At 40.2% G+C, this 72,089-nt stretch overlaps 1 protein-coding gene across 3 annotated transcripts; it reads right to left on the reverse strand.

The window, feature by feature from the left end:
- Positions 1-18,898: 18,898 nt before the first annotated feature.
- BRS3 (bombesin receptor subtype 3) lies at positions 18,899-45,047 on the reverse strand. Of its 3 annotated transcripts, XM_007507343.3 has the most exons (5): positions 26,403-27,076; positions 23,601-23,952; positions 22,077-22,412; positions 20,048-20,138; positions 18,899-19,676 (listed from the first exon to the last, which is right to left on the reverse strand). In XM_007507343.3, exons 1-4 carry the CDS (start codon positions 26,834-26,836, stop codon positions 20,049-20,051), a joined length of 1,212 nt encoding a protein of 403 aa, XP_007507405.1. In that variant the 5' UTR covers positions 26,837-27,076; the 3' UTR covers positions 18,899-19,676; position 20,048. The 3 variants fall into 3 exon arrangements, with proteins under 3 accessions (XP_007507405.1, XP_056665815.1, XP_056665814.1); XM_056809837.1 differs by adding an exon at positions 44,631-45,047 and having other exon boundaries at positions 18,899-22,412; positions 26,403-26,784; XM_056809836.1 differs by having other exon boundaries at positions 18,899-22,412.
- Positions 45,048-72,089: the final 27,042 nt, after the last annotated feature.

The raw sequence follows: 72,089 nt of genomic DNA on the forward strand, positions 1-72,089 counted from the left end.
CCCAGATATTTTATATTGTCTAGAGTGATTTTAAATGATTTCTCTTTCTAACTCTTGCTGCTGAGCTTTGTTGGAAATATATAGAAATGCTAATGATTTATATGGGTTTATTTTGCATCCTGCAACTTTGCTAAAGTTATTAATTATTTCAACTAGTTTTTTAGTTGATTTTCTAGGATTCTCTAAGTATAACATCATATCATCTGCAGAGTGATAGTTTAGTTTTCTTATTGCCTATTTTAATTCCTTCAATTTCTTTTTCTTCTCTAATTTCTAATGCTAACATTTCTAATACAATATTAAATAATCTTGGTGATAATGGGCATCCTTGCTTCACTCCTGGTCTTATTGGGAAGGCTTCTAACTCATCTCCATTACAGATGATACTTGTTGATGGTTATAAATAAATATTACTATTATTTTAAGGAAATGCCCTTTTATTCCTATGCTTTCTAGAATTTTTTAAAACCCTTACCTTCTGTCTTGGAATCAATACTGTATATTGGTTCCAAGGCAGAAGAATGGTAAGGGCTAGGCAATGGGGGTTAAGTGACTTGCCCAGGATCACACAGCTGAGAAGTGTCTGAGGTCAGATTTGAACCTAGGACCTCCCATCTCTAGGCCTGGCTCTCAATCCACTGAGCTACCCAGCTGCCCCCTCTAGTGTTTTTTTTAAATAGGAATGGGATTTATATTTTGTCAAAGACTTTTTCTGCATCTGTGATTTCTGTTAGTTTGCTTATACTGGTAGTTTTCTCAATATTAAACCAGCCTTCCATTCCTGGTATAAATCCCACCTGGTCATAGTGAATAATATTTGTGATATATTGCAACAGTCTCTTTGCTAGTACTTTATTTAAGATCTTTAAGATAGTAAGTTATAATATTAAAGATATTAAGATGCAACAATGTTATTTATTTGTTTTTTCATACAATCAATTCCTGGTCTTATTTATTAGTTCAATAGTTATTTTACTTTCAATTTTATTTATTTCTCCTTTGATTTTTAGGATTTCTAATTTAGTCTTTAATTGGAGATTTAAATTTTGTTCTTTTTCTAGTTTTTTTTAGTTGTATATCCAATTCATTGATCTGCTTTTTCTTTATTTTATTGATTTAAATGTTCAGGGATATAAATTTTCCTCTGAGTACTGCTTTGGCTATATTGCATAAATTTTGATATATTTTCTCCTTGTGTCATTCTCTTCAATGAAATCAGTAATTGCTTCTATGATTTGTTCTTTGATCCACTTGTCTTGAAGAATTAGATTATTTAGTTTCTAATTAATTTTTAATTTGCCTTTCCATGAATCCTTATTAATTATAGTTTTATTGCATTATGATCTGAAAAAGTTGCATTTATTATTTCTGCTTTTCTGCATTTGGTTGTGAAGTTTTTATACCCTAGTACAGTGATGGCAAACTTTTTAGAGACCGAGTACCTAAACTGCAACCCTCATGCCACATATGAGCCCCATCCTTACCCCAGACAGGGGAGGGAGGAAGTTCTCCCATTGGACAGGTGATGAGAGAAATGTCCTCAGGCACACATGGAGAGGGGGAGGGGAGTAGCCCCCTCCAGCAAATGTGATATAGGCTCACCAACCTGGTCCTAGTAGATGGTCAATTTTTATATATGTACTATATGTTGCTGAAAAGAAGGTATATTCCTTTTTATCCCTATTCAGTTTTCTCCAGATATCTATTCAATCTAACTTTTCTAAAATTTCATTCATTTCCTTTACTTCTTATTTATTTTTTGGTTAGATTTATCTAGTTCTAATAGAGGAATGTTGAGCTCCCCCACTAGTATAGTTTTACTGTCTATTTCCTCCTTAAGCTACTTTGGTTTCTTATTTAAAAATCTAGATATTATACCATTTGGTGCATATATGTTAAGTACTGATATTACTTCATTGTCTATACTACCTTTTATCAAGATGCAATTACCTTCCTAATCTCTTTTAATCAGATCTACTTTTGCTTTAGCTTTGTCTAAGAACATGATAATTTCTCCTGCTTTTTAAAATCTCAGTTGAAGCCCAATAGATTCTGCTCCAGCCCTTTGCCTTTGCTCCATGTGCCTCAAATGTGTTTCTTGTAAACAACATAGAGTAAGATAGCATTCTATACCCCAATGAATCTGGCTGTTCTTCCCTCTCTGAGCTAATTCCAATGAGAGTAAGTTTTAAGTAAGTTTTAAGTAAGTTTTACCTGTCACCACCCTCATCCTCCCCTCCACTATAATAGGTTCCCCATCTATTATATATTATATTATATATTATGTATTGTCTCTTTATGTGATATAATTTATTCTACTTTACTACTTTCTTCCTATTTCTCTTAGTACAATCCTCTTTTCCACCCCCAGATTTTTATTGTATATCATACTAAACAGCTTATTACCACACCTATTCTTTATGTACACTTCTAACTACTAATGATAATGATAAAATTTTATAAATTGATATACTGATGAAATTTTTTAAGAGTTACAAATATCATCTTTCTATATAGTAATATAAACAATCCAATCTTATTGAGATCCTTAATTTTTTTCTCTTTATTATTTGCCTTCTTATGCTTCTCTTGAATTTTGTATTTGGACATCAGATTTTCTGTTTAAGTCTGCTGTTTTCTTTAGGAATGCTTGGAAATCTTCTATTTTATTATATGACCATATTTTCCCCTGAAAGAATATAGTCAGTTTTGATGGGTAGGTGATTCTTGGTTGTAAATCTAGTTCCCTTGCCTTCCAGAATATCATATTCCAAATCTTCTTGCCCTTCAATGTGGAAGCTGACAGATCCTGTGTAATCCTAATTGGGGCTCCATGATATTTGAATTATTTCTTTCTGGCTGTTTGCAATATTTTCTTCTTGTCTTGGGAGTTCTTGAACCTGGCTATAACATTTCTAGGAGTTGTCATTTGGAGATTTATTACAGGGAGTGATCTGTGGATCCTTTCAGATTCTATTTTACCCTCTTGTTCAAGAATATCAGGGTAGTCTTCTTTGATAATTTCTTGTAATATGATGTCTAGGCTTTTTTAAAAATCATGACTTTCAGATAGTCCTATAATTCTTAAATTATCTCTCCTGGATCTATTTTCCAGATCAATTGTTTTTTCAATGAGATATTTCTTTTTTCTTCTTTTGATTTTTGACTCCTTTGTTTTGAGACACTTTTTAAAGATTGGTTTGGAAGGATTGTCAGAGTGGTTTTAGCTTTTACTGCTACTAAGCTGCCATCTAGGCTCCACCCCCTCTAATCCCACTCCTAATGCATGGAAGTAACTCCAAAGTTCTTCCAGTATAACACAAATTCTAACAGGTCCCACCAAATGGGAAAGACTTTGAGAAAAGATCTAGCTGGCAGTGGCAGACTGTCTGCTAGCACATCAGCCTAGTTAAATTGAAGAAATTTTATGCCCTGAAAATTGGCAACGAGTTGGCACATTTTTTTGGTAACAGCAACTCTCAAAACCAATTTACTTAAGCATAAAATGCTTTTAGCCTATCAATGAAACCAGAGATCCTCAAAGTATACTCCTTTAAATTTTTTTCTTTATTTTGAAATACATTTTATAAGTAGTTTTGTTTTATGTCAGTCATTTACAGATAGTAGAAGTCTACCACCAAAGACCTGGGCTGATTGTATATGCAACTCTGCTCCCATAATCCTCCTACCTCTCTTCCAAGAGGAAAGACAAAACTGGTCATCACAATTACTCAATACGAAGGCCTAATATAACAACACCACAATTACAATTATACTTACACATATAATTACACAATTTTAATATGCTTTTCTTTAATATTGTTGTAGGCTTTTATAGGTTGTTCTGCCCATTTCACTCAGTATCAGCTCATACAAATTTTCCCACATTTCTTTGAATTCCACACAGTCATGATTTCTTCTTAAAAAATCATATTCTATTATATTCATGTACCATGTTTCATTCTGCCATTTCTCATAGAAGAATAACTACATTGTTCCTGGCTACTAAAAATGTAGATATGAATGATGAATATATATATATATATGTATGTATATGTACTCATGTACACACAGCCTGTCTTTTGTTTAATGTTATATTTCACACTAAACTTAAATTAGAGAAAAAGAGTGAGTTACTCAGCTTCCAGTTTGCAATGAGCTTTTTTTTTCTTTTCGTGGCTTTTAGCACAAAATGCTATAATCCATTTCTCTAAGCCTGGAGCCTGGCTTGCGCCCTTGGCAGAATTGTGAAGTATGTAGAGGTGACCTGTGGCATACTCCCATCCATTTCCCTTTTCAACTTCCTGTTTTCCTGCACTCTAATTCTTTATATGGATCTAAAGGTATGCATTCTTTTATAGCCCTTTGGACATAATTCCAAATTGCCTTCCAGAATGGTTGGATCAGTTCACAACTTTACCAGTAATGCATTAGTGTCGGGGGGGGAGGGACTTCTGAAGACCCAAAAGGCTTCAAAACCTAGACCAGAGCAGTGAGATTTATGGCACTATGACATTTATGCAGAGTGAGATATTTGGTGGTTAGGAGGCTACTGTAGATAAGACTGGTCCTGTCTAGGACAATCCCTTCAAAAAAAACATGGGTTTTAATTCCAATTCCCTAATCCACAGATAGGGGGCTGAAGAGGTGGCAAGCTTTTTAGGTAAGTCTTCTTTGGAAAGAACCCTTAAGAAAGCCAGATCACTTCAGTGTCTTCCCATCACTTATTTCATTCCAGGCTTTGCTCTTGGTAGATCTGATCTCCTTTTTCAGCTCTGCCCCTTCTAGTCTACTCTAATTTTAGTTTCCAAATGCATTTTTGAGGTTCAGAGAATAGAGGTGGCCATTTGTAATGGCCTAGCAGCGATGCCAAAGAAGAAGATGGGATGGAGAAGACAAATGAGAGTGAGATTGAAGGAGTAGAACCTTGGAACTGCTATACTCAGTGGGAGATGCTGAGTAAGTGATAAACACTTCCTGCTCAGAACTAAGAAGAGAGAAAAATTCATCTACAAAAATTTACCTTAACATTCAGAAATGGAAAATATAGGTTCGCCAAGTAGAACAAGTTGAAGATGGTTGCTATAGTACCTAAAGAGCCCCTTTACTTTTAGGGTTAGGCTCTGGTAACAAAAAAAGCTAAAAATCAGGAACCAAAGAAATGTGTGCTATCACCACCACCACCCACCTAGGCCATTAGCTAGAGAACTGACATTGTTTCCTGGGAGAAGGAACAATTATATCAGAGATTGGACAGCTAATTAGCAATGAGTCATTGAGAGGCAGAGTCATGGCAGCAAATTACAAGAGGCAGAGCCTTTGTGGTCCTGCTTTTCCCCAACCAGAATACCCCTTGGGGTAGTCTCAAGGTGAGTCTCAAGGGAAAAGGGATTCTCTTGATTCTGCAGGTTCTTTATAAGTTCTATACATGATTCTGTGTTCTTTGCTGTATTAAAAAAATACTGGTTCTATGTTAGATGCTTCAGAAACCCAAGTGTTTCTAAAGAGAGTTGATAATCCATCTTAGGCTGAGCAACATCAGTTGATGTTATGAGCCACTATTTGGGTTGGAGTTAAGGAGCCAGAAAAATAAGAGCACTGCAGAATGGCCCAGGCCCTTCTTGTCAGAAGAAAGCCCCTGACATAAGGGCTACATTTCTATATGCAATGCCAACACAAGACTTTGTACTTATTAAATGTCTGAATTTCATTGGAGTCATTTTGTCTATAGTAATAGATTTCTATGTGTTGGTAACAGCTAGTTCCCCAGTTTCACCAAGAAGAGTTACTACTGATGTTTCTTAAAATTCTATTTCTATATATTTTGTCTGATTTCATATGTATAATCCATATCAAATTATTTGCCTTCTCAAGAATGGGAAAGGGGTGGGAGGGAAAGAGAGAATTTGGTATTCAACATTTAGAAAATGATTGTTAAAATTTTTACATGTAACTTGAAAATATTTAACTAACTAACTATATATATATATTTTTTTTTTTACAAGACATAATAGACTGAGCTTCTTTTATTATTTTGATAGGGAGAATTTCCTGGGCATTGTATACCTTGTATAGCCTTTTTTGTCATGAGTCCTTTTGAGTTGTCCTGGATTGCTGATAATAGTTGTCACTCATAGCTGATCATTCTATATTATTGATGATACAGTGTATAATGTTCTCCTGGATTTGCTCACTTCACTTTGCATCATTTCATATAAGTCTTTTCAGGTTTTTTGTGTTCATCGTGTTCATCATTTCCCATGGTACTATTTCACTACAATATACCACAACTTGTTCAGCCACTCCCCAACTGATGGACATCCCTTCAGTTTCCAGTTCTTTACAAACACAAAAAGAGCTGCCATAAATATTTTTTACAAGTTAGTTCTTTCCCCCTATCTTTGATTTCTTTGGGGTATAGACCTAGTAATGATATTGCTGGTCAAAAGGTTTGCACAGTTTGATGACCCTTTCAGCATGGTTCCAGATTGTTCTCCAGAGTTTACAGTGCTACCAACAGTATATTAGTGTCTCAATTTTTCCACATCCTCTCCAATATTTATCATTATCCTTTTTTGTCATATTACCCAGCCCAATAGGTACCTCAGAGCTGTTTAAATGTGCATTTCTTTCATTAATAGTGATTTCAAGAATTTTTTTCATATGACTAAAGATACTTTTAATTTCTTTATCTGAGAATTACCTATTCATCTCCTTTGGCCATTTGTCAATTGGGGAATGCTGTGTATTCTTTTGAATTTGATTGAGTTCTCTACATATTTGAGAGTCGAGGCCTTTGTCAGAGACTCTTTCTTTAAATTTTTTTTCACTGTCGTATCCTAATTGGTTGCATTGGTTTTGTTAGTGCAAAACCTTTTTAAATTTAATGTAGTCAAAGTTATCTCTTTTACATCTTGTAATGTACTCTATGTCTTGTTTGGACATAAATTCTTCCTTTATCCGTAGATCTCACAGGTAAATTACTCCATGCTCCTCTAATTCATTTATGATCTTCCTTTAATCTCAATTTAAAAATCTCTATTTCCACATATCTGTTTCTCTCCTTTGAGGGAGCTGACTTCAGAGAGATCAGGGTACAAGAATCTGTTTTGTTTGAAATTACAAGGAACACAATTTGTGTGGAGGGGCTAAATTTATGACAGAACCAAACAGAATAATAGGAGTGTTTGTTGGAGTGAAAGACATTCTCATCTGTAATGGTGCTGAATGGCTCTGGAAGGGTCATTTGAGTTCCTGATCTAGTAGTCATTTAATCAACTTAATTTTCTCCTTACAAATGGCTGCCTACTAGATGTAGAAGATAGAAGAGTTTCACTCCACTGCCTCCTTCTCAACTCTTGTAGATGGAAAGACTCACTAGCCATTAGCATCCTCATTTCTCATCTTGTACAACTGCTAACAAAGCAGCATATTGGTTACCAGCTACTTGGAAAGAGAAATAATCACTTATATGATAGAGGAATTATAGAACTTGGGAGTTATCACTGCTTCACCCAAGTACAAGGGAATGACTTTGTTCATGATAGCATCAAGGTACTACTTTGGTCTACTTTGCCTTAAAAGATTTTCCCTATGAAAATTGCAACCGGACTTCCGAGTTAACATGGCTGCAATCTAGATGTGATCGCTTTCTCTCCCCAGCACCAAACGAAATAGACTACCTCAAAAGAGCATAAACATCACCTTTGGAAGAACAGAGGGACTCTCCAGTACCCCACAGAAACGAAGGTATGTGGGGCTTGAACATTTCCACACTATAAGGAGGAGGAAAAGCTTGCACAAAAATGTGAATTGAGCCACCCCTCTCCCCCACCCCCCCACCAAACCAGAGTAAGGTATCAGAGCACTCACTGGGACAGCGAGTGAGTGAGGAGCATCTCTGTCTGGGGGGGGGGGCACACCAGGGTCCTTGGGATCTAAAGACTGCAAGAAAATGACCTCTCAGGGTGGTTTCACGGGAAAATCCTGCGCTGACCAAAGGGGCAGCCACACTGAGAGGCTGCGCTGAGCAAAGGGGCAGCCGCGCTGAGAGGCTACTCTGAGCAAAGGGGTGGCTGCACTGAGAGGCTGTGCTGAGCAAAGGGGTGGCTGCGCTGAGCAAAGGGGCGACCTCGCTGAGCACAGGGGCCTGCGCTCTAAGAAACCTCAGAGGCTGGGAAGAACTAGTCTGAGGCAACCTAAATTCACAGAAAACCTGCCCATATCACCCAGACCCAGACCAAAAAGGAAAGGGGAATAAGCCACCAAAGGGATGGCTCACATGGCCCAAAATCAAGCCTCCAGGAAGAAAGGGAAAAAGGTGACTATTGAAAACTTTTATGGCAGGAGTACCCCAAGGAAAAGAAGAGAAAGAGGATGAAACCCAAACAAAATCAAAACATGCCTCCCAAAATGGAAATTATGCACAAGCTCTGGAAGAACTCAAATTGGAAGTTACCCAAAAGATGGAACCCTTCTGTAAAGAAAAATGGGAGAAAGAGATCAGCAGTCTGATAGACAAGACTTCACAATTGGAGAAAGAGCTAGAAGCATCTAATAGAAGGGCAGACAAAGCTGAAAAGCAAAACCAGTCCCTAATGACCAGAATTAAGCAACTGGAAGACAGTGAGCATGCCCAAAAGATGGAAACCTTCTGGAAAGAAAAATGGGAGAAAGAGATCAGCAATCTGATAGACAAGACTTCACAATTGGAGAAGGAGCTGGAAGCATCTAATAGAAGGGCAGACAAAGCTGAAAAGCAAAACCAGTCCCTAATGACCAGAAGAATTAAGCAACTGGAAGACAGTGAGCATGCAAAACAGCAAGAATTAATAAAGCAAAGCCAAAAAGTTAATGAATTAGAAGAAAACACAAAATATCTCACTGAAAAGGTCACAGCCATGGAAAACAGAGGGAGAAGAGACAACGTGAGAATTATTGGTCTGCCCGAAAAACCAGAGATAAACAAAAACCTCGATGCTATACTACAGGAGATTATAGAAGAAAATTGCCCACATGTTCTGGAGCAAAGGGGCAAAATAGAAATAGAAAGGGTTCATAGAACACCCTCTATACTAAATCCCCAAAAGACAACCCCTAGGAATGTAATCGCCAAATTCAAGAGCTTCCAAGAAAAGGAGAAAATCCTACAAGAAGCCAAGAAGAGGAGATTCAGATTTAGGGGCTTCCATAAGGATCACACATGACTTAGCGGCTAACACACTAAGAGACCGCAAGGCATGGAACACGATATTTAGAAAGGCAAGAGAGCTGGGTCTCCAACCAAGAATCAACTACCCAGCAAAACTGACTATATACTTCCAGGGGAAAGTATGGGCATTCAACAAAATAGAAGATTTCCAAGCATTTGCTAAGAAAAGACCAGAACTTAGTGGAAAATTTGATATCCAATCACAGAAAGCAAGAGAAACATGAAAAGGTAAATATGAAAGAAAGGGAAAAGGAGATAAATCTTATCTTTTTCTTTAAGTCAAACTCTCTTCTATAAGGACTACATTTACATCAAAGTATATATATTAATATGTGGGGAAAATGTATTGTGTAACTCTCAAAAATTGTATGCACCATAAGAGTAGTTAGAAGAATCATGCATAGGGAAAGATTGGGGCATCAAGAAGATTTGGTGAAAGGGGGGGGGAAAGTAAGGAAAAGGGAGGGGGGAAGCATCGACAATACTAAGACTTACTTCAAGAAATGGGGGGGGGGGCTAAATAGAATAACCTTTCCCATACAAAGATACACATGGGAAGGGTAGGGGAAGATCTCTCATATGAGGAGAGGAAGAGAGCGTGAAGTGGTATTACTTAAACCTTACCCTCAGTGAAATCAACTCTGAGAGGGAAGAACATCTAGATCCAGTGGGATCCTGAATTCTATCTTATCCAACAGGGTAAGAAAGAAAGGGAAATTAAGGAGGGGGAGGGAGGAGGGAGTATAAAAAGGGAGGGAAGGAGAGGGGGGAGGGGAATGGAGCATAAAAAGGGAGGGGCTAGAAAGGGAAGCATACCAAGGGAGGGGACTAGGGGGACTGACCTAAAGTAAATTACTGGTTCAAAAGGATATAACTAGGGAAGAAAGGTCAGAACTAGGGGAAGATATCAAAATGCCAGGGAATCCACAAGTGACAATCATAACTTTGAACATGAATGGGATGAACTCACCCATAAAATGTAGACAAATGGCAGATTGGATTAGAACCCTAAACCCTACCATATGTTGTCTTCAAAAAACACATATGAGGCGGGTTGATACTCACAAGGTTAGAATTAAAGGATGGAGTAAGTCCTTTTGGGCCTCAACTGATAGAAGGCAGGAATTGCAATCATGATATATGACAAAGCCAAAGCACAAATAGAACTGATCAAAAGGGATAGGGAAGGTAACTATATTCTGTTAAAAGGGAATATAGACAATGAGGAAATATCACTAATCAACATGCATGCACCAAACGGAATAGCATCCAAATTTCTAATGGAGAAACTAGGAGAATTGAAGGAGGAAATAGACAGTAAAACCATATTAGTGGGAGACTTGAACCAACCATTATCAAATTTAGATAAATCAAATCAAAAAATAAATAAGAAAGAGGTAAAAGAGGTGAATGAAATCTTAGAAAAATTAGAGTTAGTAGACATATGGAGAAAAATAATTAGGGACAAAAAGGAATACACCTTCTTCTCAGCACCACATGGCACATTCACAAAAATAGATCATACACTAGGTCACAGAAACATGGCATACAAATGCAGAAAAGCACAAATAATAAATGCAACCTTTTCAGATCATAAAGCAATAAAAATATTGATCAGTATGGGTACATGGAGAGCCAAATCAAAAATTAATTGGAAATTAAATAATATGATACTCCAAAATCTGTTAGTTAGAGAAGAAATCCTAGAGACAATTAATAATTTCGTTGAGGAAAATGACAATGGTGAGACATCTTTTCAAACCTTATGGGATGCAGCCAAGGCAGTACTTAGAGGAAAAGTCATATCCCTGAGTGCATATATTAACAAATTAGGGAGGGCAGAGATCAATGAATTGGAAATGCAAATCAAAAAACTTGAAAACGAACAAATTAAAAACCCCCAGCAGAAAACCAAACTAGAGATCCTAAAAATTAAGGGAGAAATTAATAAAATCGAAAGTGATAGAACTTTTGCACTAATAAACAAGACTAGAAGCTGGTACTTTGAAAAAACAGACAAAATAGACAAAGTACTGGTCAATCTAATTAAAAAAAGGAAAGAAGAAAGGCAAATTAACAGCATCAAGGATGAAAAGTGGGACCTTACCTCCAATGAAGAGGAAATTAAGGCAATCATTAAAAACCACTTTGCCCAACTATATGGCAATAAATATACCAACCTAGGTGATATGGATGAATATTACAAAAATATAAATTGCCTAGATTAACAGAAGAAGAAATAGATTTCTTAAATAATCCCATATCAGAAAAAGAAATCCAACAGGCCATCAAAGAACTTCCTAAGAAAAAATCCCCAGGACCTGATGCATTCACTAGTGAATTCTATCAAACATTCAAAGAACAGCTAACCCCAATACTATACAAACTATTTGACATAATAAGCAAAGAGGGAGTTCTACCAAACTCCTTTTATGACACAAACATGGTACTGATTCCAAAACCAGGCAGGTCAAAAACAGAGAAAGAAAACTATAGACCAATCTCCCTAATGAATATAGATGCAAAAATCTTAAATAGGATACTAGCAAAAAGACTCCAGCAAGTGATCAGAAGAGTCATTCACCATGATCAAGTAGGATTTATACCAGGGATGCAGGGCTGGTTCAGTATTAGGAAAACCATCCACATAATTGACCACGTTATCAAGCAAACCAACAAAAATCACATGATTATTTCAATAGACGCAGAAAAAGCCTTTGATAAAATGCAACACCCATTCCTATTAACAACACTAGAAAGCATAGGAATAGAAGGGTCATTCCTAAAAATAATGAACAGTATATATCTAAAACCATCTACTAATATCATCTGCAATGGGGATAAACTAGATGCATTCCCAATAAGATCAGGAGTGAAACAAGGATGCCCATTATCACCTCTATTATTTGACATTGTACTAGAAACACTAGCAGTAGCAATTAGAGAAGAAAAAGAAATTGAAGGCATTAAAATAGGCAAGGAGGAGACCAAGTTATCACTCTTTGCAGATGACATGATGTTCTACTTAAAGAATCCTAGAGATTCAACCAAAAAGCTAATTGAAATAATCAACAACTTTAGCAAAGTTGCAGGATACAAAATAAACCCACATAAGTCATCAGCATTTTTATATATTTCCAACACAGCTCAGCATCAAGAACTAGAAAGAGAAATCCCATTCAAAATCACCTTAGACAAAATAAGATACTTAGGAATCTATCTCTTGAAACAAACACAGGAACTATATGAACACAACTACAAAACACTCTTCACACAACTACAACTAGACTTGAACAATTGGAAGAACATTAACTGCTCATGGGTAGGATGAGCCAATATAATAAAAATGACCATCCTACCCAAACTCATTTATCTATTTAGTGCCATACCCATTGAACTTCCAAAATTTTTTTTTACTGATTTAGAAAAAACCATAACAAAGTTCATTTGGAAGAACAAAGGATCAAGGATATCCAGGGAAACAATGAAAAAAATACAAAGGAAGGGGGCCTTGCAGTCCCAGATCTCAGACTATATCATAAAGCAGCGGTCATCAAAACAATTTGGTACTGGCTAAGAGACAGAAAGGAGGATCAGTGGAATAGACTTGGGGTAAGTGACCTCAGCAGGACAGTATAGGACAAACCCAGAGAACCCAGCTTTTGGGATAAAAATCCACTATTTCATAAAAACTGCTGGGAAAATTGGAGGACAGTGTGGGAAAGATTGGGTTTAGTTCAACACCTCACACCCTACACCAAGATAAATTCAAAATGGGTGAATGACTTGAACATAAAGAAGGAAACTATAAGAAAATTAGGTGAACACTGAATAGTATACATGTCAGACCTTTGGGGAGGGAAAGATTTTAAAACCAAGCAAGACTTAGAAAGAATCACAAAATGTAAAATAAATAATTTTGACTACATCAAATTAAAAAGTTTTTGTACAAACAAAACCAATGTAACTAAAATCAGAAGGGCAGCAACAAATTGGGAAGCAATCTTCATAAAAGCCTCTGACAAAGGTTTAATTACTCAAATTTACAAAGAGCTAAATCAATTGTACAAAAAATCAAACCATTCTCCAATTGATAAATGGGCAAGGGACATGAACAGGCAGTTTTCAGATAAAGAAATCAAAACTATTAATAAGCACATGAAAAAGTGTTCTACATCTCTTATAATCAGAGAGATGCAAATCAAAGCAACTCTGAGGTATCACCTCACACCTAGCAGATTGGCTAACATGACAGCTATGGAAAGTAATGAATGCTGGAGGGGATGTGGCAGAATTGGAACACTAATTCATTGCTGGTGGAGTTGTGAATTGATCCAACCATTCTGGAGGGCAATTTGGAGCTATGCCCAAAGGGTGATAAAAGACTGTCTGCCCTTTGATCCAGCCATACCATTGCTGGGTTTGTACCCCAAAGATATAATAAGGAAAAAAACTTGTACAAGAATATTCATAGCTGCACTCTTTGTGGTGGCCAAAAATTGGAAAACTAGGGGATGCCCTTCAATTGGGGAATGGCTGAACAAATTGTGGTATATGTTGGTGATGGAATACTATTGTGCTCAAAGGAATAATAAAGTGGAGGAGCAGAACTAGGAGAACATTGTACACAGAGACTGATAAACTGTGGCACAATTGAATGTAATGGACTACTCTACTAGCAGCAATGCAATGATCCAGGACAATTCTGAGGGATTTATGAGAAAGAACACTATTCACATCCAGAGGAAACACAGTGGGAGTAAAAACACGGAAGAAAAACAACTGCTTGAATACATAGGTCGAAGGGATATGGTTGGGGATGGAGACTCTAAATGAACATCCTAGTGTAAACAACAACATGGAAATAGGTTCTGATCAAGGACACAAGTGATACCCAATGAAATTACATGTTGGCTTCCCGAAGAGTGGGTGGAGGGGAAGGAGGGAAATAATGTGATTATTTTAACCAAGGAATAATGTTCTAAATTGACTAAATAAACTTATTAAACTGGAATAAATAAACAAACAAACAAAGAAAAAGAAAATTGCAACCTTCTGCTGCTTCACTACTTGAATAAAAAGATCAGGAGTACATTGGAAGGTTGCAGATTTCACTTTTCTTCAGGTCAGTGTAGTCTAACTTTTCCAGTTCTACTTGGTATCTCACTGGCTAGAAGGTGGGAGGAGAGAAAGAGGAAGAGCTATTCATGCCTCCTTTTGTTCCTTTTATACCAATAATGTATAGTATGGTATCCACTGGATTTCACAATTGGAGGTACCTCAGGGATCTATCCACCATGGATGCTGAAGAGCTGCTGTTCAACGTTCAGTTGCAGCTCTTGAGGAGCTTATTATCAGTTTGTGGAGAGTAGTTGAAAGCAGAAGCAAAAGCTTTGGGGTAACACACGAGTGATATTATAGTTAGTAAAAAAAAGATTAATTTGGCTATAAAGCATGATAATGCCAACATCCAGGGACAGAGGGCAGGAGGCTGGAATGGAAAGTTGGAACAACTCTGTGTCTGACCCCGAATGCCACACTGAGCTGATATAGCCTTCAATATGTTCCAATGCACAAAATTAATTCCAAAAGTCAACTCTCCTTTGCTGGATTACAGTGGTAGTAGCAAAACTCTTGAGGATAAAAAGCCTGAGAAGATGGGCAAACTGATATCCCAAGTACAAATATATCATTCACTAGATTATACTTGTAGAGCTAATAAAATCTCTAAAGGGAAAATCCTGTGCTTAAAAAAAGATGTAAAGAACAAGTTCACTGAGTCTGTATGACAGCTGACTGCCAAACAACATTATTAAGGCTTTAAATATAGACTGCCAGTCATATTTGGCACAAAGAACAAACCAGGCTGATTAGGGCCATCTTTCTTCATCCCTCAAGAATTTTCTCCTGGCAGTATCATGCCTATGCTGGTCTGAAGATAATACAACCTATTACAAATGGATAACTCAATAGAATATAGAAGTTGTTTTTTGTTACTGTTGGGGAAATGGCTGCCTGATGGAGAGAGAGTGAGAAGATTATCCTTCTAGCTAAGTGAGAATGCTGCTGACAGTGTTATATTTCTCATTCTAGAATTCACAAGGGCAATGGGGCTCTGCAGTATTAGTTAATGGTGCCCCACTCACATGCAAAGTGGAAATGACAGCTGCCTTCACATATTTTAAAGAAAAAGAAAGAAGTTAGACTTATTTTGATAGAGCTCAGGGAATAGAATGGGGGCCATGAAAAGGAACACAATTAGGTTTAATGTAAGGAAAAATTTCCTAGCTTTGAGAGCTGTCCTAGAGTGGGCTGGCCTGCTTTAAGAGATGATGGATTTATCTACCTGTACCAAAATCTTTTGGCAGCCTTTTCTGTAGCGGTAAAGAACTGGAAACTGAGGGGTTGTCTATTACTTGGGGAAAGGATGAGCACATTGTGGTATATGGTTGTATTGGAACACTATTGTACCATAAGAAATGGCAAACAGAATGAGTTCAGAAAATCTTGGAAAGACTTGTGTGAATTAATGGGAAGTGAAGTGAGCAGAACTAGGAGAACAATGTATACAGTAATAGAAATATTATACAGGGACCAACTGTGAAGGATTTAACCATTATTAGCAAAGCAAATTTCCAAGACAACCACAAGGGACCCATGGTGAAAAAGTTATCCACAGCCAAGGAAGGAATTGTTGGAGTACAGATCAAAGCAAGCCATCTTCCATTTTACTTACTTCATAAGATTTTTATTTCATGTGTGATATATGTCTTCTATCATGACATGAGCAATATAGAAATATGTATTGCATGAAAGTACTGGTATGACCTATATCAGACCACTTATGGCTTTGGGGTAGGGTGGGAAAGGGAGAAATGGAGAAAATCTGAATCCTAAAATTCCAGAAAACAATTGTCAAAAATTGTTTCTATGTGTAACTGAAAAAAAATTATAAATGGCCAACTTTAAAAAAGAGAAGGACTTTCCCCCATCCTTGGAGCTCTTCAAATAGAGACTGGATGATCACTTGGCAGGGCTATTATAGAGGGGACTCCCGTTCAAGTATAGGTTGGATCAGAATCCTAGATTTACAATGAGATAAGACCTAAGAAATCATTTTGTCCACCCCCTCTTTTTCCAGGTGAGGAGAGTCCTGAGGCCAGGAGATGGAATTTCCCCAAAATTATACATTGTAGAAGCAGCAAAGCCAGATTTTGAACCCAAATCTTTTGTCTAAAAATCCAACACTATGGCCTTTGAGGACCCTTCCAATTCCATGTTTCTATAATACAATTAGCTGTGATGATTTCTACAGATAGTGGTAAATATAAGAAGCTTGGAGCTGTAGTAGAAGGGGACCAAGTTGTGATAGTTTTTTCAGTGCCTAACATAAGATTTGATATTTGATCCTGTAGGTAATAGAGAACCATTTAAGGTTGCTGAGTAGTAGTGTGGCATGACCAGACTTCCAAGATAGGGAAAACATGTAGGAATTTGAGTGGAGGATAGATTAGATTGAGGAAAAACTTAAGGTAAGGAGACCAGTTAGAAAGCTGCTAGCTATAAAGTATAAAAGTATTTCTTTTAGCAGTTCTTTTCATGATGACAAAGACCTGGAAATAAGAGGAGAGCCCATCAATTTGGGAATGGCTGAAGCAAATTGTGGTATATGAATGTGAGGTTGTGGTTGTGCTATTATGCTATGAGAAATGATGTAAAGGATGGTTTCAGAGAAACCTGAGAAGACTTGAATTAATTGATGCCCAGTGAGGTGATCAGTAGTAGGAGAATAATTTATAAATTAACTACAGTATTATAAAGATAAACAATTTTGAAAGACATGGGAACTCTGATCAACACAATGACCTGCCTTGATTCCAGAGGGTTTCATCACAGTTCCATGATGAAATGTGCTATCTACTCCCATATCGAGATGTGATGGACTCAGTGCAGACTGAGGCTTTTTTGGAGTGGTGGGGTGGATATGGCCAATGAGGGAATTTGTTTTATTTTAGCTTGGGGTCTTCCTTCTCCATTAAGGAATTGTGATCAGAAATCTTTAGCTTGAACCTTAAAACTACATCCTCTAGACTAATGATATTTAAGGTAGCATAGATATAATTCTAGCTCCATATGCCCTCTTTTTTAAGGAGAGCAGAAATGCCAAGCTTCTGGGCTCAACCTCCTCCTTCTCCTCCTGATAGAAATTAAAAGGCTTGGGGAGAAGAAACTGGAGATGTCTATTCTGCCTCTGAGCCTCAGAATGACACCCCACCCCCACATGTGTAGGACAGCCTCATTACACATTTGTATACAATGTACAAAGTTTATAAAAGGTTTTATTTTTCTTTCTTTCTGGGGAAGGAAGGAGTGAGGAGGGGGAGAGAAGAGGGAGAGGCTTTGCCTAAAATGAAATAAAATTGAATGAGCAATAAATCATAAAAAAGATCACTGGTGACTTTAGAAAGAGCAATTTCTATCTAATGCTGAAATCCAAAGCCATGCTGCAGAGGGTTTAGAATGAGTTGAGAACAGAGGAAGTGGAGGCTTTGAGAGAGGACAGCTTTCCCCAGGAGGTGAGCCATGAAAGGAAGGCAAGCTGTAGGATGATAGGGACTAATAGTAGGGTCAAGTGACAGCTGAAGGTTGGGCAGGGAAGAAGCCAGGGGATAGGGAGACCTTGAAGAATAGAGATCGGGGATGACTGTGGGGACAATCTGCTGGAGAAGGAAAGGGATGGGATCACGAGTGAATGTAGTAGTTGTCCTTGGTAAAGAGAAGGGGAATTTCTTCATGGAAGACATGAGGGAAACATTAAAGTGAGGGTCTCAGCTGAGACTGTATGGGAAGAGCTGGGAGAAGGCAAATAGAATTCAGCCAATCTACCTCAAGGTGTGAAAGGAGAGCAATTCAGTAGCCCAACAACCCCTTTTGTAGGCTCATTGGCAGGAGACTGAAGGACGATTTAACAGGGGAGTGGGAAGTGTATTGATTAGGCAGGTATTCTGGTCAGTCTCACCGGGAAGAGTAATAACACTTGTCCAGCATGAAATAGGAAAGAAACCAGTAGCACAAAACAGAACTTCAGCAGATGCCAGCCATTGAGGGTGGGAGGGGCTTTGGGGGTGGTGGTGATGCTGTTGGAGGCATAACGATATTCCAGCTAAAACATTAGGCAGGTCTCTATGTAGAAGTGTATATTTTCTGGGGATCTGCTCCCTTCTTCCACTAATGTGGGTTGCTAGAAGAGTTCCACATCAGTGGTGAGGAGTATTTGGGTGGGGGGAGCTTAGGAATGAGTTTGCCGAATGGTTTTTCTCTTTGTTTACTCTTCTGTCTCAAATACTTTGCCATTTGATTTGCGTTTCCTGCCTAGTCTGTTGGTAGAGAATGCAAATGAGAATGAGGGAAAACAGATCTTTGAGTTCCAATTTTCTGAGATGTCAAAAGACTGCTTTTGATTTTTGTAATCTGGAACTTTTGCTTTTTCTAAAACATTTCCTATAGTGAAGTAGAGACTAATTTTTTGTTCACAGAATATATAAAGTAAGGAAAATATTTTGAGATTATGTGACTTAAAATAAAATTTAAACTTTGAAATAAAAGAGAATCAATTAAATATTATTTTTTAAAAATTAGAAAGTAAATGAGTCAATCATGGAAAAGAATTTCAATACACCATTCTACTTAGTTTTTTACTGCTGATTTATTATACTTATATTAATGAACACAACACTAATACAACACAGGCATTCCTTATCTTAAATAACTCTTATAAATAAATTAAATAAAACCTTATTTAAAGAAACCATTTTACAATGCTTTAGAAGGACAGAATTCATCACCCATCCCATTCTTTTAATTCTTTTCAACATTAGGAAAAACTCAGGATCATAAGGGTGAGCCATTTAAAAGTAAGCAAACCACAACAAGTGAAAGCTCCCCCCACCCCCAACAATCAAGATTAGTCACAAATATTATTTTTTACTCTTATGCAAATATAATTAGTTATTCAATTTCTAGAAATATAAATGATTACTTTTACATGCATATTTAAAGTTTATTCACACAACATATATTTTTGAGAAATAACATTTTACATCACATTGAACAAAAGTCAAAACCTTGTTGACATTTTCAGAGACTGTCCTTGGACAGTCCTTGTTTGAACAGTGTTTTTCACATCATGAATGAAAATATTTACATTGGCTTTGAAACCTTTCAAGTACAGTCTGGGACAACTCCTCTGGATTAAGCAAAATAACATTGTGAATGGTCTGTGTGTTAAAAGCTAGTGGTCACAGGTGGAAAATCAGAAACTTGAATGTGATTCCCCCCTTCTGAATTCTGGATGCCTAAAGAGAGAATCCAGCCATTGGCACCTGCACGGCTAACTCTCTTTTCGGGTTCTTGAATGTCAAGTGGAGCCAGCGAGATGCTCCAGAGAACCAACATAGCAAAGTCCCTGTGTTAAAAACACCCAGCTTACTAATGGTCCCATTTGGCTTTGCTACCTTTCTTTTCCCCCTGAAGAGTAGCAAATCTAGTGGCCTCTCCCGTTTTAAAGAAAATATTTCACCACATAGTGAATTAATTACACTTTAAGAAATCTTTCTCTTGTGTTCTGTTCATGCATCTCCCTTTGTCCCCTTTCTCCTTCCCCTCCCCATGGCAACTTTGTTTTATTTATGTTTCACTATTTCAGTGCATTTCCAGTCTCATCCTATGCAGTTCTTGTCCATGTCCCCCCACTGATCCCCCATAGAGGAGCTACTGGGGCCCAAGCCCTTCCTCTGGGTCTTTTCCTATGTCAGGGCAGCACTCTTGCCCCTTTACCTTAGGAGATGTTGGCCTCACGGAAATCTTTCTGCCCCTCTCCTTTCTCAGTCTCTTCCTCTCTCTGTTCCATTTGTAAGCAAAAGACAGCCTAATCATGGTGAGAAACACAAGGGTAGTTCTTATTATATATGTGTAGATAGATATAGATATAATCACATTTATGCCACACAAACACAAGAGTAGTGTGCTTATTCACTACTATCACAATATCAAGAAAAAGGAACACCAGAAATTTGCAAGTGAAGTTAGCCATAATAAAGAATCGTCTCCCATGAGCACTCTGAAATCACCTTCTGAAACATTGCAGAGGTCATTGTGCACTTTCTGTCATTAAATCTGCCTGGCTAAGCTCATTCCTACAGAGGTGGAAGGGAGTCCCAGGGATAGTTGGATTCGAGAACAAGCTACAGGAAGAGTTTGCTCAACACAAAGTAGTGGGCTTTCAGATACTGTAGCTTGCTCGTGCTGCTGATATATTGGGTTGGGAGAAGGAACATTGCCTTTCCCTGTGCCCTTCATGAGACTCCATGTAGGTGACTACTTTCTGCATTTCCCAATAAAGTCAGCTCATCGTGGAAACTTTTTGACTGACATTAATCAATGGAAGGGATAAGTAGGACTCCATTGTCTGTGATTACAGAAGTGGTAAGACAGATGGATGAACCATGCCCTGGTATGTTATTCATATTTGCCAACCTCAAAACATCCCCATTTTCATTTCCATGGAACATTTGTTGACAGTAGAAGAGAGAACAATGGAAAACAGGAACATTTCCCTTTGATTATTAGGAGGACTATTTTTTAGAGAAAGAAAATTGCATAAAAGATTCCTCATCTCTATTTTTGATACTTTTCTCACACAGAAAGAATAATACAATCTGCATCTGTGTTGCAGAACAGAAACACAAATGGTATTATTGGGTGCCTGTCACACAACTACAAAGTGAGAAAAGTTAGAAATGTCATCCACAGTCCATGAAGGATTTGGGTCCTTTGTGTTAAAGTTTGTTTTTTACTGTTTTACAAGCAAGCCCGATTATTTTAAGGGTGCATGTTACTGTCAGGGTTGGGGTCCCAAACAATAGAAATGTTTCTTTGCCCATAGCCCTCACCTCTACCTAACTCGACTTGAGGCTCAGTTCAGATGTCTGTCACCTCCTGAAAAGGACTTTTCTTCCTCTGGGTGTTGATGCCCTCCCCAACATCATGACCTTGCATTAATTCTGGGTGTAACTTGTGTTGAATTGTCCACATGTGCACTGTCTCCTCTAGCAGAATGGAAGCTTTCTGAGGACAGGGGGAAGTTGATTTTTGTATTTCTAAGCTCTAGAGCCCAGCCCAGCACTTGCCCCATAGTAGATGGCCTCAAAGGGTTCTTTCATTCCTTAAACTATGTGGGGCTATGGCAACATGGGGCGTCCAGAGATCTGCCAGGCACTAGCCATATGCCTGAAGACAAATCATTTTCCTTCGTTCAACCACCAATTCGTCATTTGAAAAATGAAGATTGTTATGAGGCCAGTGAGAAGGAAAATGCTTTGTGATACCCGAAGCACTACCAAAATGTGTTATGTGTGGTGTTTGGGAAAGGAAATATTCCTGAAAATACATCTTCCTAGACATTGAGTTTTACATTTTCAGTGTTGCATTGATTGCATTCTCTTACTCTTTCTCTTGCTCTTTCCATAACCACGCACTTCTCCACCCACTAAAGGTGTTTTCTGTATGGAATTTAGAAAGTTCAAGAACATCAAGTTTTTCACTCACGAGAATACCAACACATATACACACAAACACATACATACGTACAAGGATCCTCAACTGGACCAGAACCTTCTCTTAAATATCTCAAATGCAATTCAAAGATTAGCAATTCAGTGTTATACTCTTCCCCACAATTCCTAGCTATCCATACCCTTGGCAAAAAGCCTGAGGCCTGCCCTCTTTAACTGATAACAGATGAGGCACTATCTTCTTCCTTCTTCCCCCCATACCCAGTGAGCAAGGTCACGCTAATTTCAGAGACCTGGGTGCTCCTAGTGGCTGAAGCAAGCCCGGTGGCCAGGTTCCTGGTGACCATCGATCGCCTGGGACACTTGAACTTGAAACAAAAGATCTGTGTTTTAAAATGCTGCCGGAAGGTTTTGCTCAGCCAATACAGAGCAAAGGGGTTTACACAGGAATTGCTAAAAGCCAGAGCCCGAGAGAAAATAGTGGCCACAAGATGCAAGGTAGAAGAATCAATGGAGGACCGGTAATTGAAGGACCGATAAAGGTAAAGGAGATGATTAGGCAGCCAGCAGACGGCAAAAAACCCCACCAGTACCAGCACTGTCTTGGCAACTCTCTTGCGGGATTCAATCTATGAAGCAAAGGAAGAAGACAGGTCATTTAGCAGGTTAAGACAAACAGAGCATTTGGACTACGGAGAATCTAACTAGGTCACATGGACACCCCAGTGTCACCAATCAGATCAATTCATGAAAAAGCAGAGCATTGAGGTGTCTGCTGTATACATAGGCTTCTCTCCACATGTTGACAGAGGAAATCAAATGATCCCCTGGTTTTCAAAGAAAAAAATCTATCAAACCGGACACTTTGTTCTTATCTATGAGAAGTTGGTGTACCTGGCCCTATCAATGCTCAGTTATAGTTCCAAGAAGCTATGTAATATTGTCCAAAGTCTCCAGATAACTAGAGCTCCATGAAACTGGAACGAGCTCCTTTGGAAGGTCACAAGTTCTCCATCACTGGAAGTCCTTTTGCCTTAGATTGGATTAGAGAATCTTGTTGGGGATCCCAGGGTTTACAGGGTTTAGCCCATAACAGCCTAAAATAATTTGGATCAAAGTCTAGCAAATAAGGTGGTTAATTAGTCTAGGGAAGTCTGGATTTGGTCAAAAATGAGATGTGATTTGCAACAAGATTTGTTCTTTGGAGTTGTAAACTCTTCCCAAAGAAGAGTCCCTCCAATGGTCTTTGCCCTGGCAATTTGGTAGGAATCCATGTGTAGCCTCCTAGGGGGACTGCTTGAAAGGGAGTAACAAACTCACTCATCAGAACTGAGTTCTGGTCTCTGTTCTGCGACTGTGGGATCATGTGTCTTTGGGCAAGTCACCTCCCTTCCTTGGGCCTCAGTCGTGGCATATGTAAAATGAAAGAGTTAGACTAGATGGGCTTTAACGTCCTCTTTAGCTCTAAAGTGTCATCTTTTCCAGCTCTAACATCCTATAATAAACAACAACACATTTCAACATTCACCTACCCTCTCAGAGCCTCAGTTGCTTTATCTGTAAAATGGAGATTATGTTTTCACTTTGTATTGGACAGGCAAGTTGCAAAGAAAGCATTTGGCAAACCTTAATGTACTGTATGCAAAGGTAGATTCTTGTGTTGGTGTTCAATACCCCTCCCTCTGAACCCTATCACTTTGGTGGCTGCCCTAGTCTCTGCCCCGATACCCTGAAGTCTTTATCACTAAACAATGGGGAATTCCTCTCTCTATCTGAGCTTTGGGCCAGCTGGTAGTGCCAGCTTGATTTGTCCATACCTGCTTGCGGGCATGCTCTTGCTCTTCAGCGGGCATTTCAATGGTGCTTTTGTAAAGAGCTCTGGCAATCAGAACATAGTAGACAGAAATGACAGTGAGGGGAATGATGTAGAAGACCAAGAAGCATAGGAGAGAATGAGCCTCCTGCCTGTTCTTTTCAGAGACAGGATAAGGGGCACATGCTTCAAAAGACTCATTTTTTGCAGGATTATAGAAAGGATATAGATCTGAGAATACAGCCTCTGGAATAGCAAGAACCATGGCAAAGATCCAGACGCAGGCAACTTTCCCACAGGTCTTCAGGAAGGCATCAGAGGCTGGCAGTTCCAGGGGCTTCACAATTGCCTTGTATCTGCAAGTATAACCAGAAGCAGAGAGAGTCAGAAGCAAGAGCAGAAAAGTTCTTTGGCCTGGCGGGCAAGGGTATAATGCCATGCCATGCCATGCTATGTGATATGAGACAATACAAAATTTTGCAATGCAGAAACGACTCAGAACACTCTCCTTAGGTGTGAAGGGATAGGACATTTGATGACAGATTCCCTGCCCTCACAGAGCTCATAGTCTAGGAGAAGGGAAGGAAGACACCAACCCAGATTGCTAAAATACATCTTATATAGCATATTTCTTGCCTTCTCAATGGGTGGCAGGGGGAGGAGGGGAAGGAGAGAATATGGAACTCAAAATTTAAAGCAAAAACAACAAAGCAATACATTTTAAAACCCCATTCTATAACATCCCCCAAAGCAGTAGATTTGAAACCAGGGGTATTGCTTTTTTGGCCAGTCCTGACACTAGCTAGCTATCTTGAGCAAGCTACCTCCACTCTCTGGCCCACATTTTCTGAATCTATCAAATGAGAACCTTGGACAAGAGCAAGGGTTCTTGATCTAACCCTAACCCTCTGGCAATCTGGGGCCTTTGGACCTCTTCTCAGAAGAGTATGAAATTTTAAATGTATAAAATAAAACATATAGGACTACAAAAAGCAACCAATGATATTAAAATTTGGCTCAGAATCTCTTTTATTAAAAACAGTTCAGGGAGATCAGGCTAAGAATCCCTGGTGAGACCATCTCTAAGGTCACTTCCAGCTCTGAGTCCCAAGATCCCAAATTCAAAGGGGATCATGACAGGGCTTGAGAGTCGCAAGGGACCTAAAAGATCATCCAGGTCAACTCCTTTCATCATGAAGGTCTGCAAACTGGGGCCCAGCTTGGAGATCACTTGCCTAGAGTCACATTAATAGCTTCAAGGCAGAACCAGAACCAAGCTATGCTGGCTCTAAACCCAATCAATGTTCTTTCTATCACATTAGGGCAACCTCTCACTCACATTGATAGGACCTCAGAGATGAGCTAAAACACATTTACCAGTTGACTTCTCTAATTTGGATTTCTTGTTCCAGATTTGAACATACCTTAATTGTTTCTTGTAGTAGCTGTTCCCTTTACCCATTATGTGAGGTGTTCCAGGTTTAAGATTTTAGAGCCTTACATAGGTTTTCCCTTTTTTGAGGTCAATGGTAGCTCTTGGGGTGTTGCTTTCTGGGCAATAGCAACTTATTGTGTAACCTCTGTCTGAAAGAAAGACTATCTTTTGAAGAGGTCAAAGGGCATCCTTTCTAGGGGAAAACAGGATGAGCAGAATACCATGAGACATCCAGTGCAGGGACAGGCTGGGGTTCATTTTTACTCCTCCTGTTTGTCTAAGTTCATCTGCCTAGCCCCATTTGGGTCCCAGTTGTGGTGGTAGAAGCTGCTGAAAGGCCTTGTGTCAAGGTGTCCAGCTGTCATACCCCCCTTCTGTCATTTTCCCCCTTTGAAAATTGCCTTTTCATTTGGCAGCTAGAGAGGTAAGCCCTGAGTGAGTAATTCTCCAGATGAGGTATGAGGTCCATTGCAGACAGAATAAAAGAAGGAAAGGTTTTGCCATTTCTCTGATTTGAGAGGGCACATTCTTACCCACTCTTGTCCTAGGAAGCTTTTTCTGGATGGGCCGTTGGACATTACTGACTCATGAGTTTCCCAGGGGCTTTTACATTTCGGTTACCATTTCAGTCTTATTTTTTCTGTGCCCTGAGAAGGACTCTTAGCACAAATCCTCCAATGCACATGGCTGAGACTATTCTAACCCCGACCAATCACAATCTTACCACGAATGCTGTCCTTTCCATCTGTTGCTAAAGGTCAAAATGGATGCTTTTCTTTTGGCAAGACCTAAAATGTTACTGACCAGCTGCCGAGAAAGCCACTAGAAAGAAGTTACCACACCATTACCATAACCCTCATTACCAGAAAGCCCCAAACTTGCTGCTTTCGTGCCAGCAACAACAGCTTGGCTGCTTGATTAATTCCCCCCAATCAGATGCAAACATCTGTACATTAAAGGCTTCTATCAATGGTCAATTTCCCACCTGTGCTGGTCTCTTGGCATTGTCTCCTGTGTGCCACTAGGCTGCACTCACGCCTAAAGTATGTCTGTTCAGGGGCACCTTAAGCCAGATACCTTGATGCATCACAGAAAAGAGAGCATTGTCAGTATCGCTGCAGACAATTATTCTTCTGGGAAAGTCTTTTTCCTCTTGACATTCTATCATTTGGGGAGAATTTATCTCCAGAGGTCATCATCGACCTCTCCCTCGCTTTTCGAGCAGCAATTTTAAGTTCCGAGCTTTTAAGAACTTTTCTTACCCTGACCCAAAGGAGCCAAAGCACAGCCGGCTGAGTCTGAGTCAAAAGCCTTTCTCCTTTCCTACAACTTTCCTCCCTCAATATACATGACAGAGAAAAACATACCCACCTGTCAGCGCTGAGAATAGTTAGGGTGAACACTGACACTCCGACCGAGGTGAGCTGGATGAAGGAGAGGAGCTTGCAGCCGAGCCTTCCGAACAGCCAGGTATCTGCAATGTACTGGGTCGCATCCACCGGCACACATGTTATTAGAAGCAAGAGATCTCCAAAAGCCAAGCTGGTGATGAAAATGTTTGGAACTGTTTGCATGGACTTGATCTTGAAAAAGACTTTGATGAGAGCAACATTTCCGATGAGACCCACCGAAATGATCACGGAATAAGTCAGAAAGATGGTGCACAGGATCTGGGATCCTATGGAGGTGTCTTCGGTCCTTCTCTCGTCCATGGAATCATTAAAAATACTAGATGCTGATGGTGCTATATCATCTGTGATCAAATGGAAAGTCTGGTTAGGCAAAGTGAGCTGTCCTTGAGACATTTCCTCCAAGAGGCTTTAGGCTTTAATGTGTCTTCTGCTCAGTTCGAATCCAAGTTGCTCAGTACATCTAATGCCTACATCTAGTAGTAATGAGAGGGGGTTGGAGGAACAGGACTGGATCTAGTAGACTGTATGGAAAGAGAATTCAAGACATCTGAATACAGTAACTCATTTCTTTCAGTTTTGTGTCTCCCAGCATGCTTGGCTAATGCTCACCGTTCAGGCACTGAAGAGTGTGGGAGGTGGAGGAGTTTTATTGGTGTTTCAGTGACAGAGGGATAGGGAGGGGTTGGGGGGAAATGTTCTGTAGTTCCTTATTCTTCCCTGTTGGGGAAGTCTTATGAATAACCAGATAACATTTTTAAAACCAATTTTTTTATTGGAGAAGCTCTATTTCCTCATCTAGCCAGTTTTTAAAAAACTGCACAGATATTGTGAGAAATGTTTTCTCTCTAGAAAAGGACTGCTTGATTGACATGCAATTAGAGTGGTCACTAAAGTCGTCTCTGAAGTGACGACAAGGCACGGAGAACCCCCCCACCCCCAGCCCATGACACCGACTTGAATTCACTTTCCCAGGTTTAACATTTGAGATTCTGATCCAAAAGAACACATTAATCATTGCTGACATTTACACAGATCAGGACCTAGGATTTCAGCAGGATTCAGCATTCCCTTTGCCAGTGCCATTTACAATCCATAACATCTTATCTAAACTGTGTTGGCTTTCAGATTGGTTAAGGGACTTACTTGCCCATAGCTAATAAGTGGCAGAGGTGAGATTTGAACCCAAGTCTTCCACAGTCTAAGCTCAGTCCTCTATCCACTAGGGCACACACTGCTTTGTGTGACCAAAAGGATCCAGAGACAATTCTTTCTTCTTTTTTTTTTTTAACCCTTACCGTCTGTCTTAAAATCAATACTAAGTATCCATTCCAAGGCAGAAGAGCAGTAAAGGCTAGGCAGCTGGGGTGAAGTGACTTGCCCAGGGTCACACCTCTGGAAGTGTCTGAGGCCAGATTTGAACGCAGGACCTCTCATCTCCAGGCCTGGCTCTCTATCCACTGAGCCACCTAACTGCTCCTGCAACAACAATTTTCAACATTCTTTTTTAAATTTAAGTCCCAAATTCTCTCTCTTCTCTCCTCACTGAGAAAGCCATCCGTTTTTAACAGATGAGGAGAAAAACTCAAAGTCAAACAACGTTGTAGCCAAAGGGGCTAAGATTCGAAACCTGGTCCTCTGACTAAATGCTATGTCCTTTCTGCTATACTATATATATAAATTGATCAGCAAAGAAATCTGTTCATTTTTTAGCTTTATGAACTGTCTGCTTATAAAGAGAGTTGCTGATAACCCCCTGGGAGAAGACAGTATACTGAAATGAAACAAGCAGAACTGGGGGCAGCTGGGTTGAAAACCAGGCCTGGAGAAGAGAGGTCCTGGGTTCAGATCTGACCTCTGACACTTCCTAGTGACCCTGGGCAAGTCACTAAACCCTCATTGCCTAGCCTTTACCACTTGTCTGCCTTGGAACCCATATATAGTATCAATTCTAAGACAGAACTCATCAGGTCTCATGGAAAATAGTGAAACCTGTCTACAGGCATTTCCTTCCCAGACATGCTCATAAGAGACGAGTACTCACAAGCATTGACAGGGTCAAGTTCCTATTGGATATATTGTCTCTAAAGTAACTGCTCAGTATTATTTCTCATTAAGCCTTTAGTGGTCACTAATTGGCATGCTACTTCTTGTTTCCTTTGGCTGCTATGTCATTTATCTTAGGCAGCTAAGCGGCACAATGGATACAACATCTGGACCTGGAGTCAGGAAGATCTGAGTTCAAATCTGGTCTGAGACATTTATTAACTATGTGACCCAGGGAAAAGTCACTTATCCCTGTTTTCCTCAGTTTCCTCATCTGTAAAATGAGATGGATAAGGAAATGGCAAATTGCTTCAGTATCGCTGCCAAGAAAACCCAAAGAAAACGAGTTGGATGCAATTGAAATGGCTGAGCAACAATGTCACTTATCCGCCTATAATTCTGAACTCGAGAAGATGATGTCAACCATTCCTTTCCCTTCTTCCACTGCCCTGGGTCAACCAGAACCCATCTAGGCTAGCTAGCCCAGTGGATTGAGAGCCAGGTCTAGAGAGAGGAGGTTACAGTTAGGGTTCTAATCTGGCCTCAGACACTTCCCAGCTGGGTGACCCTGGGCAAGTCACTTGACCCCCATTGCCTAGCCCTTACTGCTCTTCTGCCTGGGAGCCAATACACAGTATTGACTCCAGGATGCAAGATGGAAGGTGAGGTTTTAAAAAAAAGCAGTGACTGTCCCTTTCCCACTTGTATCCCCAGCACTTAGAGTAATGCTTGGTACATGGGAAATGCTCAATAGAGAAAAGCTTGTTCAGTCACTTAGGGTGGACTTCATTAGAATTCAGAAATACAAGGATGCTCTGGGATGCCTGTTCTGGCCTCCCTCTAACACCATCCTGGGTATCAGGACTCCCCACCCCCTCACAACTTCCAAGCGAATCTGCAGCCCCACTAGGGAGCTCAGTCCAAAGTCCTTTCTTCCCCGGCACCAAAGCATTGTCTTCTGCCTTCCTTGGCACTTCTCCCAGGTCTCTTCCCTCATTGCCCCTCTGAAACTAGCTGCTCGCCTTACTTTCCAGAGAGGGGGATGGACCTGGGAAAAGCCAAGCATTCTCCTGGAGTGCCCCAAGGAGAATGAAATGTTCTGTCTGTGATGATATGGGATGTCCCAAAAGTCTTGATACAATTTTAAGTATTAATAGCTTAAATGTTTCTTCAGTCAGTCGGGTGGACTTCATTAGAAATCTGAATGCTGGTACAGACCATTGTGCTCTGGGAAGCCTTCCTCGGAAACCATTCAATCTTAAAAGGACTAGGGGTTTGGGGACACCATGTACATGATCTCATTTCATTTTCACCACCACCCTGTGAGATAGGTACTGCAGCTCCTCTTATCCTCTCCTAGAGATGCAGAAATGGAGACTAAGAAAGGGCAAGTGACTTACCCAGAGTCACACAGCTTAGAAGTATTAGAGGCAGGATCCAAACTCAAGTCTATCCTGAGTCTAGGTCCAGTGTCCATTTGATACAGCCTCTCTGTATTTACGTAGGACTAAGAGGTACCAACTCAGATGATCTGAGCTCAGTGGCTGACTTTACCACATGATGAATTGAAGTCTTTTTACCAATTACTATGACTAGGTCTATGTGATTCCAAAGCAAACTTTGAAAGGCGGAAAATCCACTCCAGCTACATTAACAGGAAAGTTCAGGAGGGAGGAGGCTTTAGGGGGAAAGATTATGAGCTTAGTTTTGGATGTGTTGAATTCAAGATGGAGGGAACCTTAGAGATGACTCAGTGTAACTCTTTGTTTTACATGTGAGGAAACTAAGCCCCAGGAGATGAAATGACTAAAGAGGTCAGAAGTGGCAGAACTGGTATTAGAACCCAGATCTCTTTTTATTCCAAGTCTATTATTCTTTCTGTGTATGGGATGCTGAAGGAGGACTGGCGCCTGTGGTGTAAGGGCTTGTGGAGCCCTTTCTGAGTCTGCTCATTCACCTTCAGTGTCCACCTGCCACCCATCTCTCACCTGTGGCTCCAAGAAGATTTGGCAGGTGCAGCAGCCACATCTTGGTAAAACCTTTCCAGCAAGATGGTAGAGATCAGGTTGAGGGTAACTGACAAGCCTCATACCCATTGGTGAGCTAGGAGGGATGTCTATACCAAGCATGTGAAGACTTCCCTTGCCGCAATGGGTGGATGAGAACAAGTTGTTCCAATGACCATGAAGGTGGCTGAAGCAGACTTTGTGGGGGGCACTTAGAGCTTGGTTATACATCCAAGATGCCAAGGTCTTCCACTGCATCCTGGGCCATTGCCAGGCATCCTGACTTTTGTCCTGCCACTGGACTTCGATGACTCTTGGAGAGAATGAGGCTGATGACTTTGTGCAACTGCCTCATTTAAATCCAATTCATGCTCAAGTCAATACATCACCCTCATAATGTCATTGATCCTCTTTGAAAAAGAAGGACAAGGGGACAGCTGGGTGGCTCAGTGGATAGAGAGCCAGGCCTAGAGATGGGAGGGCCTGGGTTCAAATCTGACCTCAGACACTTCCCAGCTGTATGACCCTGGGCAAGTCCCTTCACCCCCATGGCCTAGCCCTTACTGCTCTTCTGCCTTGGAGCCAATACACAGTACTGATTCTGAGTTGGAAGGTGAAGATTAAAAAAATGAAGGACAGACCACAGTTCTTTCTCCTAGATGATCATTGCCCCTTAAATGCCACAGAGAAAGAATTGCATTCTATTCCATTCATTTCAATTCAACAAGCATTTGTGGCAGGCTTGGTGCATGCCATGTATGCCACTAGGCTTTCAAGTTGGGAAGATCTGAGTTCAAGCCCTAACTTTGTCATGTACTAGCTATGTGACCATAGGCAAACTACTTTACTTCTCAATGCCCCATGCACTAAGTAAGTCCTGAGGGGCATTGGGGAAGAACATAGAAAGCCAGGGCTAGAAGGGACTTTAGAACATGAAACATTCCTGGAGAACATGGACTCATGGAATGTCAGAACTGGAAGGAAATAAAACATATAATGTCAGAGCTGGGAGAAATCTCAGAGACCAGTCAGTTCATTTTAAAGATGAGGAAACTAAGGCCCAGGAGACGGGAAATGGCATTCCCAAGGTCATACAGACACAGACTCCCAGGCCACAGGGCTTTTCCCACTCTTCCATATAACACATCTACCTACAAAGCCATAAAGATAGAAATTACTCCATGAATCCATTGGCTAAATGGAATCATGCTGACATGTCAAGGCCTGACTTTGTCTTCTTTTTCCATTCTAAAGGAGGAACTGGGAGAAGGCAATACAGAAGCAAATGAATGAAGCCCTAATGGTAGAATCCCATAATAAAGGGGCAGGAGTGCTAGACTTGGAGTCAGGAAGAAGAGAAAAGGGTCAGACTCAGAGGATCCCACAGAGGTGGCTCTTACTTAGCCTGTTTGATCTTGATTTTCCTGATGTATGAAATGGCAAAAAGAATTGTAGTATTCTGCTTCATGCATTTATTGTTAAAGAAACACTGCATACCTCCTAGAATAGTATGTTAGCATGAGAGATTATGATTATATTCTGAACTCTTATATTATGGTTTAGGAGAAACCTGGCCCTACCTAGAGCTACATGGTAACAAGCATGATCTGAACGTTGAGTCTTTTCTGATCAAATCAGAAGTCTTAGAGTTGTGGATTCAAAGAATCATGGAACCTTAGAGCCCAAAGGGCCCACTAGGTGCCCTACCTGAAAGCTTCCCAACTCTTACTCTAGGAGCAAAAATGCCTCTGTTTCTTTAACTCCTTGAGGCAGGCAGGATGGAAGATGACATCAAGGCTGGCCCCAAAGGATCTCTAATGAAATGAGAGCCCCAAATCCAAGTAGGTGGACCCTAAAAATGGGGAAGTGGGGTAGGGGCAGGGGAAGGTGAGGAGAGTGGGCCTTGTGGACTGGTTGAGGATGGCGATTCATTCCCTTGCTTATGGGACTTGACAGAATGTGTCTGGTTATGACAGAGAAGTGGATTTTCCTAATCATTTGCTTCAATTCCCTCAGTGTTTCTGATACAATAGATGGGATCACTTTCTGTAGAATCCCCCAATAGATGTTAATATTTGGACATACAGATGTGAATATTGATTTTCTAGCTCTTTTTAGAACATCAGTGAATGAATGAATTGAGAGGCATTTGCTAAGCTCTGTGCTAAATCCTGGGGAATGAATAGAAAGACAAGGTTGTCCCTGCTCTCAAGGAGCTCAGATTGGAAATAGAGGTGACTGCATATAGAGGATAGCTTTGTGGCAGGGAAGATACAAGGCCCCGGAGTTCTTGGGGTGCTTTGGAAGGTCTCATGGCAACGTGGAGACTTGGTGGTCTGCCCACATCCCCAGTGGAACCACATCCCCAGTGCATAGCTGTTGGCAAGGGAGTAGTGGCCCCGAGGCTGAAGTGGATCAGGCTCTCTGGGCTACTTTCTTCCGGGCTATGATTGGAGGGTCAGTATAGAGCCAGGAGGGGGCCTCCATCCAACACCTAGTGGGAAATGGACTGAGAGAGAAGTAGGCCTCAGTTCCCCAAAGAGCTGACTCCTGCTGATAATAACCATCCTTGACATATGGCTGGTTTATGGTTCACAAAACAGTCATACTCGTGCATCATTATCTATCCTAGTCTTACCGAGAGCAAACCTGAGATGCAGGGAGATCAAGTGATCTTCTCAAGGTCACACAGATAATAAGTGGCCAAGCCAGGAGCCCAAGTGAGCCCTTTTAGTTCCTGAGTCCAGCTTTCACCACTCAGCATACTACTACAACTCTGAGCTGGGCAGACTGGAATGATGGATGCCACAGGCCATGAGAGAGGAACCCCGCCCCCCAACTAAGCTTTTACTGAGTGAACAACTATTCCCAGTCCAGAAAATGCTATAGTTAAATTGTTAGTTATTACCATGCCCTAAATAACAGTGTTTAATACAAATACTGGTATTTGTCGGTGTCAAACCACAGTATTTAAGGCCTACATGTATAAGCAACTCCCTAGGATGTAACTACTAAATTGGAGGTGGCTTGTAATCTGCGTTGGTGGAGGGATTACCCACACTGAGAATTCCCCATGCTGCTAGATTGCAGATTCTTGGGAGTATTTGTGTAACACCTGTTTATGCCTGTTTTTAACTCAATAGAGAGATGGTTAGTGGCCAGGACCAGCCATGTTCAATAGTAAATATGATTCCAGCTAGGCATACCTTGGAGGTAAGGAACCTCCAGTTTGGGAAAATATGCATTTATGCCAAAGATAAATGGGGCGGGGGAGAGGTGGGTCTTTACTTTGCAAGAGAAAAATAATTCTTGTCCACATTTCCATGGTACATCAACAGTGGGGGCTTCCAAGTTATACAGCCATGTAGCTTTTGCAAGGGGTGCTTAAATACATAATTAAGTCGGTATAACATCTATAGCCTCCCCCTCCAATTGTCACACACGTATTTGTATTTCTTATGTTCAAATGTATGTAGATACTGTTGCAATAAGATGCAAAGTCATTCCATACTTTACTGAATTCATAAGAGCTTTCTGTGTGACAGTTGTGTAATGACAAAAGCTTTGAACCTTGCAGAGATCTGGGCTCAGATTCCATCTCTATGGGCAGCTGGGTAGCACAGTGGATAGAGCGCCAGACTGGAGATCAGGAAGACTTGGTGTCAAATCTGGCTTTAGACATTTCCTAGTTGTGTGACCCTATGCACGCCACTTAACTCTGATTGCCTAGCACTTGCCACTCTTCTGTCTTAGAATTGATTTTAAGACAAAAACCAAAACCAAAACCCAAATTCCATCTCGAGCCTTTACTAGCTGGGTGATGGATAGACTTTTCTGAACCTCAGTTTCCTGAGATTCAAATGGAGATAATAGTAGCTGTAGGAATGTTGGGAGGTGCAAATAAGATCATATATATGCACATATATATATATAATCCTTTGCAAAACTTGAGATGATTTACAAATGCCAGTTATTATTACTTTTGGCACTGCGTATTTTCTTGATCAATCAAGAGATACCAATAGTATAAGTACTAGCATGTAGGAAGGATGCTATGATTATGTTTTATTTTGCAAGAAGGGTCTCCAGAGGTTGAGAAGCCCTTCTTTACGTTTTTGAAAGGTCCTTGCTTCACAACAACCCTATGGAGAGGGAAGAAGTATAGAAGGGACAAATATTATAGCCCTTTTTATAGATGAGAAAACTGAGGCCCAGAAATGGGAAGTGATTTACCTGGAGTCACACAGTCAGCAGGTGGAATAGCTGGGATTGTAATTCAGATCTTCTGACTCTAAAGCCAGTGCTCTTTTGACCAGATAGGGGTTTGAGCACAAGACACGGGCTCCTGTCACAGTATAACATTGTCTTCTCTAAAAGGATTTCTCAGAGGATTTATTTAAATAACAAATTCCCCTGGTGCCTTTAAATTAGGGTTCAAGTGACAAAAAAGTCAATGGACATGATCTTAGGAGAAGATCAATTTTAAGACCCCTCAGGATGTCATCATTTTAAATGTTAAATTAATAAATGACAATTGAAGATAACTTAGTTTGGGCTTAACTGTAACAGTGCCAGAGTTCATTGATTAATGGCTAAATTGTTATTGATGAGGGTTTCTTCAGTGAATGCATGATTAATGATCTAATCTTTCAACCTATGCATTATTAATCATCCCATTGGACTGTGATTAAAGAGCCCTGGCTTCTGTTCTTGGTTTGATTGCCAACAGAATCCTACAGCTGTGCCTCCCATTTCCTAAAAAGGGAATGACACTAACTGGATGATTGCGATGAGAGAAACATGGCAGAGCTACCCTATGTGCTGGCTGGAAGTACACCTCTCAGGCCTTGATTTGGAGTACAGTAAAACGTCCCAGATCTGCCACAACCTGTGTGACTGGGCAAATCCCTCAACTGTCTCTGGGCCTCCACCTGAGGCAAATGGGCTAAATGAGAGGTTTCAGATGCATGACCCAGAGCCAGATACAGCCCATGACACTTCCTAGTGAGGTCTGAACCAGATTAAAATAGAACTGGGCAAATCTGGCCCCAGATACTTTCTAGTTGTGTGACCCTGGGCAAGTCACTTAACCCCCATTGCCTAGCTCTTACCACTCTTCTGCCTGGGAAGCAATACACAGTACTATTTAGTTTTTTAGGGTTTTTTTTTGAGGGTTTTAAAAAAATGTAACTGGGAAGCACTTAACAAAATAAATAAAAATGCAATAAAACATAGGTTGGGGGGTTTTCTAAGTCAAAATACAGCCTTGGTGGATCCTTATGTGCATTTTAGTGGTCCTCATGGCCATTTGGGGTTGCCACTCACTAGCAGATCATTGCCTCCCAGCCTGTGGGCCACTGTCCATACAATGATTCAAGGAGTCCTTAAAACCATAACTAAACATACTTTCTGTAGATTGAAGAAAAAGTATCCCACATTTTGTTGTTCAGTCATTTTTAATTATGTCCAACTCTTCTTGACCCCATTTGTAGTTTTCTTGGCAGAGATACTGGAGTGGTTTGCTATTTCCTTCTCCAACTCATTTTACAAATGAGGAAACTGAGGCAGATTGGATAAAGTGACTTGCCCAGGGTCACACAGTAAGTTTTTGAGGTCATATTTGAACTCAGATCTTTCTGACTCTAAGCCCAGATGCTCTATCCACTGCACTACCTTGTTGCGCTCTCTCTCTCTCTCTCTCTCTCTCTCTCTCTCTCTCTCTCTCTCTCTCTCTCTCTCTCTCTCTCTCTCTCTCTCTCTCTCTCTCTCTCTCTCTCCTCCCCTCCCTCCCTCTCCCCCACCCTGTCTCTCTCTGTCTCTCCCACAAAGACATTCTTATTTTTAAATATATGTTGATGCTGCAGTGATTAGTAGAACCTAGATTTATCATCATCATTAAATGAACTCAGAGGAGCTCTTTTGTCATTCATTTTCTTAACAAATAGAGCTAATTGAGAGAGACAGCTGGAGAGCCAATAGTCAGGAAGATTTTAATTTCATCCCCTTCCTGCCACACAGTGGCTATATAACCACAAACCTCACTGGCCCAGGCACTTAACTAGGTCTGTAGGGTGTTTCCCTGGCTGGGTGCTCCTTGGAAGCAAGGAATGTCTTTTCCCTTTCTTCATGTCCCAGGGCTTAGCTTGTTGACTGACTCAGTGACAAGTCTTCTGTCTCAAAGTCTGATGATGCTTCCACTGTCCTGAAAGCTTTGTGAATCTTAAAGGGCTGGAGTGAGCTGGTGTTAAGTATGAAGGGATTGCACATCTGAGTTCTGGGGCCACTCACCTATGGTAATGTGTAGATCTACTCATATAGACGTCCACTTGTAGACCTTTGGAGCTACACACTTAGGATGGTGAGATGGCGGACGGTCTCCAATAGTATTTCCCACATCCTTGTCCCTCTTGGTTTTTTTCAATAGATAATCTTGTTTTAATTTATAGACATATCCTTTGAACATACCATTAAATGAAGCAATTGATGGACTATAGTCATTGTTCTATTATCTTTTTGAACTCTGGATCAGCGGTTCTTGACCTCTCAATTTGTAGCAATGAGAATACATAATGCAGCATATCAGGTATTTACATTCCGAATCAGAACTGTAGCAAAATTACAGTTTTGAAGTCGCCACCAAAATAATTTTTGGTTTGGGGTCACCGCAACATGAGGAGCTGTATTACGGGGTCACGGCATTAGAAAGGTTGAGAACCACTGCCCCAGATAGTACCTGACATTTCCTCAAACTGTTCACAATATGAAAAGACTTTTCAATATCCTCATCATAGCATTTCACAGATAGCCCCCAAATTAATTACCCTTGATGGAATTCCCCTGGTCCCTATTGTTTTGGGGAGAAGCAGATGCCAAAGTGGGAAGAACCCTGAGCCAGGAATCAGGAGGCCTGGCTTCCAAGTACTGGCTCTCTTATTGGCCTATGGTGTGACGATTTTGGACTCTTTCTTACTTGCATCCCATATGTAGGGCATTGAGCCACCACCAGATACAGAGACCAAAATGACATCTTCCGGAGCTTGAGGAACGAGTGCCCCAATGCAGGGCATAACATGTGCCTGAGAAGGAAATAATCAGAAATCGAAAGAGAGAAAGATCCAGAATGACTAGAGAGATCATGAAATGCTTCAGAGAGGCAGTGGCACCTGAGGGAAACCTTGTAGGAAGATGGGAATTTTCATGGGTTAGAGAAGGAGAGAAGGCAAGTGCATTTTTCAGTTTGGGGGCCAAGCCTGGAGGGGACAGAGAATGGCTTGACTGGAACAGAAGAGCAAAGTAAGATAAGTATGGAAAAATACTGTAGGTTGGAGTCACATTCTAGAGGACCTTAAGTGCCAGTTTAAGGAATGTGTATTTTATCACAGAGGCAACTGGAAGCCAGGAAAGTTTTGGGGAAGAAAAGTAATCCAGTCATCACAACTCTATGGCTTCAGAAGGTTATTTCATCATCACCTGGGGGGGGGCAGATTGGGGAGGGGAGGGACTGGAAAGATGGGAACTAATTAGTTGAAGAGAGAGGTCATGAAAGCCCAGACTAGGGAATAAATGAGAGAAATGTCATAAAGGTGGAATCAATTCATGAGACTTGGGAAGTGACCGAAAGTGAGGGAAAGAGCAAGAATCAAGGGTGACTCCAAGGTTTTAAATCTGGATGATTGGGAGAACAGTGATTCCCCCTGACAGAAGTGGGTGAGTCTGGAGTAGGAACGGGAGGAAAGAGAATGACAAGTTCCATTTTGGATATGTTGAAAAGTCTGTAGGACAGCCAAGTGCATATATAGCAGGCAACAGGAAATAGAAGAGAAGTTCAGGAGAGACTTGTCTTTTAGTCATTTTTTAGTCATGTCTGACTCTCCATGACCCCTTTTGGGGTTTTCTTGGCAGAGATCCTTGAGTGGTTTGCTGTTTCGTTCTCCAGCTCATTTTACAGATGAGGAAATGGAGGCAAACGAGGTTAAGTGATTTATCCAGGATCACAGAGCTAGTAAGTATCCAAGGCTAGATTAGAACTCAGATCTTCATGACTCCAAACTGGGCAGGAGAGACTAGGGTTAGATAAATCTGGCAATCAGTTGAACTCATGGAAGCAGATCAAATCTGTAAGGGAGACAGAGTAGAAAACAAAGAGGGACTGAGGAGCCCTGGGCTACACTTCCACTTAAGTGGCAGAAGAGATGCCCTCTGATCCACCCAAAGGGACTGAGATAAAGCAGGTGGGCAGGCAGGAAAATGGGAAAAGAACAGCATCTCAGAAGGTAAGGGGGCAGGGAATTCCACACTGAAGTTGCAGGTAGTAGGCAGTTCATAGTAGAGAGATTTAAGATGACAGGGAAGGGATGATCAAAGGGGCAAGTTCTCAGAAAAGAGTGGCAGGGGATGGAATGAAAGGCACAAGTAGAAAGGGGTGTTATTAACCTTTGTCCACTCTTTCCCTCCTGTGGCTTCTTTTTCTTTAACACCTATATTAAACCAGAGCCATAAAGTAATGAAATACTGAGAAGAGTAATGTATTTATTGACTCCTTAACTCCAGCAGATAGGATCAGCTTTTGTTGCTGGCTGACACAATCTGATTCAAAATTGGGGTCTTTGATAATCCTCCAAAAGTCTTTTTGGAGGCCTCTCCAAGCTCATTTATTGGAGGTTTTCTCCTCTTTGGATCCACCCCTTTGTCTTGCCCCTTTTGGGGAAACTTCCCTAAATTTTGCCAATGTCTTCCTGTCTGTGATAGCAGAAACATGAAAACAATTGGTTGTTTCTGAGCAAGAACTCTGCCCACCCCCCAAAATGGGACCCTTACCTACCTGGGGATGCTGTCTTGATATAGAGCATCCCAAATAAAACCCAAATAAACCCAAATAAAAATGGAGGCCACTAAATCATACAGAAGGATCCTAACAGGTACACACTGAGTTAGAAAACCACATTTTAACATTATCTATGCTTTCTAGTATATTATTTGTTTCTTTAAATTCTGTATTTCCCAATTACATTTTAATCTGGTTCGATCAGCACTCAGGGGTGAGCATTGGGGCCTCGTGAGCCCTTGGCCTGTTTGTCTGACACCCCTGGTACAGAAGATCTGAAGGGCCTGGTCATCTCACATCTCACCTAGAAGAAGTAATGATGTTTGGTAGAACTTGGGTAAACTTGGTCCAAGGATAGCTTCTCACAGGATCATTAGGACATATGCTTAATATATTATTGTGACATATATCATATATCTATATCTATCTGTCTGTCTGTCCGTCTGTCTATATCCTCTTTCCTTCCTCTTGCCATGGCCTCCTGATGTTCCATCCACATCCCTGGTCATAGACTTAATTTTTCCTACTTCCACCTCTAGAGGTCTCAGAATGGACTCCGGACCTCTTCTTGTGTCAGTTAAAGCAGGCCAAAAGAAAGGCCAATTGCTTTACACATTACTGGCTGATGTATTTCTTGATTGTTTATTGAAAACCTCCGGTAAGAGCACAGACTACTGGAATAGACTGGGGCAGTATTTGAACACAGGACATTCTAGTCATTAAGCTGTTAAGTAAGCCACACCCCTCTTTCCTGAGGCCTGCAGGTATTTTTCCCTTGGCTCCTTTCCAAATATCTGTCATTTATCTGCCCCAGATGTCCTGCCTCTGTCATTTCTTCTCATCATATCCTTATTGCCATATATTAGAATAGCCTCTGCTTTAGTCATTGGGCTGAAGTTAGCAATTGCCTTTCACTGTTGAGCCACATCTAGGGCCTGCAGGCCATTCTTAAATAGAGGACCTACTATGTGCTAGGCATTGTGCTAAGCTGGGGATACAAACACAGAGATGAATGAGATAGTTCCTGCCCTCGCAGAGCCTCCATTCTACTTGGAAAATACAAAATTCTACTTGGAAATGTTCACAGACAAGGAAATACAGAATATACAAAATAAATGTAGAGTAATTGGAAGGAGAAGGGGGACACAGAAGGGGCTCCTGGAGGGGGCAGTGCTGGTGCTGAGCTTCAGAGGGAGCTAGAGGTTCTAAGTACTTGAGGGAGGACCCGGAGCATTCTGGCTTAGAGGAAATGCTCTGGCAGACTCATCACTTGGCACCTGAAAAGGAGGCTAGACAGAGATCATTTGAAGACCCAACTCCCACATCTTCCTCACCCCTTCTGGTCCTCACTCCCCAATCTTTTCATTGATTCAGGATGGCCTAGCCTTCCTCTGTGACTTTCCCAGGCCCATAGGGGCTCAGGCAGAGGTCTTCCACTGACTTCTTCAGCAAATGCCATTGCTTTGGTGGAATACAAACACCCAAGTTATTCAATATCTAGGTTCCTGAAACAGAATAATATATGTGAATGTACCACAGAAAATCATATTATGTACCATTTCTGCATAAGTGAAAGACCCTTTACTCTGTCAATAATAGTTCATTCTAAGATGCCTATGACAATGATTTTGATCCTGATTATGACACTGTTGAAAACCAGTTTCCATCTCCATTACAATTTTGTGGTCCACTGAATCCCATATTGTAGTAGACCGGAATGTTTTTCTGAGCATAGCCCTCTCTCTCTCTCCTCCTCTCTCTCTCCTCTCCTCTCTCTCTCTCTCTCTCTCTCTCTCTCTCTCTCTCTCTCTCGTCTCTCCTCGTCTCTCTCTCTCTCTCGCTCTCTCCTCCTCTCCCTCTTGTTCTCTCTCTCTCTTGTCTCTCTCTCTCTCTCTCCTCTCTCTCTCTCTCCTCTCTCTCATCTCTCTCTCTCTCTCTCTCTCTCTCTCTCTCTCTCTCCTCTCTCTCCCTTCCTTTCTTTCTTCTAAGACAGAAGAGCCTAAAGGCTAGTAAATTGGGTAATGTGATTTGCCCAGATTCACACAGCCAGAAAGTATCTGAGACCATATTTGAACACAGGTCCTCCTGACTCCAGGCCTGGCATTCTATCCACTCTGCTATGTAGCTGCCCTTAGCCTTTTTTTCTATAGACTAACATTACTATAGACACACTTTTCTGGAACCCCCACTCCCATTTCTGGCTAGGAATTTCCATGCAGCATTGTAAAATGGTTAATTGGCTCCTTCCTGTCTGACCTCTAAAGTGAGGATCTAGCCAGACATTCTGATGAGTCTACTGCCTCCTCTGTAAAGTGCTTGGCCTTCTTCCTCATCCCCAAGCCCCATTGGGTAGGAACTCAAGTATTCCTATACCACTAAACTGGGTGGAGTGATGAATGCCACTATGGAGAACTACTTGGACATGGGTAGAGAGGATGCCTCATATCATCATCAGTCCTTTTCCTCTTCTTGCCCTGACTAGACAATCACCTTACCAAAAGCCAAGCTCCTTCCTCTATTGGCTGAATCAAAATTTTATACTGCCACTCCAGAGATCTGGTTATACTCTTGCATAATCAGGGGGTCTCCCAGGGAATGAGCCAAATTTGTCCTTGTCTCATCTTCCCTTGCTCCTCTCTTAGCATTGCTGGATGTTTCTCAAACTTATATCACAAGTCTTCTCCCTGGGGAGTTAAAATGTACCAAATAAAGTTCTATCATTTTCTCCCATTGGCCAATTTGCTTCTTCTGTGTAAATCTTTAATCCCCCTCCTCCCAAAAGCCAGTGCAATGGATTAGCAAATATATTAAACCAAATTGTACTTGTAATGAATTCCTATTAATAAAACCAAAAATGTGAACTATAGCACTATATGGAGTCAATAAATGCACAAGTGCTTTATTGTATCTCTGGGTACTTTGGGACTCTGGCAGTCTTCAGGATTTGAGAGATACACAGACTTACCACAAAGGGAATAACCCCCCCTATCCCCCTGCCCCCCTGCCCCCCCCCCGAGTGAATAGCCTTGTGGGGAAAGGGGCCACCTCTTCCTTAGAGACTATAGCCAAGGACAATAGGATATATTAAAATTCAGCAGGGTTTTGAGTTGTGGAGTGAGAAAGATAAGGAAGTTCTTGAGGGATGGCATCAATTAGGGGCGAGATCATGTGCCAAGAGACAGAGAGGGGGCTAGATTTGAGGGCCTGAGATGATATACATTTCTGAACTGTTACTTGCAGGGATTGTCATAGTCAAACATAAAAGAATGTCTTGCAGTGAAGATTCAATTGAGATTGTTTTACATGAATTTACCATATACCTAGTTAGCACAAATGGCAATGTGATTTCCTTCAGCAGAATTCCAGCACCTGGGAGTAGAGGCAGAAAAAGTAGATGGAAGGAGTCAGCCAGGGTTGAGGGTTGGGAAGACATGAAACAGAGAAAGGGCTCCATGGATGGAGGGCAGGACAAGGTTGACTTGCTCAACTCTAGGATCAAGGCTATGAAGAAAGTGAGTCCAGAGTAAGAGTTTTATCCTGGTGGAATAAGGAGGATGGAAGGATTGGAGGTCACAATTCAAATGAAAAGAAGTATAGCACCTTTGGGTGTCACTCGGGAGTGTGGAATTGGGTGGCTGAGACACAAATACTTTCTGAATCCTCTTTGCTCCTGGATAGAGGGAAAGAGAATTCCTTCACAGCACTTTTCCATCTTCCCCCTGGCTGTGTGGTTTGCTGTGGTTGCTGCTCTCTCCTCTACCTCCAAATATTAGGTACAGCAATCAGCTCCTTTTTGAGCCTGGGGTGATAGAATGGCCTGCAGGTCCACATTGTTCCCTTCTATATTTTATGGGTTTCTATCAGATGAAAAGTCATAAATACAGTCACAAGAGTTTGGAAGACCCAGGAAAAAGGAGTTCGAACATTCAGATAGTTCTCTTGTGTTTATCTCTGGCTAATCTTTGCCCCTTTCTGGTCCATACAGAAGAGGTATGAGTGGGAACATATTGTGGGCAGCTGAGGTACCAAACGGAGGGGATCAAGGTTATGGGGATCAGGCAGGTTGGTGGCATGAGGGAGGGCAACACTCACCATGAATATGGAAGTTCCCAGCCCCAAGGTTTATGGTAGAGAGGAGGTACCCGGGAGCCAGGTGCTGAAAGAGTGACAGGAGAGTGACCTGGGAGTTGGCAGCTATCAGCCACGAGGATCTGGATGGGGTAATGTCAACAGATGGAGCTGAAAATAAAGGAGATCCTTCTGGAAGTGGCAGTGGGCAGAAAAGAGCATTTCAATTCCTTCTCCGGGCCTTCTGTCTTGGGACACATGAGAGAAGATGCAGCTAGCCATCAGGCAATAGATATCTATGAAATGCCTGCACTGTGCCAAGCCCCAGGGATAGGCAGAAAGACAAAAGACAGTCATCCCTGCCCTCAAGGAGCTCTCAGGCTGATGGGGGAGACAACACCAACAAGCCATAAACAGTGGAAGTAAACAGAAAGAACTGCACTAGAATGAAAGGGGAAACCAGGAAAGGCTTCCTGGAGGAGATGGGATTTTAGCTGACTCACTGCAAGGGGCCGCCAAGGGTAAGGTGCCAAACAGAGGAAGTCCATGTTTCTGTGAACATAAGAAGATGGAAAGGGAGTGATGTGTTAATAATGATAATAGAGAGTATTTCTACAGCCCTTTAAAGTTGGCAAAGTACTTTACAACAGTTCTACGAAATAGGTGCTATTACTATCTCCATTTTACAGCTGAGGAAATGGAGGCAGACAGAGATTAAGTGGCTGGATTTGAATTGAAGGCTTCTTCTGATTCTAAAGCTAATGTTCTATCCTTCTAAAGAGCTCTGAAATAAAAGGGACTTTGTTAATAATAAAGCTGGGAAAGAGCAGCTCGGTGGCTCAGTGGATAGAGCCGGACCGCTGGGCCGTCCTGGGCTCAAATCTGGCCTCAGACACTTCCTGGCCGGGAGACCCCCATTACCTAGCGCTCCCCGCTCTTCTGCCTTGGAACAGAAACCCAGTCTTCATCCTAAAACAGAAGGTGAAGGTTTCGTTTAAAAAATCCTCATAAAACTGGGGGCGCGGGGGAAGCGGGGAAAGGGGGCGGAGCAGAGGAGAGCCGGTGCTGAGGCAGGTAGGGCTGCAGTGCAAAGGAGGGGAGCAAACAGTGCTCCACCGGGTTAAGCACTTTACAAATATTGCCTCGTTTGGGCCCCCCAACAACCCTGAGAGGGAGGCGCCGCAATTATCACCCCCAAATTACAGTTCAAAAAGCAAAGGCCAAAAAAAACAGCAAAGAAACTTACCCAGGATCACACAGCTAGTCAGTGTCTGAGGCTGGATTTGAACAGGGGTCCTTCTGAACACAGGCCCAATGCTCTATCCAGTGTGCTACTGAGTAAGCTCATGGAGAGCTGGCAGTGGAGAGGGAGTTTGCCACGGTGGGTGGTGAGTCGAAATCACAGGGATTAGAGAGGAGCAGGTGGGAGTTTGCCAGCTCTAGGACACCAGTTTGGAGGCAGGAGCGCCTTTGAAAGATGCCAGGAGATGTCTGGAGGAAATGGCTGGTCCCAGTGTGGCGTGGGGAGGGAGCAGCGAGGCCGCGTCTGGACCTCAGCTCCAGTGGCAGAACGTGCCTCCGACACCGGACCGATTAAGCTGTTGTTTGGGTCTCGTGCCGCATCTGGAAAAGCCTCCCTCCTTGAGGCGGGCATGTGTGTGTTAGCTGTCTTGGATTGATGGATTGATAACGATTCATTGCTGTATCTTTAATTTCTTGAGCTTGGGGGTACTATCCGTGTAGACTGACTTCATTTTGTGGGCTGTGTCTTTTATTTGTTCTAACTCATTATTTATTTTACTTAGCTGATTAATTATTAAATCTGCCTTTTATTTATAATTATGCACGTTCTGTTTATCTCAGTGTTATTCAATTTTATCTAATGAAGTAAATTGATGGCTTTTGTTTGTCTTAATTAATTATTGATTTTAAAATTTTATGTGTCTTATTTTAGTTAATTACTTATTTGTTTATGTGTCTGTTGTGGTTTAATTATCGTTAATTAAATTAATTAAACATTTATGTGCCTTATTTATTTTAGTTAACGAATTTGCTTTTATTTATTTCTTTGCGTGTCCTGTCCCCTCCCCATTCCCCCAACTCTGTTTGTTCTCTTCAATCCCTCCTGCTGTGGCAGAGCCAGGACATTCTCTTAGGGCCAAGAGTCTGGCTTACTTGCTTCCAGCTGTGCTCAGGGGTTCAGCATCTTGGGTGGCACACCTGTACAGGAGTGTGATCAGGCTGGGGAGGGGACTTAAAGGCCCCAGAGCAGGAGGATCCCTGGAAGGAATTAGGGCAGCAGGAGGCCAGTGCTGGCTTCCAGTGTTGGGACGACTGTCCTGTGTTGTCCAGGTAGCAAACTGGCACCCCTTACCCAGGAGAACCAGATTCATGGGCTACACTTGTTCTTCCCCGACCCAGAGGGCTGAAGTAGGAGCGTTTGTAGAGAAGGAAATTTCAGGCCAATTTATTTTTCATTCTTTCTTTCTTTTTAATCCCTCACCTTCTGTCTTGGAGTCAATACTGTGTATTGGTTCCAAGACAGAAGAGCAGTAAGGGATAGGCAATGGGGGGGAGTCAAGTGACTTGCCCAGGGTCACACAGCTGGGAAGTGTCTGAGGCCACATTGGAGTCCAGGACCTCCCATCAACCCCTCAATCCACTGAGCTACCCAGCTGCCCCCATTCCAGGACAATTTAAAGAGGGCTTCCTACTGACAAGAGTCATCCCAAGCTGGCATGGACAGCCCAAGGAAGTTGTGTTGTCCCTGTTGCTAGCCACCTTCAGGTAGAAAAGTAGGCATGCTCAAGATTGATTACTGGCCAGATAGATTTTCGACATGATCAATGGCCTCAAACTCCAGCAGAAATGGGAAGTCACTAAACAATACAGAAGGAGCCCCACTGGTGGTGCATGCTCCCTAGTGGTGTGGGCAGGTGGGTTTGAGGCCTCTGGACTAGAGAACCACTGGGGTCATGTTTCTGACTGTCAGCCTGGTAAAGGCACTCAGACCTATACTAAGAGTTGGAATCAGGTCATTTAAAGACATTCTGGTTGTTCCTATCATGGGGAGGCAAGCGTTTCTTTAGCCGTATCTCTGCATCCCACATCCACGTGAACAACTCTATCCCAGCATGACTACATAACACAATATTTGCACAGGCACATGGGAAATATTCAAGCACCAGGAAAATTACACGTCTTCATTCCAACTGACAACCTAAACAATGCTACATTTGCAAGAGAAATGATCCACTGAAAAGCCATTAGATGTATGATGGAGCACAAAGGGAAGGAAGCAACCATGGTCACAGAACAAAATGTGCCCTCCCTCTCCTAGCAGCCATTGTGTAAGCTGGAAAAATCTGGCTTTCAAAAAGTTACTCCAATGGCTTCATGAAACTTCTCCTGAGCAATTTCTGTAGCCCTCATCCAAAACTTAAAACAACACTCCCGACTTCTGGTCAAGATGGCGGCTTAGAAGCTGCGAAAGTTCAGACTTCAGAAACCCTTCCTTACCCATCGCAAACTGAGAGCTCCTAGGACACCGAAATTCAAGCTGAACAACAGGACAGACCTGAGGAACCCTCCTCCCGGACCTGGATCAAAAGATACGGCCCCCCAAAAGCCAAAACCCTAGATCACTCAGATCTAAGGGGCAGGCAGAAGGAAGGTCCCAGGACCCATCCCTCCCCCCAACCGAGAGTGCTGAGCCCAGGGCAGCAGCGGGAATTTCAGGGTCGGCAAAAGGGCCCCAGGGCTGGCTATTTGAAGGACTCACCTTGAAAGCAACTTGAGCCAGTCTCCGGGCATTCAACACAGATTGTGGAGGAGGAGGTTTTTTGCTTTAGGGCTCATTCAGTACAAACAAGCTGAACCTAATCCCATCAGGAGCCCTCAGAGCCCAGGGAGGCCACAACCCCTCCCCCCTTAGAAAGCAGAGTCTTCTGAAAGAACCAGCTGAATCTAACCCCATCAAAAGTCTCCAGAACACAGGGAAGCCAAGGCTCCCCACCCATCCTCATTGACTGCTAGACTTTAAGCCAATCAAAAGCCTCCAGAGGACAGGGAAGCTCAAACCCCCAACAACCCTCCCCAAGAGATCTTCTGTAAAGCTCCAAGAGGGTAAACTGATAGAAGTCCCCAAAAAACAAAGAAAACGAGAGGAACAAGAGCACAGACAAATACGGGGAGTAAAGAAGGGGTGGGTTTGAGCAAACAACAGAAAAAGAAGAAAGAAACTACAATAGACAGCTACTACACAGCAAATGGAACAGAGGGGGAGAGATCAGCAAACGATAAACCAGAAATCCCAGTGAATTGGATACAGGCTGTGGAAGAACTCAAAACACAACTAAGAGAGCCTGAAGACAATTGGGAAAAGAACTTAAAAATTAAGATAAGTCATCTGGAAACAGAGGCACTTGAACTAAAACAAGAAAATAGTGTTTTGAAAGCCAAAATCAACCAGCTGGAAAATGAGGCAAAGGAGATGAAAGATGGGGCAAAGGAGATGAAAGACGAGATAAAGAGGACGAAAGACGATCTTCAAAGAAAATCAGACCAGAAGGAAAAAGAAGACCAAAAAGCCAGAGATGAAATCCAATCTTTAAGAACCAGAGTAAAACAACTAGAATCACGTGACCTCACAAGGTAGCAGGACACTATAAAACAAAACAAAAAGAATGAAAAAATTGAGGAAAATGTGAAGCATCTCATTCACAAAGCAGACGATTTAGAAAATCGTTCAAGAAGAGACAATTTAAGAATAATTGGACTACCAGAAGACCACGGCAAAGGAAAAAGCCTGGACATAATACTAGAGGAAATCATCAAGGAAAACTGTCCCGAGATCCTAGATCAAGAGGGGAAAGTGGAGATTGAAAGAATCCACAGATCACCCCCTATATTTAATCCCCAACTTACAACACCAAGAAATGTTATAGCCAAATTAAAAAACAATCAGATGAAAGAAAAGATATTACAAGCTGCCAAGAAGAAGCCATTCAGATACCAAGGAAACACGGTGAGGTTAACACAGGATCTGGCTGCATCCACACTGAAGGACTGAAAGACATGGAACACGATATTCCGGAAAGCAAGGGAACTAGGTCTACAAACAAGAATAAAATACCCATCAAAACTGACTATATTCTTACAGGGGAAAGTATGGTCATTCAACACAACAGAAGAGTTCCAAGCATTCATAAATACAAGACCAGACCTGAACAGAAAATTTGATGTCCAACCACAGAACTCAAGAGAATCATCAAAAGGTAATTAAAAAAGAGGGGGAAAAACAAACAAACCAACAACAAAAATTTTATAAGAGACTCAATAAGTTAAAAGGATATGTATCCCTATAAGAAAAGAAGTCATTGGTAACTCTTAAAAACTGTTGCTATCACCTGAACAGCTAGAAGAATTACACTCAGAGGGAACAGTGACAAACTGTATAGAATGAAAGAACAAGACATAAATAGGTATATAGATATATGCATACATAAATACATATACATGTGTATATACATATATATACATGACTAGAGCTAAAAAAGAAAAGAGGTTATGACTAAAAGAAATGGGAAAAGAAACAAATGGGGGTAAATTTATATGTCACAAAGAATCTCATGGCGGGAGGAGGGAGAACATCCATACACTGGAAGGGTAAAGAGGTTGGAGACAGGAAATACTCAACTCTTACGTACTTTGAAACTGACCCAAAGAGGGAAGAACAACCCAATCCATTGGGGAAGAGAATAGATTTGCGCCCTATAGGGGAGTAGAAGGGTAAAAAACGGACTGCTGGGGAGGGAAGCAGTACAAGGGAGGGAGAGGGTGGGGGGGGGAATTTTAAAAAGGCTACAGGGGAAAATAAGGGAGTGAATAAGAAGGGAGGGGGGTAGAAAGGGAAGTAAAATAAGGGAGGGAATGGGGGGGCTGACTATAAACAAACATTGGTATAGAAGGAAATAGTGAAAGAAGAAAAGACAGGACCAGGAGTAGAAATCAAAATGCTGGGAAATACACAGCTAGTAATCATAACTCTGAATGTGAATGGAATGAACTCACCCATAAAACTCAAGCGAATAGCAGAGTGGATTAGAATACAAAACCCTACCATATGCTGTCTGCAAGAAACACACATGAGGAAGGTAGATACGCATTGGGTGAAAGTAAGAGGACGGAGCCAAACCTATTGGGCATCAAATGATAAAAAGAAGGCAGGAGTAGCAATAATGATATCGGACAAAGCCAAAGTAAAAATAAATCTAGTTAAAAGAGATAGGGAAGGTAATTACATCCTGATAAAAGGCAGTATAGACAACAAGGAAATATCTGTACTCAATATGTATGCACCAAATGGCAGAGCATCCAAATTTTTAAAGGAGAAACTAGAAGAGCTCAAAGATGAAATAGTTAGAAAAACTATACTAGTGAACCTTCCCCTATCCAAACTAGATAAATCAAATAAAAAAAATAAATAAGAAAGAGGTGAGAGAAGCAAATGAAATCTTAGAAAAATTAGAGTTAGTAGACATATGGAGAAAAATAAATAGGGACAAAAAGGAATACACCTTCTTTTCAGCAGTACATGGTACATTCACAAAAATTGACCATGTACTAGGGCACAAAATCATTGCAAACAAGTTCAAAAGGGCAGAAATAATAAATGCAACCTTCTCAGACCACAGTGCAATAAAAATAATAATTAGTAAGGGTACATGGATAGATAAATCAAAAATTAATTGGAAATTAAACAATAAGATTCTCCAAAACCAGCTAAAGAACAAATCGTAGAAACAATTAATAACTTCATTGAAGAAAATGACAATGGTGAGACATCCTTTCAAAACCTATGGGATGCAGCCAAAGCAGTACTCAGGGGCAAATTTATATCCTTGAGTTCATATATAAACAAATTAAGAAGGGCAGAGGTCAATGAATTGGGCATGCAAATTAAAAAACTAGAAAGTGAACAAATTAAAAATCCTCAGATGAAGACTAAATTAGAGATCCTAAAAATCAAAGGAGAAATTAATAAAATTGAAAGTCAAAGAACTATTGATTTAATAAATAAGACTAGAAGCTGGTACTTTGAAAAAACAAATAAAATTGACAAAGTACTAGTCAGTCTAATTAAAAAAGGAAAGAAAAAACCAAATTGACAGTATACAAGATGAAAAGGGAGACCTCACCTCTAATGAAGAGGAAATTAAGGCAATCATTAAAAACTACTATGCCCAATTATATGGCAAAAAATATGGCAATCTAAGTGATATGGATGAATACTTACAAAAATATAAATTGCCTAGACTAAAAGAAGAAGAAATAAATTACCTAAACAACCCCATATCAGCAAAAGAAATTGAACAAGCCATTAAAGAACTCCCTAAGAAAAAAATCCCCAGGTCCAGACGGATTCACAAATGAATTCTATCAAACATTCAAAGAACAGCTAACCCCAATACTATACAAACTATTTGACAGAATAAGCCAAGAAGGGGTTCTACCAAATTCTTTTTACGACACAAACATGGTACTGATCCCAAAGCCAGGCAGGTTAAAAACAGAGAAAGAAAACTATAGGCCAATCTCCCTAATGAATATAGATGCAAAAATCTTAAATAGGATACTAGCAAAAAGACTCCAGCAAGTCATCACAAGGGTTTTCCACTATGATCAGGTAGGATTCATTCCAGGAAGGCAAGGATGGTTCAATATTAGGAAAACCATCCACATAATTGACCATATAAACAAGCAAACCGACAAAAATCACCTGATTATTTCAATAGATGAAGAAAAAGCCTTTGATAAAATGCAACACCCATACCTATTGAAAACACTAGAAAGTATAGGAATAGAAGGGCCTTTCCTAAAAATAATAAACAGTATATACCTAAAACCATCAGCAAACATCATCTGCAATGGGGATAAACTAGAAGCCTTCCCAATAAGATCAGTAGTCAAACAAGGATGCCCATTATCACCTTTACTATTTACTATTTAATATTGTACTAGAAACACTACCAGTAGCAATTAGAGAAGAAAAAGAAATTGAAGGTATTAAAATTGGCAATGAGGAGACCAAGCTGTCACTCTTTGCGGATGATATGATGATTTGCTTAAAGAATCCCAGGGAATCAACCAAAAAGCTAATTGAAATAATCAACAACTTTAGCAAAGTTGCAGGATACAAAATAAACCCACATAAGTCATCAGCATTTCTATATATCTCCAACCCAGTTCAGCAGCAAGAATTAGAAAGAGAAATTCTATTTAAAGTCACCCGAGACAGTATAAAATACTTAGGAATCTATCTGCCAAGACAAACACAGGAACTATATGAACACAACTACAAAACACTCTCCACACAATTAAAACTAGATCTAAACAATTGGAAAAACATTGATTGCTCATGGGTGGGACAAGCTAACATAATAAAAATGACCATCATACCCAAACTTATCTATCTATTTAGTGCCATACCCATTGAACTACCAAAAAAACTATTTTACTGAATTAGAGAAAACCATAACAAAGTTCATTTGGAAGAATAAAGGATCAAGGATATCCAGGGAAATAATGAAAAAAAATACAAAGGAAGGTGGCCTTGCAGTCCCAGATCTCAAACTATATTACAAAGCAGCGGTCATCAAAACAATTTGGTACTGGCTAAGAGACAGAAAGGAGGATCAGTGGAATAGACTTGGGGTAAATGACCTCAGTAAGACAGTCTTTGACAAACACAAAGACCCCAGCTTTTGGGACAAAAATCCAGTATTTGATAAAAACTGCTGGGAAAATTGGAAGACAGTGTGGGAGAGATTAGGTTTGGATCAATACCTCATACCCTACACCAAGATAAACTCAGAATGGATGAATGACTTGAATATAAAGAAGGAAACTATAAGTAAATTAGGTGAATACAGAATAGTATACATGTCAGAACTTTGGGAAGGGAAAGATTTTAAAACCAAGCAAGACTTAGAAAGAGTCACAAAATACAACATAAATAATTCTGATTACATCAAATTTAAAAGTTTTTGTACAAACAAAACCAATGTAACTAAAATTAGAAGGAAAGCAACAAATTGGGAAACAATCTTCATAACAAAAACCTCTGACAAAGGTCTAATTACTCAAATCTATAAAGAGCTAAACCAGTTGTACAAAAAATCAAGCCATTCTCCAATTGAAAAATGGGCAAGGGACATGAATAGGCAATTTTCAGTTAAAGAAATCAAGACTATTAATAAGCACATGAAGAAGTGTTCTAGATCTCCTATAATCAGAGAGATGCAAATCAAAAGAACTCTGAGGTATCACCTCACACCTAGCAGATTGTTCAACATGACAGCAAAGAAAAGTAATGAATGCTGGAGGGGATGTGGCAAAGTAGGGACATTAAATCATTGCTGGTGGAGTTGTGAATTGATCCACCATTCTGGAGGGCAATTTGGAACTATGCCCAAAGGGCGATAAAAGACTGTCTGTCCTTTGATCCAGCTATAGCACTGCTGGGTTTGTACCCCAAAGAAATAATAAGGAAAAAGACTTGTACAAGAATATTCATAGCTGCGCTCTTTGTGGTAGCCAAAAATTGGAAAATGAGGGGATGCCCTTCAATTGGGGAATGGCCGAACAAATTGTGGTATATGTTGGTGATGGAATACTATTATGCTAAAAGGAATAATAAAGTGGAGGAATTCCATGGAGACTGGAACAACCTCCAGGAAGTGATGCAGAGTGAGAGGAGCAGAACCAGGAGAACATTGTACACAGAGACTGACACATTGTGGTACAAGAGAACGTAATGGACTTCTCCAGTAATGGCTTTACAATGTCCCTGAACCACCTGCCGAGATCTACGAGAAAAAAAAACTATCCTCAAGCAGAGGACAAACTGAGGGAGTAAAAATACCGAGGAAAAGCAACTCCTTGACTACAGAGGTTGAGGGGACATGATCGAGGAGAGACGCTAAATGAGCGCCCTAATGCAAATACCAACAACAAGGAAATGGGTTCAGAGCAAGGACATGTGATACCCAGACGAATCCCGAGTCGGCTAGGGAACGGGGGTGGAGTTGGGGGGGAGGAAAAGAAAATGATCTGTTTCCAATGAACAATGTATGAAAATGACCAAATAAAATAATGTTTAAAAAAAAACACAACACTCCCAACCACTGCCCCTTACTGTGGAATTCTAAAGTACAGAAAATGGCAATGAAATGCTTAATGAAGTCAAAAGACAACGAAACTTGGATAAAATGACATTTTAAAGCTGTCACTATGCACCTGGCAGGGATCCTTATGTACCATTCAGTAGACCCCATTTCTATTTGAGTTTGACGTCACTGTAGTAGAAAGAGACCCCTTCTTTAAATGTCCCTGTTTCTTTTTTATTTATTTTTATAAAACCCTCACATTCCATCTTAGAATCAATACTGTGTATAAGTTCCAAGGCAGAAGATCAGTAAAGGCTAGGTAATGGGGGTGAAGTGACTTGTCCAGGGTCACACAGCTAGCAAGTATCTGAGACCACATTGGAATCCAGGACCTCCTGCCTTCAGGCTTGACTCTCAAATCCACTGAGCCACCTAGCTGGCCCCTAAATGCCCCTATTTCTGATGAGGATAACATTATCCTCTCAGTCACCCAAGTTTATAAACTCAAGATTCCTCTGTCTCTCTCTGTCTTCTTCTAGATCTAATCTGGTTCTACATATCATTGTTTCTACTTCCTCATCATTAGTGGAAAGGGTGTTGGATTTTGAGGCAGAAGACCAAGATTCAAGTTTTAGCTCAATCTAAATATAACTTGTATGACCTTGGACAAGTCACTTAAAACTTCCTTGTGTTAAAATTGTATTGTGACTTTGAGATGATTTCGATATGTTAATCGAGGTGGCACACAGAGGAGTTGCTCTGTTTCCCAAAAACCCCCTAGAAAAATGAGACCTTAAACTCTTGCCCCCCCCTTCTCCAGCCCCTTTCCATCATCAGTGGGTCCAGCTGCCAAGTGCTCCCAACTCTAATCTGTATTTATATAAGTGACTCATTCCCTCTCCATCCCTGTTCTTCATGATACTTGCTTCCCTTCACCATCCTATCCCCCCCCACATCTCTGCGTCATCTGCCTCCATATCCTTGCTTTTCATTGCTTAGAGCTCTGTATTTCCTGTGCTATTCACCCTTACACCCACTGTGGCTATTAAAGTGTTACTGCTGCCCCATTCCCAGCTACGAATCATGATCTTTCCCTTCAAATACCCAAAGAACTGGGCATGCCTATCTGTGTTTCATAATTTCACAAATTACTTATCAGTTCATTTGTCTTAAGTTTTCTCATTTAGAATATAAAGAGATTGTACTACATGATCTCTAAGGTCCCTTCCAGTTCCAAGTTGACGGTGCCATGTATTTCATGTCCCAGCCAAATGGCTAGATATCCCCTGACCTTGTCCAACCCTCTTCTCCCTCAGGATGGAAAATGCCTGTAGTAGGAGAGAAGGTCTGTGGGAATAGAGTTGCCACAAAGTAGAGTAGCAAAAATAATTGAAAAAACAAAATTCTATCTTTAGAGAGTAACTTTCCCTCTTAAAAAAGCCCCACCTGAATTCAGGGGGATAAAAAACACGATATTAGAGACAAACATAGGACAATTTAACTCATTCCTTTTTAAATGTGAATGGAAACATGTGACAAGATGGATTTTTAAAAAGCTCACAATCCTAGCAGTACCAGATCTTAAAGTGTATTCTAAAACAGTGGTCATCAAAACAATATGGTACTGCCTAAGAGATAGAAGAGGGACCAGAGGAATAGACTAGGGGTAAATGACTTCAGCAAGACAGTCCATGACAAGCCCAAATATCCCAGCTTTTGGGACCAAAACCCACTATTTGATAAAAACTTCTGGGAAAATTGGAAGACAGTGTGGGAGAGATTAGGTTTAGATCAGCATCTCACACCCTATACCAAGATAAGGACATAATGGGTTATGATTTAAAGATGAAGAGTGATATTATAAGTAAATTAGGAGAACGTAGAATAGTTTACCTGTCAGATTTATGGAGAAGGGAAGAATTTATGACCAAACAAGAGATAGAGAACATTACAAGATGTAAAAAATAATTTTGATTATATTAAATTTAAAAAGTTATGTACAAACAAAACCAATGCAACCAAGATTGGAAGGGAAGCAACAAGATGGAAAAATTTTATAACAAATTTCTCTGATAAAGGTCTCATTTCTCAAATATAAAAAGAACTAAGTCAAATTCATAAGAATCCAATTGACAAATGGTCAAGGGATATGAATAGGCAGTTTTCAGATGAAGAAATCAAAGCTATCAATAATCATATGAAAAAAAATAATCATATGAAAAAATGTTCTAAATCTCTCCTGATTAGAGAAATGCAAATTAAAAAACCTCTGAGCTACCCCCTCACACCTACCATATTGGTTAATTTGACAGTAAAAGAAAATAATAATGTTGGAGGGGATGTGGCAAAATTGGGACACTGATACATTGCTGGTGGAGTTGTGATTTGATTTTAACAATTCTGGAGGGAAATTTGGAATTGTGCTCAAAGAGCTATAAAAGAATGCATATCTTTTGATTCACCAAAACCACTATTAGGTCTGTATCCCCACCAAAAATGGGAAAGGAACTGTTTGTACAAAAATATTTATACCTGCTCTCTTTGTGGTGGCAAAAAAATCGGAAACTAAAGAGACATCCACCAATTGGCGAATGGCTGAACAGTGTGGTATATGATGGTGATGGAATACTATTGTACTATAAGGAATGATGAACAGGATAAGAACTGGAAGGACCTATGTGATCTAATGCAGAGTAAAATCAGCAGAATCAGGAGAACATTATACACAATGCAATATTGTGGAACATTCACATGTGATAGACTTAGCTACTACTGGCAATACAATGATCCAGAACAATTCTGATGGCTTATGAAAAAGAATGCTATCCACCTCCAGAGAAAGAACTGTTGGAATAGGAATGCAGATGAAAACATATGATTTTTTCACTTGTTTATTTGAATATATATTTTGAGGGTTTGGTTCTATAAGATTATTCATTTACAAAAATGAATAATATGGAAATGTTTTGCATGATAACACATGTATAACCCAGATTCAATTGCTTGACAACTCTTGGAGGGAGGAGGAAAAAAGGAAGGGAGTCAACATGGATCATATAACTTTAGAAAACTTATGTGGAAATTTGTTATTAAAATAAAATAAAGAAATGGGAAAAAGAAGAATATCCCATAATTCATTGCTTTCAACAAATACACCTAAAAAGCAAAGACACCCACAGATAAAAAAGGGGGGCTAGAACAATATTTACCATGTATCTGATGAATCCCAAAAATCGGGAGATGAAATTATGCTATCAGACAAAGCAAAACCCCAAATTCATAATATAAAAAATAAACACAGAAATTACATTATGCTAAAAAAGAATCACAGGCAACAAAATATCACTGTTAAATTTATTTTTAAAAGATTTTTTGTTTTAATAACAAATTTCCACATAAGTTTTCCAAAGTTATATGATCCAAATTGTCTCTCTCCCTTCCTCCCTCCCCTTTCCCAGAGCTGATAAAGAATTCAATATGGATTATACATATGCAAAACATATTTCCACTTTTGTAAATGAATAATCTTATAGAACCCAAACTCCAAAACAAATACCCAAATAAGCAAGTGATAAGTTATATATTATAATCTGCATTTCTACTCCCACAGTTCTTTCTCTGGAGGTGGAGAGCATTCTTTTTCTTAAGACCCTCAGAATTGTCCTGGATCATTGCATTGCTGCTAGTAGAGAAGTCCATTACATTCAATTGTGCCACAGTTTATCAGTCTCTGTGTATAATGTTCTCCAGGTTCTGCTTATTTCACTCTGTATCAGTTCATGTAGGTCTTTCCAGCTCTTTCTGAAATCATATATTCCTCATAGCACAATATCAATGTTAAACTTATAAGAACCAAATGCCTTAGAATCAAAATGCAGGAAGAAAAACTAACTGAATTAGAAAAAGGAATAGACAGTAATTCAATAAAAGCTGGAAACTTTAGCATCCCTCTCTGAGATATGTACAAATCTGACAGAAAGATAAACAAAAAGGAAAATATAAAGTTGAGAAATTGCTGGAGAAACTAGACCTAAAAGACTAATTATAGTATCTTTTAAATGGAACTTCAAAAGAATATGTATATTTCTTACCACACATTGAGCTTTTATAAAAATCAATCTTGTATTAGGACACCTAAGTATTTTTTAATGTTAAAAGACAGAAGTAGCAAACATCTTTTATAGAGCATAACATAATAAAAATATCAATAGTTCAGGAAATACAAACAAAAGGAATAGAGCCAAAGGAAGCTTTAATCATGAAATCCTAAATAATAAATGGGTCACAGAACAAACCATAGAAACAGTTAATATTTATGTGAAATAAAATGATAACAATGAAAGAACATGCTCAGATTTCTATGATGCAACTAAAGCACTCTTTGGGGGGAAATAGAAAAGGAGAAGATTAAGAAATTGAATATACATTTTTTTAAAGTAGAAAACCAATAAATACACAAACCCAAAATAAGCCCAAGAGAGGAGATATTGAAAATTAGAAGAGAAATAGACAATCTGGAAACAAAAGAAACTATAAAAATGATCAACATAACTAGATGATGATTCTCTGAAAAGGCTAACAAAACTGAGAAACCATTAGACAAGCCAATTAAAATGAAGAGGGCAGTAAATAAAATCAACAAAATAGCAAACAAGGAGAAATCACAACAAAACAAGATGGAATCAAAAGAATTATTAGAGCCTGTTCTTTATAGTTATTAGAAAGCAAAAGAAATAGAGGAATGCTTTTACAAATATAAAATAGCTAAACTAACAGTAAACCAAGTAGAGACATTTAAATAATCCATTATCAGAAAAAGAAATAGCCCTAGCTGTAAAATAATTACAGAGAGAGTGTGGGAACTCCAGGTCCTGATGGCTTCATTCAAGAACTCTTTCAAACTCACAAAGAACAATTTGTACCAATGCTATCCAAATTAGTCCCAAGAATTGGGAAAGAAAGCACTTTACCAGTTTCCTATTATAGGACTAATATAGTCTTGATACCTAAACCAGGGAAAGATAAAGCACAGTAGAACTACAGACAAATATCATTAGTAAATATTAATTCAAAATTTTTAAATAAAGTCCCATCCAGTAAACAATTCATCCAATAAATCATTCATTATGATCAAGATAGATTTGTTCCAGGGTTGCAAAGATGTTTCAACATTAGAAAAATAAGCAACATAATTATTCATATTAAAAGCAAAATTTCCTGAACCATGTGATTATCCCAAAAGATGCAGAATAAGAATTTGACAATTGCAATACCCATTTATCCTCAAAATCCTATAAAATATAGGCTTAGAAACAGCTTTTTTCAGTATCATAAAAAGTACTTAAAACCAAAAGCAAGCCTCACATACAGTAAGGGGCTTATATTAGAAACTTTCCCAGTAAATACAGACGTAAAAGAAGGATTCCCGCCATTCCCACTATTATTTTATTTATTTATTATTTATTAGTTCTGGAGATTAGAGTTAGGGTTGGCAATAAGACAAGAGAATAAAAATCTCAAGACAGTGGAGGAGGAGCTTAAACTATATCTATTTGCTGACAGCATAATGGTTTCTTTAGAAAATCTGAGGGAAATGGTAAAGATACTAATTAAGACAATTAACTTGAGCAAAAGTTGCAGACTACAAAATGAACCTACAACAGCTTTTCTATATCATTATAACAAAAAAGCAAGAGCCAATAATAGAAAAATCATTTGAAATAACTACAAAGCACATAAAATATTTAGGGATCTATTAACCAAACCACACAAAATACTTGTAGAGATTCAACTACAAAGTATCCCTTAAAAAATAAAAAACAATTTAATGTTACCCAAGTCAATTTACTTTTTTAATGCTACAGCCAAAACATTATCACAGGAATACTTTATAGAACTCAACAAAGTAACAACAAAACTCATTCTGAGAAATAAAGTATCTAGAGTATCAAGAGAAATAATGAAAAAGGAAAAGCATGAAAAGGGAATAAAGAGATCTTGTAGATTTCAAACTCTAACAAGCAATAGAAAATAATTTTAAAAATTTTGGTAGTATTTTTGAAAAAAATGTACAATTAAAATTATTTTGTTTTTGAATATTTTCTAGAATTAATTTGTAAATCCTTGTGATCCTAGAAGATTTTGTCCTTAATTGTGGGTTCATTGATATCTTGTTTAATTTCTTTCTTTCTGAAATTGGTCTATTAAATTTTTTTGTTTTTTGGTTTCATAATTTTTCTATTTTGTTTTTTAAATATTCATTAAAATTTTTAAAAATTAAAACAATCATTATATTTATTTAAAAATAAAGAAGTAGGGGGCTCAGTGGATTGAGAGCCAGGGCTAGAGATGGGAAGTCCTAAGTTCAAATCTGACCTCAGATACTTCCCAGCTGTGTGACCCTGGTCAAATCATTTAACCCCCATTACCCAGCCCTTAACACTCTTCTGCCTTGGAACCAATACATAGTATTGATTCTAAGGTGGAAGGTAAGGGTTATTTTTAAAAATAGAGAAGTAGATCAATGGAACAGACCAGAAAAGGGAGAATCAAAAACAGTGAAATTCAATAACCCAGTGGTTAGTATATGTAAAACAGAAATTACTTAGTAAAAAATTCCCTTTTTGATAAAAAAAAAAAACAAACTCCTGGGAAGACTGGAAAGTAGTATGGCAGAAATTAGACTTAAAGCCATACCTTTAAAACCATATTTTACAATAAGTTCAAAATGGACATGACCTTCATATTAAGGATTGCATAATCAAAAAAAAAAATTAGAAGAGAAACAGATCAGTTGGGGAAGTTAGGAGCAGATTTGGAAGGCCATAAATCATTGTCTTCCAGTTTTTTTCAGGGCTTCACATGGAAGGAGGATTTCTTGACCCAGAGGATAGAACTAGGAATAGTGAACAAAAATTGGAGTCAGATTTATCCTTGACCCAAAGAAAAACTTCCTCACAATTAGCTGCACCCCAAAGTAGATTGAGGTGTCTCAAAAAGTAGTGAGCTCTCTTCCATTAGTGATCTTCAAGGAAAAGCTGGATAACCCCTGGGTAGGCAGGTTTGTAAAGGGGGCTTCTTGTTCTGGTATGGTTTGTATTAAATGACTTCTGAGTTCCCTTCCTACCCTGAGATTCTTTGATTCTATATCCTATCTCTTTGTATTCCCAACACAAATCATAATGGATGCTTCATAAATGTACACTGAATTGAACTGGGTGCTTAAAGTGGCCTTGAAAGCAAATATTCTCAGATAAAGTATGAAATCATCTCTGGCAATTTTGTTTTGAATTGAAAATTTTTATTTAATTGATTAACTTAGAATGGTTTCCCATGGTTCCATGATTCATGTTCCTTCCCTTCCCTCCTCCCACCCCCTCCCATAGCTGATGTGCCATTCCACTGGGTTTTACATGTGTCATGGATCCAGACCTATTTCCATATTATTGATATTTGCACTAGAGCGATCGCTTAGAGTCTACATCCCCAATCCTACGGGCAATTGTGTTTTGAAAGATTAAGTGAATCACAGAATCACAGAATTTTGAAATGGAAAATGAACCTCAGTTAAATATTTCCTTGCACACCCCAGTCAGAAAATCTGGAGAATTGGGCTCTGGCACTACAATTAATTGGGTTAGCATCTGACTCGGTGTGATGTCACTGTTCCTAAGAGTATAAAAAGAAGGGTTGACATGACATAGATGGGCAGGCTAGCCCTACTTGAAACCACCACGATGATCACTCAGCAAGCACTTAGACCTCTTGACACAGAGGACAGTGGAGCAAATAGGGCCCCCTTTTCTGATCTGGGACAACCAGATGATAAAATACACTAGAACAAACCCCACCAGTTGGAAATGCTCCTGCACGGAGGCAGGCAACCACCAAAGATATAAAGGCCTTTCATTAGGCACACGACTAAACAAGAAATCTATTTTACCAGTCTTCTAGGCAAGGGCTTACCTAACTTTTTATCAGTGGCACCCTCAAATTCACATCGTGCAACATATTGAATGAGTAGCTGTAAGAAATAACTTCATCCCTAAGCCTAAATTAGATAAAATAAAGGCTAAAATTGAAGAGCAACTTAAAGCTAAAAAGGAGAAAGCTGAAGAATCTGAAACCACTGAAAATCTTGACTTACTGTCAATGCCAGAAATTCTACCTATTTCTCAAAATGGAGGACAAAAATAATACCTATGACTCAAATTCTTTTGAGAAGGGGCTGGATATATTTAAATGGAAATTTTGAAAATCCCTTTTTGATTTTGATGGCACTAATCCAACTAGCAGACCAATTCTCCCAAAGCGAAGTCATTTTTAAAAGCTGACATTTGCTGTGACTATTTGAGATGAACACATTCCTCATGAATGAATGAATTAAAAAAAAAAGCTTAAGCACTTATGTGCAAAGCTCTGTGATTTACCCACAGACTCTGAAGAGGAGAGAGAGAAGCTCCAAAAAAAAAAGAAGACATAGAAAATTTCAGGTAATCCATGTGGTTGTAACAAGTCCAATGAAACAACATGCAAATTGGTTCAAATGCAAAACAGAGAGTGTGTACGCCATTCATGTAATGAAGGACAAGGGAGGTACCTGGAATTTTAGCATCTCTGCAAAACCAGAAAGCAGCAAAGCTTAGAGAAGATGCATAATTAGAGGCTCAAGTGCATCTCGGTGGTGCAAAGATCTTCTCAGCCTCCTCCCTGCTGCTTGATCCTGCCTTCCTTATCGGAAGGCATCACCAGTGACCTCTCCAAATACAGGCCAATTATGTGTTTATGTACTTTCGGCAAAGCATTCACAGCTTAGATCACTTTTTAAAAATCTGCAGGGAGAGGTTGGAAGGAGGGAGAGAACACAGATTGCAAAATTTAAGAAAATGATTACTGAAAATGTAATCTGAAAAAAGTCAATCAAAAAAATAATAGCAAAGAAGGGTGGACCAATGGAATAGACTTGGGGTAAATGACTTCAGCAAGCTGGTGTTTGATAAACCCAAAGATCCCAGCTTTGGGGACCAAAATCCACTATTTGACAAAAACTGCTGGGAAAATTGGAAAACAGTATGGGAGAGATTAGGTTTGAATCAACATCTCACACCCTACACCAAGATAAACTCAGAATGGGTAAATGACTTAAATACAAAGAGTGAAATCATAAATCAATTAGGTGAACATAAAATAGTATAGCTGTCAGATCTGTGGGAAAGGAAAGAAATTAAGACCAAGCAAGAGATAGAGAACATTGCAAAATGTAAAATGAATGACTTTGATTATATAAAATAAATAATAGTACCTTAAACAAATCTATAAAAACATGTCATGAAGATCTAGGGTGGGGTGGGGGTTGGAGCAGCTAGGTAGCTCAGTGGATTGAGATCCAGGCCTAGAGACTGGAGGTCCTGGCTTCAAATCTGACATCAAACACTACCTAGTAGTGTGACTCTGGGCAAGTCACTTAACCCCCATTGCCTAGCCCTAACCACTCTTCTGCCTTGGAATCAATATACAATATTGATTCTAAGACAGAAGATGAGAATATTTTGAAAAAGGAAGGAGGGGGAAGCTGGGTGGCTCAATGGATTGAGAGCCAGGCCAGGAGATGGGAGGTTGTAGGTTCAAATCTGGCCTCAGATACTACCCAGATGTGTGACCCTGTACAAGTCACTTAACCCCCATTGCCTAGCCCTTACTGCTCTTCTGCCTTGGAACCAAGACATAATATTGATTTGAAGAGGGAAGGATTGGATTTTTTTTCAAGTGACCCAGGGATATAAAGAGCATCTTATTTTCAAGTTGTTAATTATAAAACAAGCTTCCCTAAAGTGCCATACTATTTATACTGCCTTTATTGTTTACCAGCATTAAAGCCTTTGAGCCTCTGGCTCAGCTCCACACTCACAGCCTGTTCATGTATTGCAAATACAAAAAATAGCCATGAGTATAGCAAGGACATTAGAGTATTTGATGTGCATATGGAAAATTGTTTCCTCTTTAAAATACAACACCAATGTGTTTATATTTATAATACCAATGTTAGGAACTGTCACTAAAAATGTGGCATCTTTTAAGAAAACAGTTTGAATTACTTAGGATTTTTCCTAGCTTTAAACCATCGTTGTCACAAATAGAGTTGAGTCTGGTTTCCGAGTGAAAGGAGCTGTACTGTACCTAAACAGCATATTAATCACTCGATGTTCATGGGTGCCTCCAAATTATTCAGCTTCATCAGAAAAAACAGTGAAAAGCCTCAACATCCTGTGGAATCTTTCTCCAATGATATCAAAATGTCATTTGGGCTCAGTAAGGAGAAAAATTTTAATGTTCAAAGGGAACATGTAGGCTAACAGTTTAAACTTGAATTTTTTATCCTAAAATGACTATTTTTATTAATTCTCTTTCATGAAGCAGAAGTATCTATATTTTTCAAACTGTGGAAAGAAATAAAGGCACAGAAATTATACTAGCGGTCAAAAGTCACACAATGGGGAAGATTCAAATTTCCGTGTCTCGTGACTTCCTGCCTGGGTCTTAAACTTGAATTTGGAAGTCAAATTGAACCAAGGAACGAAGGGGATTCTTTCACATACTGTGGTCTCCTCCAGAGAAGACATTAAGCATAAAGATAACAGGAAGAAAGCCGTGACTGTGTATGTCAAGAGACTCACTGGCATCTTGGAATCAAAATTCAACGGGGAGAACACATTCAAAGCAATTAACACTTGTGCAACAGCAGTCATAATATATACTTTCAGATTTGTAGAATGGACCAAAACAGATTTGGAAAGTATCCAAGCAGAAACCCACACACTATTAATGAAACATGAGGCCCATTACCCTAAGGATGCCATGGAAAGACTAATACTCCCTCATCAAAAAGAAGGACGAGGATAGATAGTCTCTGAGGAAATGATTAGGAGGGTTAAAAACTTACAGAAATATTTTTGGAATAAGCAGCTATCACTTTACTGAGTAATAGTGAATACTAATAAAAGTCAAGATGCATCTATTAAGTACCCGCTTCGTGCCAGGCACTGTGCTAAGTAATTAATGGAATAAGTAATTAATAACTAATGGAAGACAACATGTAAACAAACACATAGCTGTATACAGGACAGATTGAAAAAATCAATGGAAGGAAGGAAGCCACTAGCATTGAGGAGAACCAAGAGGGGCTTTCTGCAGAAGGAAGGTTTTTCAGCTGGGATTTGAAAGAAGCCAGGGAAGCTAAGAGATGGAGAAGAAGAGGAAGAGCATTCCAGGAATGGAGGTCAGTCCATGAAAATGCCTAGAGTTGGGAAATGGAGTTTCTTGTTTAAAGAACAGCAAGAAAGCCAGTGTCATTGGATCACAGAGTAAGTGGGGAAAAGGGGAGGTAGTAAAGTTTAGGAAGACTGGAAAGGCAGGAGAGGGTCAGGTTGTAAAGGGCTCTGAATGTGAAACACGGGATTTTATATTTGCTTCTAGAGGCAATAGGGATTCCCTGGAATTTTAAGAGACACAGGGTAGGAAGAACCACCAACAGATTATTGAAGCAGACCCGCAAAAAAGAAAGAAAAGAAAAGAAATGGCCCAGGTGTAAAGTGATGAGGGCCTGGATCATGGTGGTGTCAAGATGAGAGCAGAGAAGAAGGCGTGCATGAGAGATGGTACAAAGGCAAAATTGGAAGAATTGGGCAACAAAGTAGATATAGAGGCTGAAAAAGGGTGAGGAGCTGAGGATGCAAGTAGTAAATCTGGATGGCTAGGGTGATTAGTGCCCTTGACAAAAATAGGGAAGTTAGGGATGGGGAGGATTTGGGGAAGAATATAATGAGTCCATTTTTGAACAGTTAAGATGTCTATAGCATATCTAATCTGAGATGTCCAATAGGCAACTGAAGATGTTGAAGTGGCTGGCTGTTATAGGAGAGGTAAAAGGTAGATAAGAATATTTGAGAATTATCAGCATTGGAGCTAAATAGATAATGAGACCATTCATTGACATAGGTGGGGCAGCTAGGTGGTCCAGTGGATAGAGAGCCAGTCCTGGAGTTAGGAGGACCTGGGTTCAACTGTGACCACAGATACTTCCTAGCTGTGTGACTCTGGGCAAGTCATTTAACCCTATGACCCAGCCCTTATCACTCTTCTGCCTTGGAACTGAGACTTAGCCTTGATTCTAAGACAGAAGGTAAGGGGCTGAAAACCATATAGAGGAAGAAGAGGTCCCAAGACAGTCTTTTGAGATGCCTACCATTAGTAAGCATGACCTGAATGAAGATCTCTCAAAGGAAACTGAGAAGAAGCAGTCAGACAGGTGTAGGAAGAGAACCAGGAAAGGGTGATGCCATGGAAACCTGGATAGAAGAGGGTACCAAGGAGAAGAAGTTTTTGTTTGTTTGTTTTTAACAGTGCCAAAGACTTTCGAGAGGTCAAGTAGGATAAAAGTTGAAAAAAGGCCATTGGATTTGGCAACAAAGAGATCACTGATAACTTTGGAGAGTGTAGTTTTTGTTGAATGGTGAGGACAGCAGCCAGACCATAGAGATTTAAAAAGAGAGAGGAAAGGAAGTGGAGGTGTTGATTGTAGCTGACCTTCCCATGTTGCATAGGGAGGAGATATAGAACAAACAGCTAGTAGGGGTGGAAGAATCATTTGAGGGGTTTTTGAGGATGGAGGAGACATGTTTGGAGGAATCAGGAAGTAGCCTATAGACAGGGAGGGATTGAAGATAAGTGAGAGACTGGGTGTGACAGAGGGGGCAGTCTGCTGGGAATGGGCATGTAGTAAGTTCATGTTAAATGTGACCAAAAATAGTTTACTTTATAAACAGAGACTATGAAATGCCTAAAGGCCTTCCATGGCCCCATCCACATGAACCCGACCAACGATATGTCAACAGCATTGAACGGATGGCCAAATCATGACCATGTCATTGGCACCAGAAATTATTTGGAGAATCTGGACACATTGGTCAATAAAGATTATGAAAGGATACCCTAGAAACCATGCAACTCCAGGATGCAACAATTCAGCACCTACCGAATATGTAGCAAGACACCACCTGGTGGCTAGAATGAATCAGCAGCAGCGCACTGACTCCATAACTAAGAGAAAGCCATTTCTTTCCAAAGCCCTGAGACCACAAAGGCCCTTTTGCTTGAGGAGCATGTATTTGAACGAGAGACAACATGCAAATGACTGTGTGCCTATGAAAGAGAGATTGTAGAAATAGAGACCTCACTGTCTCCTGAAGACGTCAGCAAATACACAGCATTGAAACAAGATTTTTAGCCCATTCAGAATTGCTACCTACAAGAGCCTGGCCATAACTCTGAGCCGTAAAACTGAAGAATGATGTTTTGACTAGATATCACCATTTCAGATATTCATAAGCTCAAAGCTATATAGGAGGAAACCTTTCCAAACCTAATGCCTAGCAGAAGAAACCAAAGTCATGTAAGAACAGTCCCTGTCCCCCACCATCAACCTGTTGGCTACACTAGTCCTCCTGAAAATACTCTCGATAAATCTTCAGATGAACTTGCATCCCAATATTTTTATTTAGTTATAAAAACCAGCTATTTTGTTCCCCTATGCAATAGCCCACAGAGCATTCCATATAAGAGCAGGATAAGAGCACAATATAATAACTGGATAGTGGCTTGTCCTACAGACCATTTCTATCTGAAGTACATTGGACAAGAGAAGAATGAGATGATTAATGTTGATTGTGATGAAAATTATAACAGTAACAATGATGAAGATGATTATTATAGAAGAGAATCATGATGACATGGGTAGGAGGCAATTGTGTCTTAGAGCCAGGAAGACCTGGACTCAAGTCCCACCCCTACCACATACCAACTATATGACCCTAGACAAGTCACTTGACTTTTTCATGCCATGAGATGTTTAAGAGAGAAGTTTCTCACCAATGGGTTGCTGAGGAATTAAACAACTCTTAAAGACCATCTCCTAAATTATAGAGGGTTTGTGATATATATATATATTGGCAGAAGGATTACATCAAGAAAAACCACAGATCCTTGAAGAGTACAAATCACTGGAAGCGCATATGTTGGTTTGAGAGATGACGAAGCCCAAAGGAGCAAGCAGTAGCAGTAGCAGGAGTCTAGAGTCTAAACTATAGCTAGAGCAATACAGGAATGGAGGCAGCAACCCTGCTAAGACAAATTGTCTGTCGGCCCCCTAGGGCCCTGCTCCCTTCAGACACCCAAGAGCTGAAATGGTGCATTATGTTGAGTTTGCTTTGTGGAGTGCTCGCATCTTTATTAAGTTCTCCTTGCTCTTTTGCCCATTCCCCCTTGTGACCAATGGCATGCATGTACGGTATGACTGCTCATGGATAGGCATCGTAGAGGTCACTCAGCCCAAGGCTTCCATTTTATAGAGGAAAAAAACTGATGCTTAGAGAGAGATTTGTTGAAGGTCACACAAGATAGTAAAAGACCAGTCACCAAGCTCTGTCTGGTCTTTCTGATTCCAAATCTAGTTCCCATTTCACTGCCCCCACTCATCAAGAAGTGAAAATTCTGAAGAATCACATCTGTTTAGCTGGCTCATATTTAATAGAAATGTACACGTGACTATCTTGGACTCTTTCAAAGCTTATCTCTTGTTCAAGTTAGTTAACCTTTCCAAGCTAAAAAGCAGCAGTAACTGAAGTTGAGGTTGAAGTAATTAACCCTTCCCGTTGTCAAAATGGATCCCCTACCAACTAGTTCTAGCTAACTCTGAAATGTTCATCTCCCCCACTAATTGCTGTGTAGGAGTGATTCTGGCAGGAAACCTCAGGGAATAAATGAGCCCCTCTCTCATTTGATATTTTGGAGTTAGAAAGATTCCAAGACACCATTCCATTATATTCCCTCATTTTTCTGTCATGGGGAGAGGTTCCGGTCTTTTATTGTATTAAAAAGCAATTATCACAATGTTTTATTCCATAGTAAGTTTGACGACTAAGAAAGAAGGCATTCAGAAATGAAAATGAAGGCGTGGGTTGTTTTTTTTTTTAGATTATATGCAGTTGATCCAACCATATGTGTCTGGAGAAAATTGTCAGGGAAACAACTCCCTTGGAAATACCAATTCTGAATCTGCTGCCTTTACTTCGTGTTATTAAACTGCATAATTCCTGCTCAAAGATTGAGATTGTATTTCAGGTATTGTCATCACACAGGCTGAACAACACACCACATGGGAGTTGGGTTACAGCGCCTGGAAAGTGCTATTCATGCCAAAGAAAACTGGGATTTATTAAGAAGACTAAGAGCCTTCCCTCACTCCCCATGTCCTAGCAAAAAGTCATCTCCATAATCAGGTTTCATAGCACATTACCAGACCTAGTTTGAGGCAAACAACATTTAGCTCCAATTGCTGATATGGTAGGGGAGAAAGGAGGGATTCCGTTCCATGGTGACCATTGTCCCTGTTCTTTGTCTTGCAGTTCTCTGCAGGCCCATGACACTGCTTACCATGACTGATTTAGGATACCCCTTCCCAGGTCTTAGAGCCACAGCATTCCTCTCCTGTGAGCTACCTCTCCCCAACTCCCCCAGGAGCAAGGGTCTAACTTTCTATCCCATGGTGGGATTATCTTCTCCCTCACCCAAATTACTTCACTTTGTCCCAGAAGCTCAAATCCCTCCATATGGGATCCTGTGCTATACTTGGCTTAGGAATCACTGTTAGCACATTCACATCTGTCAGTGCCTCATCTCCCCTACTAGGCTATAGCTACCATAAGAGTGGCAACTCAGTCTTAACTTAGTCACTCAGCACCAAGTACAGCACACTTCAGAGAGCCATTCAGTGTTGGAAAAGAGCTCAACAGTCATCTGTTCTAACCCCAGCCTGAAAAGGAATACTCTCTATAGCTTCTTTGAAAATGAGTTGAAGCTTCTAGTAATGGAAGGGAGGAAGGAGACAAGCATTTATTAAGCATCAACTTTGTTCCAGGAGCTGTGCTAAGCACTTTGCAAATATCTCATCTGATCCTCATGACCATCAGCTTGGGAGGTAGATGCTATTGTTACTCCCATTTGGCAGATGGATAAACTGAGGCAGAGGTTACTAGACTTGACCAGGGTCACACTGGCTGGTAAGTGGAGCTGTATCTAAATTCAGGTCTTCCTAATTAGAGGCTCAGTGCCCTATGCACTGACTGTTTCAGGTAGGTAACCCACCATTCCACTTTGGATCAGCTCTAATTATTGTGAAGTTTTTCCTGTATGGAGCCAAAATCTACTTCCTCAGAGCTTTTTCTACACATGGCTTTCCACTTGGGGCAGAAGAGAGCACAAAGTAGATGGTTAATAAATGCTTGTACAACAGTAACAGCAATGTTGTGAAATGATTGCCTGGGATAGACTTTGCTACTCTCAGCAATGCAATGATCCAGGACAGTTCTGAGGGACTTAGGACAAAGAGTGCTGTCCACCTCCACAAAGAGAACTGTCAGCAGACGATTGATCACTTGTTTATTTGGATTTGGGTTTGGGGGCTTGGGTTTTATAAGATTTTTCTCTTCCTAAAAAGAGCAATATGGAAATGTTTTGCCTGATAATATGTGAATAACCCACATTGAATTACTTGCCAGCTCTGGGAGTGGGGAGAGAGGAGAGGGAGGGAGACACTTTGGATCACGTAAGTTGGGAAAACTTAGGTGGAAATTTGTTATTACATGAAATTGGCAATCCAATCCAATCCAATCCAAGCTTGTACAGAGGCAGGCCAGTGGGTGTAGAAACCACATGCAGTCTCACTAGGAGCTCATCAGGAAAGGAAGCCTACACCTTGTCAGTCCTCTTGTACTAGTCTAACTCCCAGGGCTGGGAGAGCTTTCTTGGAGCCTCAGTCCTCAGACTGAGGCTCCAAATGACTGTCAAGTGGCCTGCCTGATTTCCATCCTTTAGTAGTTTGTCTCACCTATTCCTGGAAAAGGGGATCAGAGGCTTATGAGGCCACAGAATGTGAAGAATAAAGGGGAACTCAGAGGTTCTCCACAGCAGCCCTATTTATTTCACAGAGAAGAAAACTGAGATCCAGAAAGTCCAGGTCAATGGGCTGCTTTGTCTAGTCTTGAGAGCAACTTTGCTAAATTTGTAGAAGCTCACTAGAAGACTGACCATGAGGCATTAGATTTTTTGGATCACAGTTGCTCATGAAACCACCTTCTGAAGCATGGAGGGTAGTAATATCTATCAGTTAGCTCCTGTTGGTGTTTCTTTCTGTGGAGCTGGAGGAATCTGGTACTTATGATCTAATGGGAGGGATGGGAAGGCAATGAATAAATAGGAATAATCAAAATAAAACATAAGGAACCAAACCCTGAAAGGACATGTGTAGATGTGTGCATGGGTGTATGTATCTGTAATGTTCAAACACATACACTAAAGTGGTGAAAATCAGGAAGGGGAAAGAATAAAGAGTATTGTGAGTTATTGTTGTTATTGGCATGACTGAGTTGTGTACACGGGAGAAGTAAGTCCTGAGTTTCTAGGATTAGAATGCCCCTCCCCTCAAGATCCCATTCTACAGGTGTAGAAATTAAGGCTCAGAGAGAGAAAGCAACTTACCTAAGTCCACACAGCTCATTATTGACCGGAACAGTACTCGAAGCTGGTTCTTCTCAGTCCAGTGTGCTTTTCAATTCAATTCACTTTAACAAATGTTTTATAATGAGGTTAATCAGACCTGTTCTGCATCCTCTTACGAATTCACTATCAGCAATCAAAATCTGATTCCAAGATAGTAGGTGACTGTATGACCCTGGACAAGTCCCTTAACCCTACTTACCTTAGTTTCGTCATCTGTAAAAGGAGCTGGAGAAGGAAATGGCAAACCACTGTGGTATCCTTGCCAAGAAAATCCCAAATGGGATCACAAAGAGTTGGGCATGACTGAAAAAGAACTGAAGAGTAGGAAATACTAGAAGCTATTTTGCTTTAGTCTGTGTATGTGAAGCACCTAGCACTGTGCCTTGCACATAGTAGGTATCTAATACATTGTCACGCATGCCTCATTTGGCCCAATCCTAGAGACCTTCCCTAAAGGCCTGTTTCTTCTTTTTTTTTAATTTTAAACATTATTTTATTTGGTCATTTCCATACATTATTCACTGGAAACAAAGATCATTTACTTTTCCTCCCCTCCCCCCCTCCCACCACCTTTCCCTCTCCCATAGCCGACGCATGATTCCACTGGTTATCACATGTGTTCTTGACTCGAACCCATTTCCCTGTTGTTGGAATTTGCATTAGAGTGTTCATTTAGAGTCGCTCCTCAGTCATATCCCCCTCAACCCTGTAGTCAAGCAGTTGCTTTTCATTGGTGTTTTTACTCCCACAGTTTATCCTCTGCTTGTGGATAGTGTTTTTAGATCCCTGCAGATTGTTCAGGGAAATTGCATTGACACCAATGGAGAAGTCCATCACCTTCGATTGTACCACAGTGTCTCAGTCTCTGTGTATAATGTTCTCCTGGCTCTGCTCCTTTCCCTCTGCATCACTTCCTGGAGGTTGTT

The sequence above is a fragment of the Monodelphis domestica genome, chromosome X, assembly GCF_027887165.1.
Source record: "Monodelphis domestica isolate mMonDom1 chromosome X, mMonDom1.pri, whole genome shotgun sequence".
NCBI classification, from domain to species: domain Eukaryota; kingdom Metazoa; phylum Chordata; class Mammalia; order Didelphimorphia; family Didelphidae; genus Monodelphis; species Monodelphis domestica.

What these genes read in the sequence shown, in the direction of transcription:
- BRS3 (XM_007507343.3), bottom strand. Translation starts at nt 26,836, where the DNA reads ATGTCTCAAGGACAGCTCACTTTGCCTAACCAGACTTTCCATTTGATC. An exon ending in AAGAGCATGCCCGCAAGCAG is followed by an intron (nt 22,413 to 23,600) that starts GTATGGACAAAT and finishes TTTGCTTCATAG; the next exon opens with ATTGAATCCCGCAAGAGAGT. An exon ending in CAGCCACTAGGAGCACCCAG is followed by an intron (nt 20,139 to 22,076) that starts GTCTCTGAAATT and finishes CACCATGATTAG; the next exon opens with GCTGTCTTTTGCTTACAAAT.